The sequence below is a fragment of the Heterodontus francisci genome, unplaced genomic scaffold (genome assembly GCF_036365525.1).
Source record: "Heterodontus francisci isolate sHetFra1 unplaced genomic scaffold, sHetFra1.hap1 HAP1_SCAFFOLD_400, whole genome shotgun sequence".
NCBI classification, from domain to species: Eukaryota; Metazoa; Chordata; class Chondrichthyes; order Heterodontiformes; family Heterodontidae; genus Heterodontus; species Heterodontus francisci.
The window spans coordinates 1,385,321-1,457,409 of NW_027142281.1; the positions used below are offsets into that span (position 1 = coordinate 1,385,321).

The 72,089-nt window shown below is 43.8% G+C and overlaps 1 protein-coding gene across 1 annotated transcript; it reads right to left on the reverse strand.

Moving 5' to 3' along the window:
* Positions 1 to 35,694: 35,694 nt before the first annotated feature.
* LOC137366913 (probable G-protein coupled receptor 139) lies at positions 35,695 to 40,376 on the reverse strand. Its single transcript, XM_068028465.1, has 2 exons — positions 40,310 to 40,376; positions 35,695 to 36,605 (listed from the first exon to the last, which is right to left on the reverse strand). The coding sequence occupies exons 1-2, from the start codon at positions 40,374 to 40,376 to the stop codon at positions 35,695 to 35,697; spliced, it is 978 nt and encodes a 325-aa protein (XP_067884566.1).
* Between the last annotated feature and the right edge of the window lie 31,713 nt (positions 40,377 to 72,089).

Consider the following 72,089-nt stretch of genomic DNA (forward strand, 5'->3'; position numbering starts at 1 on the left):
ATGTGATAGATTTATTAGAGGAAACGGGGTGTGAGGAATCATAAACAAGGTAACTGTGAGAGTCACTGGGCTTACCCTTTATATTGGTTAATAACCTATCCCCAGAATCAGAAACAGAGATGTTGAGGAAGGGAATGGAAGAATTGAAGATGGACCATGTGAAGATAAGGAGGAGAAATTGGAAGAAACGTTGATGATATTGTCAAGTGTAGGGCGAGAGCAGGAAATATCAGTACATGTGGAGAGGAGGACAACCTTCAGTCCGGCGGGTCTGTCACCTACTGCATTAGTGACTGCAAATCAAAAGTGCTTCATTGCCTGTGAGGCGATTTAAGACGTTATCGGAAGCATTGTGTCAACTTACACTTGTCTGTTTCTCTCCATATTGGTTAAAAGGAACTGTCATCTGTCAGGAGCCATTTAAAATCCCTGTTCCACCCTTCGATCTCATCACTTATCTATAGGCAGTATTTGCCGCGCTCAACCCCACTTAATTTTACCCTTTTTGCTCAGTGTAGTCAGCGGAAGCTACTCGGTATGCCACTAAAATGTATTTACTGAGAAAAGGTAATGGTGAATAATGTCTTCTGACAAGCCTTCTGGACAATGATGACAGAAATAGTAACCATGAACATTAATAACTTTTCTGGTGGCAGTAAATTATGAGACATTTTGCTTCAATTCTCAATGTGTTTAATATTGTAGATGAAAATTGGTCACTAAGGCTGACGAACGGAGGCAGCCAATGTGATGGGCGAGTGGAGATTTACCACACCGGCAGCTGGTGGAGATTTCAGGATAGACTCTGGACCCTGAATGATGCCAACGTGGTCTGCACACAGCTGGGCTGCGGTGAAGCGACAGCCGCTTATAACTATTCAAAGGACGGAGAGAGTGAAGGACCCGTCTGGGTGAATGATGTCCAATGTGAAGGAAACGAATTGCAGCTCCAGAACTGCAGCTTATTCACATTGAATTCATCTCTCACTGACAGTATGGATGTCGGGGTTCTGTGTTCAGGTGAACAAATTCTTCACTGCTTTTACAAAAACATAAAAGTGAAATGTCTAATCTGCTGAGAAAAGCGATAATATAGGTTACTTGTTCCTGGGTGTCTCAAACCAGTAATTTCACTATAGGAGAAGGGGTGAGGATGGTGGGTGGTGGGGGAGCTGGGGCTGGATGGCGTGGTGTGCAGAGAGAGAGGACACGGACACAATTAACCAGCAAGAACTTTTTTTGACAGAACTTTCAGTAAGCATTCATCAAAAGAAGTTTAACAGGAGTGCAATTAGACAAAAAACTGACACAGAGCCAAACACAGAGATGTTTCCGGTGGAAATTCTGATCTGGGGTTTAGATGGTTAAAAGCAAGACTGAAAGTTGTCGGGGATGGAAGTGCGTAATGTACAAGAAGGTAGATTCAGAGAAAAGCAGAGCTCTTGAAATGATTCAGGCTGGAGGCGGTTATACTGATGCCAGGGGGAGCGCATGAAGGTGTCTGAACATGAAGATCATAACTAACAACTCGAGGCATTGGTGGCTGGGAAACCAGTGAATGCAGTGGCGCTCCTGAGAGAGGCTTCATGTAGGGCAGGCAACAAAACTTTGGATGAGCTGATGTTCCTGGAGGGTGCAGGATGGGTGATCACCCAGGAGAACATTGAAATATTCGGTTTTGCAGGCAACAAAGCATGGGTGAACATTTCAGCAGCAGATGGGCTGAGGCAGGAAGGAGGGTGAATGATGATAGAGGTGAAAGATAACGGCCTTGTGATAAAGAGAATATGAAATTGGAATTTAGTTTAGTTTAGTTTAGAGATACAGCACTGAAACAGGCCCTTCGGCCCACCGAGTCTGTGCCGACCATCAACCACCCACTTATACTAATCCTACACTAATTCCATATCCCTACCACATTCCCACCTGTCCCTCCCATCTCCCTATACTAGGGACAATTTATAATGGCCAATTAACCTATCAACCTGCAAGTCTTTGGCATGTGGGAGGAAACCGGAGCACCCGGAGGAAACCCACGCAGACACAGGGAGAACTTGCAAACTCCACACAGGCAGTACCCAGAATTGAACCCGGGTCGCTGGAGCTGTGAGGCTGCAGTGCTAACCACTGCGCCACTGTGCCACCCCGAATCTCAGCTCTGGTATCAAATCCGGCACCGAGCTTGCAATCAGCTCCATTGTACAGTATATAAGTGGAGATAACTGGGTGGGAGTTGTTCTGGTGTAAGTGTCATTCGGCTGTGCATAAAAATAGACAGTTGTTTAGGACTATACGCTTGAAAGTTCCATTGTGCAGCATGTAAATACAGGCATATGTTCTGGAGATGTTGCATTATGCAGAATGCAAGTGCGGACAGGTGCTTTGGGGTTGTTCGAACGAGCATTTATTTACATATGAAAGAGTAGAACTTACAACATCTGTGATCAATACATTTCAGCATTTCACGTCAGACGTTTACAGTGCCGAATGGTTATGACACACTCCGTCACTGGATAGAGTAGAGTATGTGTATGTCATCTTGTTCTTCAGTTCGGTAAATGCTAAGCTCTACCCAGCAGTTATGTCCGCCTACAGAAGCCATGTGTCTTCTCCTTGTCTTCGACTTCTCTGTCTGATGGGTCACATCGCTGATTTTGATTCTGCAAAGTGTCTGACGTAATTAGTCCAATCAGTTTTGTCCACACCAGTTTAAATACCGGTTTCCTGCTCAGCCAGGAGGTCTGTACATCTGGAGTTCAATTGTCCATGGGAACTTCCTGATCCTGTCCAACATTTTGCAGAGAGATCCTGTTTTCTGCCCTCTTTGGTCCGGTCCAACAGTCATATATTGATAATTAGTAGTTTAGTTCATTGATCTTTTACAGACAATAGCAATTGATAATGTGCCTCACAAGTTTCGTTTGCTCATTGAACATAATAGCACCAGCCTGTCTGAACAGAGAGGTCTGCATATTTTCTGTTCAGACGTGTGCTTTATCTCTAAAATTACTCAAATGTCTTCATTGTCTAAGACAGAGTCCCATCCTTGCAAATGTAAGTGATTCTGTTATGCAATTAACATTAAATTGATTTATGATAATGTTATAATGAACACAATCCTCAAACATAGTTCGACACGCAGATACTGCATATTGCAAAGCTGATGTTTAAGAGTAGTACATCTGGAGGTTACATTCTCCATTATTAAGCCGAAGTAATAAATAGGGTAGATTGAACAAATTCTAGCCTTGCTAGTGACACCCACAACCCCTGCAAGAATTAAAAATAAAACAGAAAGGCACGGTGACATCTGGCCATCTGTCTGGCAATATAATCCTGAATGGATCAATCGCATAAAGCATCATCGGGTCCTACTCTTCTTCACTAAAACCATGCATTAGACGAAGATCATCCAGGAAGGCAAAGAAAACGCACAGCATATCTTCTCCATCATAAATCTTCACCCTGAACCACTCCCCTGCCTCGTCCACCCTCAAATCCAAAAATAAGTGAGAGGAGCTCGTGGACCTTTTGTTACAAAGTTCAAAAATATCTGTTCAGTCGCCTTGCACTATTTTCCTTCCTTCCCCAACCCACCAGGCCTAACTTCCTAACTGTTCCCCACCCCACTCCAAACCATCACCCTGAATTCGCATTTCTTGTTCCTCTACTTGACACTTCAAGCTCTCTCTGAACCTGTGCTGTTGATGAAATCCACATCTTGCTGCCTACATCTTATTTCTACTAAACTACTGAACGCACACATTCTCTTCCTGGTCCCCATGTTAGCTAACAATATTAACGATTCTCTCTCTCTCTTCAGGTTCAGCCCCCTCCCCTTCAAATCATCTGTCATCACACACCTCTTTTCAGAAAGGAACCATTGACCACCTGTACATGCAAATTACTGTCCCAGATCTAGAACATAGAACATAGAACATTACAGCGCAGTACAGGCCCTTCAGCCCTCGATGTTGCGCCGACCTGTGAAACCATCTGACCTACACTGTTCCATTTTCATCCATATGTCTATCCAATGACCACTTAAATGCCCTTAACGTTGGCGAGTCTACTGTTGCAGGCAGGGCGTTCCACGCCCCGACTACTCTCTGTGTAAAGAAACTACCTCTGACATCTGTCCTATATCTATCACCCCACAACTTAAAACTATGTCCCCTCCTGTTTGCCATCACCATCCGAGGAAAAAGGCTCTCACTATCCACCCTGTCCAACCCTCTGACTATCTTATATGTCTCTATTAAGTCACCTCTTCTCCTCCTTCTCTCTAACGAAAACAACCTCAAGTCCCTCAGCCTTTCCTCGTAAGACCTTCCCTCCATACCAGGTAACATCCTAGTAAATCTCCTCTGCACCTTTTCCAAAGCTTCCACATCCTTCCGATAATGCGGTGACCAGAACTGCACGCAATACTCCAGGTGCGGCCGCACCAAAGTTCTGTACAGCTGCAGCATGACCTCGTGGCTCCTAAACTCGATCCCCCCACTAATAACAGCTAACACACCATATGCCTTCTTAACAGCTCTATTAACCTGGGTGGCAACTTTCAGGGATTTATGTACCTGGACACCAAGATATCTCTGCTCATCTACACTACCAAGAATCTTCCCATTAGCCCAGTATTCTGCAATCCTGTTACTCCTTCTGAAGTGAATCACCTCACACTTTTCCGCATTAAACTCCATTTGCCATCTCTCAGCCCAGCTCTGCAGCCTATCTATGTCCCTCTGTAACTTGCAACATCCTTCGGCACTATCCACAACTCCACCGACCTTCGTGTCATCCGCAAATTTACTAACCCACCCTTCTACACCCTCATCCAGGTCATTTATAAAAATGACAAACAGCAGTGGCCCCAAAACAGATCCTTGCGGTACACCACTAGAAACTATACTCCAGGATGAACATTTACCATCAACCACCACCCTCTGCCTTCATTCAGCTAGCCAATTTCTGATCCAAAGCACTAATTCACCTTCAATAACATACTTCTGTATTTTCTGCAATAGCCTACCGTGGGGAACTTTATCAAACGCCTTACTGAAATCCATATAGACCACATCCACGGCATTACCCTCATCCACCTGTTTGGTCACCTTGTCAAAAAACTCAATTTAACTGTTCGTACCTCGCCAAAGTCCTTGAATGTGTTGTCGCCTCCCAAATCCATGCTCATCTTTTATGAATCTGCATGTTTCAGTTCCTCAAATCAGATTTATAGCCACACCACAAGACCAAAACAACTCTTATCAAAGTCATAAATGACATCCTAAGTGATTGTTACAAATCTAAACGATGCCTCCTCCTTATTCTTGACTTGCAAACAGCTTTTGATGTGAATGATCATAAAATTCTGCTCCAACCCTTCTCCATTATCACCCGGCTGGGTGCGACTACACTCAGCTGGTTCTAGTCTTATCTACACAGTCATAGTCAGAAATTTACCTGCAATGACTTCTCTACCCGCTCCTGCCACGTCACCTATCGTGTCACCGAAGGATCTATCCTTCGACACCTCATTTCTCATTTGCATGCGGCCTTTCAGTGATATCCGCAAAAACAACCTTAGTTTCCACATGTATCTCACACAGTATCCAACTCTCCCTTCCATCCAACTCTCTTGATCCATCCACAGCCTGTACACTGTCAGAATTCCAGTCTGACATTCAGTCCTGCATCAGCAGAAAATTCCACCAACTCAGTGTTCAAAAGATAGAAACCATCAGTACCCCTTACATCTGTTCCCTTGCCACAAACCCCATTTCTCTCGATGCCAACTGTGTGTGACTCAGGCAGACTGCTTGTGATCTTTGAATTATATTTGACCCCGACGTGAGTTCCCTATCACATGATTAACACTGTCTATTTTCACCTCCATTGCATCACCCGACTTTACCCTTATCTCGTCTTGTCGATTGCTTTGTTCCTCTAGACTCGATTATTCTAATGCACTCCTGGCTTGCTTCCCTCATTACAACCTCTGCAAAATCTGCTGTCTCGACCAAGTGCCAAACAGCCATCTGCCCTGTACTCGCTGACCTACATTGTTCAGCAATGCGCGATTTTAAAATTCTCATCCTATTTTCAAATCCCTTCTTCACTTCACAGCGCCTGTCTTTGCAATCGCCTCCAGTCTGACAGCTCCCAGTTCTGGCTTCGTGAGCATTCCTGATTTTAATCGCGCAGCATTTTCGGCCGTGCCTTTAGCTGCGGAGGTCACACGCTGTAGAATTACTTCCTTAAATTTCTCTGCATGGCAACTCCTCTTTCCTGCTTTCAGACGCTCCATAAGAACTAACTCTTTGACTAAGATTTTGGTTATCTTTCCCAATGTATTTTTTGGTGCTCCATACTAAAATGTCTTTGATATCACTGCTGTATCGCGCCTTGGGATGTTTTATCACATCAACGGCGCTAGATAAATGCAATTCACTTGTTATTCAAAGTAAAGGAAATAGGAGAGGGCATTAAATGTCTGAACAAGATAACAAATAAGGGTAATTTACGTGTACCAGGAACAGATACAGTTATATAACATGAGTATAAATTGACTGTCACTCGTGCGAGCGATTGCCTGCACAACAACGCACATAGTGTTTAACACATAAAAGGGGAACTGGAGACCATAACTTGTCAAAGCCAGATGTAGAAGGCTATCTGAACCATTTATGTTCTTTGCATTCAATGTAAGAAGTAAGTGTAAACAATTCCGTTGTTTAGTATTATTTACCTGTCAAAGGCACATTTAACGAGTACTTTTTTTAAGCTGGTGATGGTGCAATGATTGTATTGAGTGATGAGGTGAATGTCTATTGGAAGTATAATCCTCCTGTACTGTTGTCCAATAGACCACGTGCAGTTAAGGCTGTCAGACGGTGGAAGCCGATGAACTGGCCGAGTGGAGATTTATTACAATGGGACCTGGGGCTCAGTTTGCGATGATGCCTGGGATTTGGCAGACGCTGACGTGGTTTGCAAACAGCTGGGTTGTGGAAAGGCAATGGACCTGGCGGTTCCTGCATCTTGTGGACCAGTCACAGGGCTAGTTTGGTTGGATGAACTGAAGTGTTCCAGTAGCGAATCGTTTCTCTGGGAATGTCCCTCAGCATCGTGGGGTAACCATGACTGTTCTCATAAAGAAGATGTGAGGATCATGTGTTCAGGTAAGGATGCTTCGATGTGCCAATTTTCCTTAGTTTTGTGCACGTGGCTTCACAGGGAAGATATGACATCGAATTACATACAATGGACAGCACAGAATCTGGCCATTCGCCCTAACTGTTCAATGTGGTGTTTAAGTAGTCCACGTGTATCGCCCCACATTACTGCATCTAACCCTTTTTGCATATCCACCTACTTATTTCTCCCTCTTGTATCTTTTGAGCTTTACCTTAAAGGCATCAGTGCTAATCATCTCAACCATTGCATGTGTTCAGAATTCAAAATTCAAACCACTCCCTGGGTAAAAAAAAACAAGTTCTCCTGAATTTCTTATTAGATGTATTCATGATTATCCTATATTTATAATTGCTAGCTTCGATCTCTGTCACTCTATAAGTGTTTAGTGCCTCTGTATCACGAGAGCTCTTTGCCGCTTTACATCATTTTCACTCTTATTGTACAAGAAATGCGTGGCCTCTTTATTCTTCCTATCAGCACTGACCACCTTAGACTTACCTGGATTCAACTCATTTGGCGATTGTATGCCCATTCGACCTGCTTATTATCGTATTCCCATATTTTGTCTCTGTCTTTCGTAGTGTTAACTATATCCCCATATTGCTGCCATCTTAAATTTTGAAATTATGTTTCCCTTGTCTAAATCCACATCGTTTATGTAAATATTAAGCAGCAATAATCCCAGCCCTGTGTAACACGACTTCCCACCTTGCACCATTCTGGGTTACCAGCTTTAACAATGACGGTGTGCTTTTCAGCTAGTTTTCGACCATTATCCACTTATCTCTTGAATCCACATGCTCTGACCCCAGTCATGATCCAACTATGTGCTACCTTGTCAGAGGCCTTTTGAAAAAAAAAGAACATGCATTCTGCATCGACTGAATCATCCCCATTATCTTTCTGTAATTACTTCAAAGCATTCAATAACGTTGTTTGTCCTTCTGTTGTGAAATCCGTGTTGATTATTCTTTATTGCATTATGGGCTGTCGGTGTTTTTCTATCACTTTTCTGAAATACTTACCGGCAATCAGTGAACACAACCGGTGCAGCATGTGTTGAGCTGTGCAGTATAAACACACAGCGAGTTATCAATCTAACCATCTGGATATTTCTTGTGTCATTGACAGAGCACAAAGAGCTGCGGCTGGTGAATGGGAAGCATCGCTGTGAGGGGAGAGTGGAAGTGTTCTACAATGGTACCTGGGGAACAGTGTGCTCGGATACACTTGATAGACCTGATGCAGAAGTGATCTGTAAACAGTTAGAGTGTGGTACCCTCAGTTCTATCGATTATTCCGCTCAGTCATTCGGAGCAGGATCCGGACCCATTTGGCTCGATGGAATAGAGTGTATTTCACACGAATCGTTCCTTTGGCACTGTCAAACAGAACCGTGGGGTAAACACAACTGTGAACATAGGGAGGATGCTGGTGTTATTTGTTCAGGTAACACAACAAACCTCTCAATGCCTGAGTGCCATTTCAAACATTGGTGTCTGATACCGTCAGCATGTTTCTCTTCTCAACAGAAGCAAAAGTAACTAAGGAGCAGCACCACAGATCAAAGGACTGCATTCGAGAATATGATTGTTAACGTGGGCTTTCACCAGGTGCTAATTCCTTTTTATTATACCAACTATCTGACTTGTACTCCTGACTTATACTACATCAATAGTAATCATTGATTCTCTTTGATAGATTTGGGACAATGGTTGCGCCTGTTTGGAGGTAACACCAACTGCTCCGGGAGAGTGGAGATATTGTGCAATAACAGCTGGGGCACGGTGTGTGATGACTCCTGGGATATGGCCGATGCCAATGTTGTCTGCAGACAGCTGGGTTGTGGTCACGCTCTATTGGCGCCAGGAGGGGCTACTTTTTCCCAGGGTGACGGTGTTATCTGGCTGGATGAGGTGAAGTGCACTGGAAGCGAATCTTCTCTGGCCGACTGTCCTTCCTCATCGCATTGCTCAATCTGACTGTGATCACAAGGAAGATGCCAGTGTGATTTGTTCCGGTGAGGGTGGCAGGGTTTGGAGATTGGGTTTAGGGTTCCTTGTTTTGTTAAATTGACTCATTAGTTCGGGAAACTAAGAACAGTATTTATCGTTTAAATGGAAAGTGCCGAAATTTCATCCTCCTGAACGTTTTGCACAATATATTCCACAGGGTTCGATGTGCCTCCAACTACTTTCCCATCCACATCTGCAGGTACTTACCATTATTACTATTCCAGCTAGTGTTAGGGTTTATATTAGTTGAAATTGTATTGTTGTCATTTTCTCAAGATACTATGAGCACGTTCTCACTGACTGGAACATTATTTCCTCACTGCATATTTCAAATGGTCTGGTTGAAATTCTGCTAATCCCATTTTCTGACTGTACCTGAACTGTCCTGGACTCATCAGAAACATATAATTTAGATTGCCTCACACTTTCCTCTGGTGCAATGTTCACCACACATACTGTGGAATGTTCAGCCCGACTCATTGCCCAGAAGCAGTGGATATAATTATTAAATACTTATTATAAATATTTTATCATGCAAGACGGACTGTGTCTGTGTTAAACCTTTCTGTATTTTTGTGATTAAGAACAGGGATATAAAACTACTTCCATCCTAGCAGCAGTCTTCTTCGGAGTCCTGCTAATCTGTTTGTTGATCTCACTGATGGTGGTGATACAGAAAAAAGTCAATCAGAAGAGGTGAGGTTTATATATTACCGCGGATCCAACAAAAGATCCCAGATATTGTGTCATATACTTACAAAACTCTCGTTCATTGAAGCTTTCTATGGAATGTCAAGTGGCCTTGTTAGAAACACATTGTAATATTTATTTGCTGATTTTCTCCATTCAATGTGCTCCGGATTGAGTAAAATGTAACATTTAAAATGGAGAGTGATTTGAAGTGTCCACATTCACTATGAGAGTTCATCGCATCACACATGAAATTCTGAAAGAATTTACTGATTGTAACAATGGATCAGGACATTTAATTGAACTTTTTGGGCTGTGCATTCAGCAATTTATTTGACTGTTAATCTTCCTTCATCCATTGGGTATCAATTCCAGCCATTCAGATTCCGGCTCTGGGCATCCAATATCGAGCTGTCTAACCGGGTCTGTCTGTTATTTTGACTAGTGATACTTGTATAGGACATTCTACATTCACCAGCGGCGATTCAACATTCAAAACAACGCTTCAAGTCATATTTCACCCATCCATCTCACTCCTGATTTATTATAAGAAATGGGACAGTTAATAAATGACACTTTTCATAATAATATAAAGTTCCTATCGAAATAGACCTCTCTCTCTCGCTTATTAAGAAAGATTCTATAGCTAGGACAGCGTAGGCCTGTTGTCTCTGCCAAGGACCCGACCAGAACAGTCTCTGTAACTAGACGGTCCTAAAGCTGATAAGTTCGAGCCTGGTAACCTCACTAGTCTGGCAGTCATTTGCAAACGATCACAAGCAGGAGATCAGATCATAGAGTCATAGAGTAATAGAGGTATTCAGGACAGAAACAGTCCCTTCGGTCCAGCGTGTCTCGAGCGGCCATCAAGCACCTATCTATTCTAATCCCATTTCCAGCACTTGGCCTTTAGTGTTGTATGCGATGGCATTTCAAGTGTTCATCTAAATGACTTCTGAAATGTTGTGAGGGTTCCTGCCTCTACCACCTCTTCAGGCAATATGTTCTAGACCCCAACCATCCTCTGGGTGATACTTTTCCCCTCAAATCACCTCTAAATATCCTTCCCCTTACCTTAAAACGATGCCCCCTGGTTACTGACACCTGCACTAAGGGAAAAGGTTTCTTCCTATCTAACCTATGAATGCCCTTCATAATTTTGTAAAGCTCAATCATGTTCTCCCCTCAGCCTTCTCTGCTCTAAAGAAAACAGCCCTAGCCTTTCCAGTCTCGCTTCATAACTGAAATGTTCCTACCCAGGCAACATCCTGGTGAATCTCCTCTGCACCCTCTCCAGTGCAATCACATCCTTCCTCCAGTGCAATTCCTCGAACTGTACACAGTGCTCCAGCTGTGGCCTAACTAGCGTTTTATGCAGCTCCATCATAGACCTTCACTCTTTGCTTCCTGCCACTAAGCCAATTTTGAATACAAATTGTCAAATTGCCCTGGATCCCATGGGCTCTTACCTTCAAAAGGGAAATAGTGAGAGTTCAGGGCTAACATATTCCTGTAAAGTTGAAGGGCAGGACCAACAAGTCCAGGGATGTCGTGGATGTCAAGGGATATGGAGGATTGGATAAGGAACAAAAATGAGGCTTATGGCAGATTCAGAGCCCTGAAAAACAGCGGACTCCCGAGAGGAGTACAGAAAGTATAGGGGGTACTTAAAAAATGAATTAGGAGAGCGAAGAGGGGACATGCGAAAACACTGGTGAGGAAGATGAAGGGAGCTCCCAAGGCATTTTTAAGGTATATTAAGGGCAAGAGGATAACTAGGGAAATATTAGGACCGGTTATGAGCCAAAGTCACCGTCTGCAATGTGCAGGCAGAGGACGCAGATGCGGCTTTCATTGATTACTTTTCATCTGTGTTCACCATGGAGATGGACGATGTAGGTGTAGAGATCAGGGAGGGGGGCTGTGAAGTACTTAAAGAAATTAGTATTGAAATGTAGGAAGTGTTTGTTGTTTTGGCGGGCATAAAATGGAAAAATCCGCAGGCCCAGATGAGATGTGACACAGGCTGTTATGTGAGGTAAGGGAGGATCTCGGAGGGGCTTTGACACACATTTTCAAATCCTCTCTGGTGACAGCAGATGTACCAGATGATTGAAGGGCAGTGAATGTGGTACCATTATTCAAGAAGGGTAGCAGGGGTCAACCAGGTAATTGCAGGCAGGTGAATCGAACATCAGTGGTAGGGAAACGATTGAAAAAAAATCTAAGGAACAGGATTAATCACTACTTGGAGAGGCAGGCATTAATCAGGGATAGTCAGCATGGCTTTGTCAGGGGGAGATCGTTTCTAACAAACTTGATTGAATTTTTCCTCAGTCAACACATCTGCCCCCAGTCTGCTGCAGGTGAACATAGGAGTATGCAGAAAAATAGACACATAGACATGTACGAAAATACTCACAGCAAAACTACTCCGCATTCACAATACCTGGCTTTCTCTCTTTGCTATCATCTCTGTGATCATCTCTGTCATTTCTATCATCTCTGTGTACAATCATCTCTGTGATTTACTACCATCTCTGTGATTTGGATGTGTTCGCAGATAATTTACTGTTAAATGCTCGTGGGTTGCAACTAAGCTTTCATCTTCCCACCCTCCATCTGACAGGTTCTGTCACTCGTGGCAAGGGTTCACCGGCTGGTTTGTACCAAGCAATTTATGAAGAGATTGGGAATATTCCGCCTGGCAAGGATTCCTATCAGATACGGCGTTCAGGTCTGTGTTTTATATTTCATAACGAATTTGCACAAGACAAATGTCACTTCCATTTAACTACCCCATGTTAATGGTCAGTTTACTGACTGAACACTGTCAGAAATCCGCTCGCTATCCCCAGGTAAAGGAGTCATATCACAGTGCGAGTGTGTCTATATCTGTGCGTATCGCAAGATTAGCAATGGGGTTGGGAAGATTTCCACCCGTTGCTACTGCTTAAAGAACGTGATTTCTGTTTGTTTGAAACTATCATGTCATTTTATTCCATTGAAGCTAGACCATAAATAGTCACTGCTCTCAGGAGGAGACAGTCACATCGACTTAGAGTTTATTTCTCTGAGTGACTGGATTTCTGGATCAGAAACACGCTTCCATCAGGAACTCCGAAACTGAAGTCGGTGGTTCCTGCAAAAACATATCCAAACACTTTGTATTCTGAAGTTTAACATTAATCCACAAATTCTGTTTCACAATACTGGGGCAACACACTAGCAAATCGATAAAAGTTTTGTCTTGCGATATATTTGGAGGGCAATTTAACCAATGAGATTAATTTCTCAGGTTGCAAAAAAAAAACAGGAAAGAACAAATCCGTTATTCGTCTCCTTGCACTCTTTACACTTTTCTGCCCCATTATCCGGGGTGGGGTTCGGTTTTAAAGCCACCACCATCCGTTTGAGACTCTGAAATTGAAAGAAACGTGGACAGGATGGAGGGATTCTGGATTAAGAAACTGTGCGAACAGATTATGTTTTACACTATTGTCTCTGCTCTGATGTCTGAAATCTGACCGACCAGCTGTACTGTGTATTGTTTTAACTGCTCGCTGGATGAGCCAACATTTTTGGTCCATCCAGAGTTGCTCTTGAACCACTGCAGTCCCTGTGATAAATGTTTCACAATCGTGTCAGATACGAAGTCCCAGGACATTGTCACCCGATGATGACGGTATTATGTTATTTGCTGGAACGTCCCAATCGATCGCTCCAATAACCATCCATGTTTGTGTTTAACAGTTGCTGATTCCATTGAGTCCCTAAATCGGATTGAATATTACACCAGTTACAGTTTGGGTGATACGGATCCTGGATCAGAAAATCCTGAAGGGAACGCCTCCAGTATTCAGGGTGGGTACATTTTTACTTGTTACCATCACTTTTTTTAATCCATCACGCTGTCTGCTATCCAAAATCAACAACTAAATATATCAGAACTTAATCGCTGTAAAATGATGCTGCTGAATACATGGAGATTTGCTGAGGGATTTTAGTTTTTAAAAATGGGAAATAATTTGGATGTCTACAAAATGATACCGATTGCAACCAATACTTTAATGGAATGAAACATTCAATTATTGTGATTTCTGACACTGTTGCGTGGGTGGTGAAATGTGACATTTGTGTGCATGTTGAATGGGTGATTCAATGGGATGCATTTGACCTTAAAGCGAATTTTGTCACACAGTGGCGACAGACTGGGAGGGAAATTGCCGCTGGATAGCAGTGCAAAGGAAGCCCGACGTCTTTACTCTGTTAAGTGATATTCCTGGAATCGGCCGAGCTGGTGGGCGGAGGCTGCACTTTAAGGCGCTGGGCAGGTAATTGAGTCAATAAACAGGAAATTCATGGAAATGTTCCAAAGCATTCACAATTTCGTGAAAGGCGCGCCAGAACATCAGTTTTCAGAGACTCCCCTTCTGTAAGGAGGTGGAAGCTCAGAGGAAGGTCAGGTTTGGCTGTGAAAAGAATTGTGGCACTGGAGGGCTGGTGAGAGATACTGTATTGCGGTATTGGCAATCAGGAGGCTGACAGATCTTGGAGATCACAACAGAGGTATTCAGGATGAGCATCCTGTCCGACTTGAAACTTACATACACCAAGTAAAAAGACTGGAGGCCTTGAGCAGTGAGTGCAGCAATTTACAATCGGCTGCAGCCACTCCGGTTTTGATGCCTCCCATTGTGGAGGAGAATCAGAGATGGAGAGAGGTGCAGTCCCTGGGAGTTGGGCTGCAGCACACAGACAGGGACAAGAATCGTGAGGCTGGCAGAGAGTGTAGATGAGCAAAGTGCATAGCCGCAAGCAACCAGCTTCTTGAGTGCTGAAGATGCTCCCCACCAGAGAGGGCTTACCATCAGAGGCTCTGGTTCCTGCAAATGTCAGAGCAGCAGTGTTACTGAAGATTGTGCCTTTACAAGGAGGTGGTCACTGAGCTGTTCTCTATAGTGGAGGAACATCTGAACCAATGAGTGGGGGCACCCCTTCACCAATTAAATTTTTGTCTTTTGTGACATTTAAGGCTGTCCAATTTATGTTAGGCACTGCACTCACCTTGCCATACTACATCAGGGCATTGATCCTGTTTCTGAACTGAAATATCTTACATGGGACCACATCGCGGCTGCTCACCTCCTGCTCAATCACCTGCCATGCCCTCCCTACCTGCCCAGCTGGCCTCCTCCTCCAGTCCCGATGGAAAAGCGCTTCCCTCCTTGCCTTTTCTGTCTGAAGGAGCACTTCCATGGAGGTATGCGAAAACCTGGGCGCCACCCCTGCTCTTGCTGCTGCCATATCCCAAACATGCAGGTTGTTAGTCCTCCCAACGCATGTCCTACACTGCCTCTGACTTTCAATCTATTGCTGGCTGCATTTTAAACATAGCATTAGCTATGACTCACCTATCGTGATAAGACATGGTCCCACAATTCGCCAGCCTCTAGTCTCACTACAGCTGAAGATCACAGTCTACCCTGGTCATCCCGGGTATACTGACGTCTAATAATATAATTCTAAGTATTCAGTGTCACCATTTAATTTCAGTGAAAATCATTATTTACACTCAGGTCTGGTTCCGGGTGATTATGATGATATTGAGACTGGAGCCATTGACACTCAGGATGGTCACTTGTTGCTGGGCAGTGGTCCTGATGATCTCTTCACACTGACAAGTGCCGGCGGTGATCTCTCCAATCTCGGTGAGTTAAATGCCCACAGTCACTTTGAATTTCATTACAATCGGATATGTCACAGATCGCTGGTTGATTTACATTCATGTTGTGATTAAAGGAAATTAGACAAAACAATGCTTGACTTATTCGGTGTGTGACATATCTCTTGTTAACACTGTCACTGGAAATCCTTCACGTTCTCAATCTGCACACCCTGATTCAGGCTTAGCTGATCCATTTCATCTGCTATCACCCAGCGGTTAAAAAAAACAGCACGGTGAATGGAGCTGGAAAACATTCACAGGTCAGCAAATTCCATTCCCCTTTACGTTATTGACACAAATATAGATGACCCGCACTGAACCCGCTTTCAGTCCAATCATTAATCCATAATCTTTCTCTTCGCAGTAGACAGCTCTCAGGCCCGCACTGAACTCGCTTTCAGTCCCATCATTAATTCATAAACTTTCTCTCCACAATATACAGCTCTCAGACCCGCACTGATCCCGCTTCAGTCCAATCATTAATCTATAATCTTTCTCTCCACAGTATACAGCTCTCAGACCCGCACTGATCCCGCTTTGCTGGTTCCCACCATTCCTGAAAACAATGACGATGTTCACTGTGACACGTTCACAATACCAGACGTTTCACCAACAATGGGCAGTGACTGTGTGGTTCTACATGTTACATCTCCATTGGTCCGGTAAGACCAATGTTTTATTATTTCTTCCATGTATTTGTGCTGACAGTGTGCAGTCCCGGCTATTTCCGATATTAATATGATAATGAATGGTGTTTTCAATGCTCAGTGATTCCAAAGTATCAGAGAGAACATGTTCTAAACATCTTACTAAAGAGATAGGAAGCTTATTGAAGCAGAAATATTCCGAGGAGATCATATACTATATTTGATGTGCTTGTTTGATGGTTAACATTGCTGTAACCCTCTCAAGTCGTTTTTGCTGTCCTTCCAGGTGAAGGTCAGATTCCAATCCTGCATATGATGTCTGGAGTCGGATCACAGACTGGTGGAAAATATTCTGCGTTAAATGTGAGAGAATGGCATGAACTTGCCCAACACTGTGATCATGAAGAATGTGTGTTGCTTTACTAAACTAACATCACTTTATCGTAGTCAACCATCATTTTCCTTTGTGTTAAAATATCTAGCTTTTGCTTTTCTCTCTATTTTGTCTGAAGGTGCATATTTTCTCTTGAATTAAAATACCAAACAGAATTGATTTAGGATCATTTCTCTTTCTATACTAATACTGAGATATATTACTCTGCATGTAATTACCAACACTGTCACAGAGATTAAAACCATTGCTTATTAATAAAGAGTTGATACAAAGTTCGTTTTGTAACCGATTCACTTTTCCATATCCTGTTAAAAAAAGATTCAGAGTATGTCAGGTGACAAATAAATGATCTGTGTCTTTAAACTGCATTTATTGTCTCTGCTTCCTCCACCGCCATCTACTCGATGTGGACAAATTACTGCCGTTTATAATGTAAGTGCTGATGTACAATTGAAATACCCTTAAACATTAATTAAAACATTTATTCAATGGTGCAGTTGGAATTTGTGCCTTTGTCAATATTAATAACTATATTATGGTTCAAGTGCTAAATGTGCACCAATTCCAAGATACAATACAATGTTGTTTTACTGCGCTACACTATCCCGCAGTATGGCGGGAGACCAGGAAAATCTGATCAGAAATTCATGTGTTGTTGCCGTCAACCTTAAATATTTCAGGTAGTCATCACCAGAACACAATTGTGACTCTGTCGGGAGAGCAGTTACACCATGCATTACTCTCCAGAAAAATGTGATCTTTGTGAATCGTCGGCTTACTGAAATACCCGTATCCACCAGCAGACGCCGACCATCATTTGAATTGTTAACAAATCATGCTGGAAACGCTTAACAGCTGAGATATCATCTGTGGAGAGAGACACAGAATTAGCTTTGAACGTTAATGCGATTTCTTCAGAAAAATAAATATATTAGTTGAAATTAATTACTTTTAGCAAATACAGAACCAGGGAAAAGGGGGAATGAGAGAGTAAAAGAGTGAAGGCTTCTGTTAAGATGGAGACAAATGTGATTAAATTAATCCCGCCCCACTTTACTCTCTCTTATCTATGCCCCTGTGATCTGCAGCACTTCATTCTCTCAACCCTGACATTGTCAATAAACCTGCTGACAATGGAATCGCTGTTGTTCTTTGCTGAAAAGATCTCTACCTTGGGGAGGCTGAACACAAACTCTCTGACATATCGTTCCACCTACCCCAGACCATGACCACAACACCAAACATCATTTATCCTTTTCCATACGATCGTTGCAGTCACTTCCTCTTGAAATCTTCACCACGTGCCTATAACCGCGCACAGCCCCTGCATCTGTAAGTATTTATTGTGTCCCCTTAATGTTATCTGGAACATAGAACATAGAACAGTGCAGCACAGTACAGGCCCTTCGGCCAACGATGTTGTGCCGAACATTTAACCTACTCAAGATCGAAGTAACTACCTACCCTTCATTCTACTATCATCCAAATACATATCCAAGAGTCGCTTAAATGCCCCGAACGTATCTGCTTCTACTACTACCGCTGACAGAGCATTCCACGCACCCACCACTCTCTGTGTAAAGAACCTACCTCTGACATCTCCCCAAAACCTTCCTCTGATCACCCTAAAATTATGCCCCCTTGTGATAGCCCTTTACACCCTTGGAAAAAGTCTCTGACTATCCACTCTATCTATGCCTCTCATCATCTTGTACCCCTCTATCAAGTCACATCTCATCTCTCTTCGCTCCAATGAGAAAGGCCCTAGCTGCCTCAAACCTTCCTCGGAGGACATGCCCTCCAGTCCAGGCAGCATCCTGGTAAATCTCCTCTGCACCCTCTCTAAAGTTTCCACGTCCTTCCTATAATGAGGCGACCAGAAATGAACACAATATTCCAAGTGAGGTCGAACCAGGGCCTTACAGAGCTGCAGCATAACCTCACAGCTTTTAAACTCAATCCCCTTGTTAATGGAAGCCAATACACCAAACGTCTTCTTAACAACGCTATCAACTTGGGTGGCAACCTTGAGCGATCTATGGACATGGACCCCAAGATACCTCTGTTCCTCCACACTACCAAGAATCCTGTCTTTAAGTCTGTATTCACTTCACACTTTTCCAGGTTGAACTCCACCTGCACTTCTCAGTCCAGCTCTGCATCCTGTCAATGTCCCGTTGCAACCTACAACAGCTGTCCACACTATCCACAACTCCAGCAACCTTCGTGTCTTCGGCAAACTTGCTAACCCAGCCTTCCACGCCCTCATCCAAATCATTTATAAAAATCACAAAGAGCAGAGGTCCCAGAACAGATCCTTGTGGAACACCACTGGTCACCGAGCTCCATGCTGAATACTTTCCATCTACTACCACCCTCTGACATCTATGCGCCAGCCAATTTTGTATCCAGACAGCCACTTTCCCTGTATCCCATGCCTCCTTACTTTATGAATGAGCCTTCCATGGGGAAACTGATCAAACGCCTTTCTAAAATCCATATACACCACATCAACTGCTCTTCCTTCCTCAATATATTTTGTCACATCTTCAAAGAATTCAATAAGGCTTGTGAGACATGACCTGCCCCTCACAATGCCATGCTGACTGTCTCCAATCAAACCATGCTTTTCCAAGTAATCATAAATCCTGTCTCTCAGAATCCTCTCCAATAATTTGCCCACTACCGACGTAAGACTGACTGGTCTATAATTCCCAGGGTTATCCCTATTCCCTTTCTTGAACAAGGGAACAGCATTTGCCATCTTCCAATCATCCAGTACTACTCCAGTCGACAGTGAAGACACAAAGATCATCGCCAAAGGAGCAGCAATCTCTTCCCTCATTTCCCGTAATATCCTTGGGTATATCCCGTCTGGTCCCGGGGACTGATCTGTCCTCATATCAGTTAAAATATCCAGCACATCCTCCCTCTTAAACTGAAGCTGTTCAAGCATATCAGCCTGTTCCACTCTGTCCTCACAAATGACCAGGTTCCTCTCACTAGTGAATACTGAAGCTAAGTATTCATTTAGGATTTCCCCTACCTCCTCCGACTCCAGGCACAAGTTCCCTCCACTATCCTTGATCGGCCCTACCCTCACTCTGGCCATCATCTTGTTCCTCACATAAGTGTAGAAAGCCTTGGGAATTTCTTTAATCTTACCCGCCAAGACCTTTTCATGTCCCCTTCTAGCTCTCCTAAGTCCATTCTTCAGTTCCTTCCTGGCTATCTTGTAACCCTCTAGAGCCCTGTCTGATCCTTGCTTCCTCAACCTTAAGTAAGCTTCCTTCTTCCTCTTGACTAGCTGTTCCACATCTCTTGTCATCCAAGGCTACTTCACCCTACCATCCCTTCCCTGCCTCATTTTGACAAACCTATCCAGCAGTCGCAGCAAGTGCTCCCTAAATAACCTCCACATTTCTGTCGTGCATTTCCCTGAGAACATCTGTTCCCAATTTTTGCTCCCCAGTTCCTGCCTAATAGCATTGTAATTCCCCCTCCCCCAATTAAATATTTTCCCATCCCGTCTGCTCCTGTCCCTCTCCATGACTATAGTAAAGGTCAGGGAGTTGTGACCACTGTCACCGAAATGCTCTCCCACCGAGAGATCTGTCACCTGGCCTGGTTCGTTGCCAAGCACCAAGTCCAACATAGTCTCCCCTTTAGTCGGCCTATCTACATATTGAGTCAGGAAACCTTCCTGGACACACCTGACAAATACTGCTCCATCCAAACTATTTGCAGTAAGGAGGTTTCAATCAATAGTAGGGAAGTTGAAGTCACCTTTGAGAACAACCCTGTTACTTCTGCACCTTTCCAAAATCTGCCTCCCAATCTGTTCCTGCATGTCTCAGCTGCTATTGGAGGGTCTATGGAAAACTCCCATCAAAGTGACTGATCCTTTCCTGTTTCTGACTTCCATCCATAATGACTCAGTAGACAATCCCTCCTCGACGACCTTCCTTTCTGCAGCTGTGATACTATCCCTGATTAACAATGCCACTCCCCCACCTCCTTTACCCCCCTCTCTATTCCTTTTGAAACATCTGAACCCTGGAATATCCAACATCCATTCCTGCCCTTGTGATTTCCACGTCTCTGTAATGGCCACAACATCGTATCTCCAAGTACTGATCCATGCTCTAAGTTCATCACCCTTATTCTTGAGACTTCTTGCGTTAAAATATACACACTTCAACCCATCATACTGTCTGCAACTTTACCCTGTCAACTGTCTAACCTTCCTCACAGACTCTCTGCACTCTGTATCTGCCTGTTCAACAGCTACCCCATCCACTGATCCGTGACTCCGGTTCCCATCCCCCTGCCAAACTAGTTTAAACCCTGCCGAAGAGCTCTAGCAAACCTCCCGCCCAGGAAATTGGTGCCCCTAAAGTTGAGATGCACCCCGTCCTTCTTGTACAGGTCCCACCTTCCCCAGAAGGTATCCCAATGATCCACATATCTGAATCCCTCCCGCCTGCACCAATTCTGTAGCCACGTGTTCAGCTGCACTCGCTCCCTGTTTCTAGCCTCACTAGCACGTGGCACAGGTAACAATCCCGAGATTACTGCTCTGCTCGTCCTGCCTTTCTGCTTCCAACCTAACTCCCTATATTCGCTTTTCAGGTCCTCATCCCTTTTCCTAGCTATGTCATTGGTCCCGAAATGTACCACGACCTCTGGCTGCTCACCCTCCCCCTTAACAATCCTATAGACTCGATCCGAGACATCCCGGACCCTGGCACCAGGGAGGCAAGATACCATCCGGGAGTCTCATTCGCGACCACAGAATCTCCTGTCTGTTCCTCGAACCATTGATTCTCCTATCACTATCGCTCTCCTATTCTCCCGCCTTCCCTTCTGAGCCACTGAGACAGGCTCAATGCCAGAGACCTGGCCACTGTGGCTTTCCTCTGGTAGGTCGTCCCCCCCAAATGTATCCAAAATGGTATACGTATTATTGAGGGGAACGGCTACAGGGGATCCCAGCACTGTGCGCCTATTCCCTTTCCCTCCCCTGACAGTCACCCAGCTACCTTTATCCTGTAACTTCGGTGTCACTACTTCCCTATAGCTGCTCTCTATCACCCCCTCAGTCTCCTGAAAGATCCGAAGTTCATCCAGCTCCATCTCCAGCTCCAGTTCCCGAACATGGTCTGTGAGGAGCTGGAGTTGTGTACACTTCTAACAGGTGAAGTCAGCAGGGACACAAGTGGTGACCCTCACCTCCCACATCCTGCAAGAGGAGCATGCAACCGCCCTAGCTCCATCCCCTCCACAATAGATTGACAACAGAGATTAAATAAAAGAAAGGAAAATCTTACCTTACCAAACCATTCACACAAGAGACCTCTTTTTGTTTAGAGGAGGAGGATGGGTGGGAGATACTACACTTGTTGTGTTTCGGGTTTAGCCGCAGCCCACATATATAGGTTTTCTTACCCAGCAGTCCCCTGGTCCGCCGAAACAAAAGGTAATTTACTTGAAGCTTAAACTCACCTTCCCAGCTGATCCCTCACTCGCACTATCGCTGCTTCAGAAAAAGCTGCTGTAACAACAAAAGGTAAGTTATTTTAAACTGCCCAAATATGCAGGTTTACTTACCCAGCAGTCCCCTGGTGCGCCGAAACAAAAGTTTTCTATTGACATTGATACTTGGAAATTACCGTGTTGACAAGGAGATCCTCGAATTTCAACGTTAAAATCGGATCATACATGTGTGGCATAGGTTACCTCCGAATATCAGTGCTTACTGGATGTTCCTTCTTTACTTGCATCATTTTCAGGATTTGCATGACTAAGCAGCGCGGCACAGTGGTGCAGTAGTTAGCACCACAGCATCACAGCTCCAGTGACCCGGGTTCAGGTCTCGGTACTGCCTGTGTGGAGTTTGTAAGCTCTCCCTGTGACCGTGTGGGTTTCTGCTAGGTGCGGCGATTACCTTCCACAGCAAAAGACTTGCAGATTGTCAGGTAAGTTAACCATTATAAATTGCCCCGAGTTTAGGTAGGGGATATGGGATAAATTTAGGATTAGCATAAATGGGTGGTTGGTGATCGGCACAGACTGGGTGGGCCGAAGGGCCTGTTTCAGTGCTGTATCTCTAAATGAATAAAATACTAGTATTTATGATCTGCAGGATTGGCCGGCTTCTCACAGATACAAGAGACCCACACCAAACATCTTAAACCTCCATCGTAATGTACGAGTAATTCAAGTTGCTGTCACCACCCATATCTCATACTTATTGTATTGTAAGTCTGTTTGATACCTGCAAAGCATAACTCAGGGGGACAAAGTTATCAGATTGTGACAGGACCCGATACCCCTGCAGAAACCAGTGAATGGATGGCAAATTTATGAGGATAATTATCCTTGTTCCAATGCAATTTGTGAATTCATTGGTTAAATGTCCATTTCAGAAGAGTTGTTGTTTTACATCCGGGAATGAATTCATTTCAAGGTTTTCTACTTGTGATAACTTCGTAGTGAAACCTCAACTGTGCTAATTTATTGATCAGCATTAGAGCGTCAGGCTCTTTTCATTCTCCAGTTCCACTTTCACTCCTGGATATATCAGACTGACATTAATTTTTATTTATTGAGTTACAGTGGAGAGTTTATTGAAACAACCATTAACCTTCAGCTCCCATCTTTGCATTGAATCATAGTGAGTTAACAACTGACATTGATAGACGCTACATTCCTGGTGATTTGATCACAACGAGTTGACCGTTTACAGTAACACAGCCTCACTCGCCTGACTAGATTATTTACAGTATTTATGTTTCATTTACCTATATATGCAGGTAGAGAAAACAGCCTGAACATTTCACAAGTTCATCTATTTTACTTTCAAATCAGAGGGAGAATTGATGCTCCTGCTGCACCTAACTTTTCTGACTGATTTTAACTTAGTCATTTATCGTGACCTGTTGATATTTTGAGTTTTACATTTTGGAAAGTGTGCACAGATTACCGTAGCTTTGCACTGTGAGTCAGTCTTTGTAATAAGAGATCAGTTTATTTGCAGTCACAAAGCTGTCACATTTATCCAATGATCAATGATATTGCATAAACATTCTTCTCCCGATACTTTGTCCTTATGGATTTTATGCAGCTGAGTTCAAAGTCCGAGATGAAATGTCCTGCAGCAGTCTGTTGATATCACAGAAGTCATCGCAATGTCAGGCGCTTCCTCTCAGTTCAACAGAACAGCAAAACACACAGTGCCTGTTCTGAGGTCCTGCAGAACTGTAAGCTGCTTTTCATATATTTCGATAATGGAAATTATTTGTTGATTCCAAGTGATCACCTTTTATAAAACACATTCCGTAACGCTTACAAGGAACACATCACATCCCTCCCTGCACAGTTCAACGATGGTGAATGTTTGGAACTTCTGATTACCAGTCAGTGTGTCTTTGTGTTCTGATTCTCTAGACAGTCTCACTGAGTGATCACGTTTCCTCAATGATTTGGCAAGTTTCCCTCGAAAGCTACACAGTCCTTATATGGAGAACAATTGTGCAGCATTTCTGACAGGAACGATTCAGAAACACATTGCCGCTCTACAGTGGGATTATACAGCAAAATTGGGCAACATACACAGTGATGGCTCTATTGCTGGCAATGGTGGCAATGGTAATCGAGGTTGCTGCCCTCAACATCAAGGCAGCAAGTTACAAAATGTATTTCTAAAGAGATCACTTTCCTCATCCCCTCAAAGCCCCTCTTTCCTGCCTCTCCAAAGTCATGTTTCTACTGCATGTATTTCTTTCTCTTTACATTCAATTGCAACCTCACTTCTTCATTTATTCATGACACTTCCTTCTGAAAAAAGGCCAAATCCTGCGGAGGCTGGGAAGCTGAGAAATTAACAGCAAGTTCTGGAACTACCTTGTCGGCAAGGTCGCATTTTTAGAAAGAGAAACAGAGTCACAATTCTGAATTTTCTTCAGAACTATAAAGTGTCCTGTTGCAGCAGTATTTAGGTAAGAACAGAGGCTGGGAAAAGGGGAACAGGGCAAAGGAATGAAAGAGCGAAAGAAAATAACTCTGATCGGGTGGAAGGCAGTAATGATTAAATGGAGAGCAGAATTATTTCCAACGCTCGCTGTCAGAAAAAATGGAGGAGTAGTGATCACGTGCTTTTTTGAAGTTGACGCTGATTCCGGAAGTTGAAACTGTGTTGCAGGCTGTGGACAGAGAGGTCAGCATGGAAATGGGGCAGGGAATTATAATGACAAGTGACCAGAAGCTAAGCATCACGTTTGCAGACTTATTGGAAGTGCTCAACAAAACAGCAGCAGAACATGTGTTTGGTTTCCTCCGTGTAAAGGACAATGATTGTTAATACGATATTTATTTGTTCAGAGATACAGCACTGAAAGAAGCACTTCGACCCACCGAGTCTGTGCCGACCAGCAACCACCCATTTATACTAATCCGATATTAACTCCATATTCCCTACCATTCTCCTACCACCGACCTACACTAGGGCAATTTACAATGGCCAATTTACTTATCAACGTGCAAGTCTTTGGCTGTGCGAGGAAACCAGAGCACACGGCAGAAATCCACACGGTCAAATGGAGAACTTTCAAACTCCACAAAGTCAGTACCCAGAACTGAACCGGGGTCGCTGGAGCTGTGATGTTGCGGTGCTAATCACTGCACCACTGTGCAAGTGCAAGTAAACCACTGTTTCACCTGGAAAGAGTGCCTGCACCCCTGATGGTTGAGAGAGAGGATGTGAAAGGGCAGGTGATGCATCTCCAGTATTTGCAAGGGAAGGTGTCATTAGAAGGGGCGTGGGTGTTTTGTTTTGATGGATGAGTGAGTCAAGATGTGCATTCAGAATGCTGGAAATTCCGCCTAGCAAATCGTTCCCCCGTCACATTTTTCCCCCTGAAAATTTATCACCCCCCCTTAAATGTTTCCTCCCACCCCACAATTTATTTCTCCCCCCTGCAAATTCCTCCTCTCCCTACTCAAAGTTTAACCACGGCAACATTGCCCCCCTGGAAAATTCCCGCACTGCAAATCCCCCCACCCCGACCCATGGATGGACACCCCCATCTACTTACCCCTCATCTGCAGACCCCTATCTGATATCTCTCCTGTGAACAGACCCCCATCAGAATGCCCCCAGCAACAGACTCTCATCTAAATGCCCATCCTGTGAACAGATCCTCCATCTAAATACCCCCAGGAACAGTCTCCCATTTAAATACCCCTCCTGTGAACAGTCTCCCTTCTAAAACCCCATGTGAACAGACCCCCAACTAATGCCCCTCCTGTGTACAGGCCCCCCATGTAAATAATCCCTCCCCTCCCCGTCAAAGGTCCCACATCTAAGCACCCCATGAACAGACTGGAGATTCTGCACTCACCCTCCCAGTTTAAACCTGGAGAATCCTCCCACTCCAATTTTAAACTTGGAGAATACCCCCTCCTTTTTTAGCATAACTAATTCCCTGTGTATATATTGCCCTCTATTTCTCCCCTCTGCTCCCACTGTAAACAACCCCCCCTTTCTAAATACCCACCCTGCCCTGTAAAAGCCCCTCTCTACTAATTCCTGTTCCATCTCCCCCGTGAGCATCCGCACCCCCCGCCCCCGGTGTAACTACCATAACAGTCAACAGCCCGCCCTCCCTCCCACCCCCCACCGTGTAATCTCCATCACTTTCCTGGGTTTGGCTCCGTCTCCCGACAATCTATAATTCATTTTAATTCCAGGTCTGGGTAAGCCACTGGAATTCCATCAACTGGCTCCCAGACCCCCGGCACCTTTAACTTATGTACGGCCATAGCAGGGCCGGGCACAGAGCAATGACCAATACCCCAGAGGCTAACGGCATACTGAGCCTTTAACGCACAGGAAGATCCCAGCCCAGAAACATCCCTCTCAGCAGAACGGCTTTTCGCCTGTTCTCCCCGTCAGCTTCAGGGAATGAAACAGAGGAAGACACACAGAGCCACACACACTGACTTACACAAGGACGGGAGAGAGCCATTCAGCCCTTTGAGCCTGTCCCACCCATGTTAGATCATAGAACAAAGAACAAAGAAAATTACAGCACAGGAACAGGCCGTTCGGCTCTCCAAGCCTGCGCCGATCCAGATCCTAAATCTAAACCAGTCGCCTATTTTCCAAGGGTCAGTATCTCTTTGCTTCATGCCCATTCACGTACCAGTCTAGATACACCTTAAAAGACGCTATCGTTCCCACATCTACCACCTCCGCTGGCAACGCGTTCCAAGCACCCACCATCCTCTGCGTAAAGAACTTTCCACGCATATCCCCCCTAAATTTCTCCCGTCTCACATTGAACTCGAGACCCCCATTAATAGAATTCCCCACTCTGGGAAAAAGCTTCTTGCTATCCACCCTGTTAAAACCTCTCATGATTTTACAAACCTCAATCAGGTCCCCCCTCAACCTCCGTCTTTCTAATGAAAATAATCCTAATCTACTCAACCGCTCTTCATAGCTAGCGCCCTCCATACCAGGCAACATCCTGGTGAACCTCCTCTGCACCCTCTCCAAAGCATCTACATCATTTTGGTAATGTGGCGACCAGAATTGCACGCAGTATTCCAAATGTGGGCGAACCAAAGTCCAATCCAACTGTAACATGACCTGCCAACTCTTGGACTCAATACCCCGGCCGATGAAGGAAAGCATGCCGGATGCCTTCTTGACCACTCGATTGACCTGCCAAGCCACCTTCAGGGAACAATGGACCTGAACGCCCAAATCTCTCTGTACATCAATTTTCCCCAGGACTTTTCCATTTACTGAATGGTTCACTCTTGAATTGGATCTTCCAAAATGCATCACCTCGCATTTGCCCTGATTGAACTCCATCTGCCATTTCTCTGCCCAACTCTCCAATCTCTCTATTCTGCTGTATTCTCTGACAGTCCCCTTCACTATCTGCTACTCCACAAATCTTAGAATCGTCTGCAAACTTGCTAATCAGACGACCTATATTTTCCTCCAAATCATTTATGTATATCACAAACAACAGTGGTCCCAGCACGGATCCCTGTGGAACACCACTGGTCACACGTCTCCATTTTGAGAAACTACATTCCACTGCTACTCTCTGTCTCCTGTTGCCCAGCCAGTTCTTTATCCATCCAGCTAGTACACCCTGGATCCCATGCGACTTCACTTTCTCCATCAGCCTACCATGGGGAAACTTATCAAACGCCTTACTGAAGTCCATGTATATGACATCGACAGCCCTTCCCTCATAAATCAACTTCATCACTTCCTCAAGGAATTCTATTAAATTGATAAGACATGACCTTCCCTGCACAAAACCATGTTGCCTATCACTGATGAGCCAATTTTCTTCCAAATGGGAATAGATCCTATCCCTCAGTATTTTCTCCAGCAGCCTCCCTACCACTGACGTCAGGCTCACCGGTCTATAATTACCTGGATTATCCCTGCTACCCTTCTTAAACAAGGGGACAACATTAGCAATTCTCCTGTCCTCCGGGACCTCACCTGTGTTTAATGATGGTGCAAAGATATCTGCTAAGGCCCCAGCTATTTCCTCTCTCGCTTCCCTCAGTAACCTGGGATAGATCCCATCCGGACCTGGGGACTTGTCCACATTAATGCCTTTTAGAATACTCAACACTTCCTCCGTCCTTATGCCAACTTGACCTAGAGTAATCAAACATCTATCCTTAACCTCAACATCCCTCATGTCCCTCTCCTCGGTGAATACCGATGCAAAGTACTCGTTTAGAATCTCATCCATTTTCTCTGACTCCACGCATAACTTTCCTCCTTTGTCCTTGAGTGGGCCAATCCTTTCTCTAGTTACCCTCTTGCTCCTTATATATGAATAAAAGGCTTTGGGATTTTCCTTAACCCTGTTTGCTCAAGATATTTCATGACCCCTTTTAGCCCTCTTGATTCCTCGTTTCAGATTGGTCCTACATTCCCGATATTCTTCCAAAGCTTCGTCTTTCTACAGCCGCCTAGACCTTATGTATGCTTCCTTTTTCCTCTTAGATAGCCTCACAATTTCACCTGTCATCCATCGTTCCCTAATCTTGCCATTTCTATCCCTCATTTTCACAGGAACATTTCTCTCCTGCACGCGAATCAACCTCTCTTTAAATGACTCCCACATATCAAATGTGGATTTACCTTCAAACAGCTGCTCCCAACCTACATTTCCCAGCTCCTGCCGAATTTTGGTATAGTTGGCCTTCCCCCAATTCAGCACTCTTCCTTTAGGACCACTCTCATCTTTGTCCATGAGTATTCTAAAACTTACAGAATTGCGATCACTATTCCCAAAGTAGTCCCCTACTGAAACTTCAACCACCTGGCCGGGCTCATTCCCCAACACCAGGTCCAGTATGGCCCCTTCCCGAGTTGGTCTATTTACATATAGGTCTAGAAAACCCTCCTGGATGCTCCTTACAAATTCTGCTCCATCTAGACCTGGAACACTAAGTGAATCCCAGTCAATGTTGGGAAAATTAAAATCTGCTATCACCACCACCCTGTTGCTCCTACATCTTTCCATAATCTGTTTACATATTTGTACCTCTATCTCACGCTCGCTGTTGGGAGGCCTGTAGTACAGCCCCAACATTGTTACCGCACCCTTCCTATTTCTGAGTTCTGCCCATATTGCCTCACTGCTCCAGTCCTCCATAGTGCCCTCCTTCAGCACAGCTGTGATATCCTCTTTGACCATTAATGCAACTCCTCCACCTCTTTTACCTCCCTCTCTATCCCGCCTGAAACATCGATATCCTGGGATATTTAGTTGCCAATCATGCCCTTCCCTCAACCAAGTCCCAGCAATAGCAATAACATCGTACTCCCATGTACTAATCCAAGCCCTAAGTTCATCTGCCTTACCTACTACACTTCTTGCAATATAACAAATGCACCTCAGACCACCAGTCCCTTTGCGTTCATGATCTGCTCGCTGCCTACTCTTTCCCTTAGTCACGCTGACTTCATTATCTGGTTCCTTACAGGCTTTAGTTACTACCTCCTTACTGTCCACTGACCTCCTCATTTGGTTCCCATCTCCCTGCCACATTAGTTTAAAACCTCCCCAACAGCGTTAGCAAAATCATGGCTGATCTGTCCATTCCGTCAATGAGCCACATGAAGACAGGTAGAGATAGTCGGGGAGCAGGCACACAGAGAGACAAAGTAACTGTGCTGGACTCGGACTTGATGCCAATGTTGAAACCAGGGTGGAGGGGAGGAGGGTGGTTGTGAATTGGCTGCCCGTTCAGCATCTTTCCCCTGTTTTTACATCAATAGGAGCAAAATTGCGGAGAGATGAAAAGCAAAATCCCGGTTCACAAACACCCTGTACAACACCAAGGCACAGAGTTCAAATCCACCCACAGGCAGGGGGATAGAGACACAGAAAACAGAATCCGGAGTTAGGAAAGAACAGAGAGAGAGAGACAAAATAAATGGAAAGAGAGATTAAGAATGACATGCAGGGAGTCAGAAGCCAGTGAGAGAGAAACTGAGAGCAGAGCGTCAGAAATCCAGAGAAGGGCAGAGAGAGAGAGAAATGGAGACATACAGAGAGAGAGAGAGAGAGAGAGGGAGCTGGAGGTGCAGAGAGCGAATACAGCAGTGATGTAGATATTGAGAGACGCAGATACGGAAAGAAGCGGAGGGGCAGAGATACAAAGTAAGATGTGTTTACGGAATAACGAGGGCTGTCTCGGGGCGGCGGGGAGGGGGGTAGTGGAATGCAGAGATAATCTTGCAGGAAAGGAGGAGCAGAGATGTAAAGATTTAGGCATTTGGAAGTGAGTGAGTGAAGAAATGGAATGAGAGAGAGAGACAGATAAAGATGCAGAGAGTCGCAGAAAGAGAATGAAAAATGAAAACTTGTGAGACTCTGGAGAGGGGCAGAGATAGAAAGGATGTTGAGAGATACAGAGATAGGGATTTAAAAATGTGAAGAAACATAGCTAGGAACAAGGAGGAAGGTTCAAGGAACAGGTTGCAGCAAGACATGGAGAGAGGGAAACCTACGGCATTACATTGACTGTTCTGGAGCAGCGCTTCCCAAACAATTTGCTTCGGAGCACCCTCCAGCCCTCTCCATTGTGGTAAAAAAAACACAGAACGCCGAAAACACAAAACCAAAATACTGCGGATGCTGGAGTTCAGAAATAAAAACCGTGCTGGAAATACTGAGCATTTCCAGCTTTTCTTTGTTTTCTTTCAGCCACGCTAACACACTTTTCTGTATCTAGAAATAAATTTGACAATGACACATCTGTATGTATTATTACTTACTCTCTGGTTTTACCTTGATGTGGCCATTAAAACGGTTGACTCCTTTTGAAGGCGGGAGGATGCTACAGGGATAGGGAACCTTTTAGTGGCTGGAGAGTTTACAGATACAGGGAGGGTTGAGTGGCTGCAGGAGGTTACAGAGATAGGGAGGTTTTCTGGGGCTGGAGGATATTGCAGAGGCGTTGGAAGAGGTTATAAAGATTCCGAGAGCTGCAGGGTCTGGTGGAGGTTACAGAGTTATGATGGTTATCGGGCTTTGAGTAGATAGAGATTTATGAGGGTTTAGGGGCTGGGGGAGCCTACAGAGATATGGAGGTTTGTAACGGCTGGAGGAGCTTTCTGAAGTAGTGAGGGCTGTCGTAGCTACTGGAGCTTACAGGGATAGTGAGGTGTGTGGAATATTGAGGAGGTTACAGAGACGGAGAAACCTGATAGGGATTGGAGGATGTTCCAGCATTCGGGAGGTTTGTATTATCTAGAGGATGTTACCAAGATAGGGATCAGCTGTAGGGACTGCAGGAGGTCAGAGACATAGGCAGTGTCAGCGGTTTCAGACATTATTGAAGCGATAGGGAGGGTTGTAGAGGCTGGTGCAGATGACAGAGGTAGAATTATTTTTTCAGGGCTGATGAGATTACAGAAATCGAGATGGATATAGTGTCTGGAGGAGGTTACAGAGATGTGGAGGGCTTTAGGGGGCTGGCGGATCTGACAGAAATTGGAAGGATTGTAGCGGTCAGGAAGTTGCAGAGATATGGAGAGTGTCGGGGTTGGAGGAATTTTCAGAGATATGGAGAGTTGTAGGATCTGGAGAGAATTCCAGAGCTCAGAGCCTCAGCAACTAACAGAGATATGGAGCGTTTCAGGGTTGGAAGAGATTACAGACATAGGGAGCGCTGTGAAAGTGGAAGAGAGTACAGAGTTAGGGAGGGTTATAGTAGTGGAGGAGGTTACAGACATTGGGAGGGTTGTCGGAATGAAGGAGCTTTCAGAGGTAGGAAGGGCTGTAGCGTAGATTTTGATTATTGATTTTTCAGGTATGAAAGGAATTAATAAGAATTGTGTGAACATTAGCCTTTTTCTGCTGGTGTTAGATTCAAGGGCAGACCTTTAAATTCGAAAGCAGGCAATTGATGATGGAAGAGAATATTGCTTGTGTGGAACTCTCTCCCATGAAAAAATAAATCAGGAAAGGCTGGAGCTTTATGAATAATTTTAAACCTGGGGTGGACAGATTTTGTTTCCCGCCAAGTGCCTTGAGGAATATGAACTCTGAGGCGGGTTACGGAGTTCAGATTCAGATCTGCTATGATGTCACTGAATGGCAGTTCAAACTTGTGGGCTCAATGGCCTCCAGCTAATTATATGTATGCCAGTAGTAAGAACATTAAACTGAGCAGATTAGATCCCGTTATTATGTGCAAGAAATGATGAACAATCATTTATTTTTGGATGTACTTGTAGCCTCACAGTAGATTTTACTTCTACCGAGGATTATCACATTAACGCCAACATCCTCTCCTACTCATTTCCCCTCATTCTCTTCTCAGCACCATTTATTTCCACGAGAAGTCAGTTCGGACTGCCACAAGACTCATAGACTCATACTGGATTGTGTGTGTGGGGGGGAGCGCGAGTGGGCGGGGGTGGGGGGGAGGTGGGGGGTGGGTGGGTGTACGTGCATGTGTGTGTTTATATGTGAGTGTTTGTGTGTGTGAATGTGAGCGTGCTTTGATTTTATTCTTTAATGGGCTGTGGGCGTGGATAGCTCGGCCAGCATTTATTGACCGTGTCTAATTGCTCATGAGAATGACTTGGTGAGTTTTAATCAGTATGTGTGTGTGTGTTTGAGATGGTGTTTATGAATGTCGGGTCACTGACTCGTAACTTCAACTCTGCTTCTCTTTCCACAGATGCTGCCAGACCTGCTGAGTGGTTCCAGCATTTCTTGTTTTTATTTCAGATTTCCAGCATCCGCAGTATTCTGCTTTCAGTTTATGAATGTGGCTGCGTGTTTGTACTTGTGTGTATGTCACATTGAGCGGGGCATGGGGGTAAATATTTTAACCTATGTGACTCCTAAAAATATTAATCGTTTAAAAACTTTCAGTTCTCTTTCATTCATTGGGATTGGTCAGTATTTATATCTGGCCCATTTGAAGTTCATTTGTTCTTTTTTTTTTGTCTTTGCCTCTCACTAAGATGGCGGTCGCTGACGGACAACACGACAGGCCACGGCCATTATTGCTGGCAAAGACAATCCGGGAAGAGACAGGAATAAGCCAAAATTATCCGTCTTCTCCAACAGCGCCAGGAGCAATTTGTGACTTTCTAGCTGCAGCAAGCAGATTGTTTTATTTGTTTAAAATAGTTATGAAAGAAAATATGTTCCATTTCTTTCTGGCAATTCCTTGGATTCCCTCATCCAAGTGGCCCAGTCATCACCTGAGAAAAAAAAGACAGAGTTTGTTGGCAGGCTATTCTCCATGGAAGGCTGCACAACTAAGCCAGATCCTGGAACACACTCAATATTAGAAAATGTGGGAGCTCCATTGCCGGGGGAACAGCAGCTCGTTGAAGACAGAAGGCCGGGCATTATCTTCTCAAGGGGCAAGTAAGGATCGGCAATTAATGCTGGTGTTGCTAATGGGAAGCACATGCTGTGAATCAATCTATACAGAAAATATTTTGGAAACAGATTTATTCTTTCATAGAGTGGTGAATGACACTGCAGTATGTACTTATGATCTGTGAGTAAGTAAGTTTGGTTTATGAATGGGTTAATGTGCGATCTCAATCTAATAGTGCCACTGAATGTGAGCGGGTAGGTGAATAATGTCCATATTCTCGTTTGTCTCAGCTCATCTGCTGTGGAAACCATCAGCCATGCCTTTGTTTTTCTAAAACTTGATAAATCACATGCTCTCCTTACTGGCCTCCCTATTTCCACTCTCCATAACGTTCAGTACATCCAACTCCCTGCTGTCCAATCTCTTAACTCGGATTCGGCCCCGTTCACCCATCCCCCTCGTGTTTGCTGACCGACATTCGACCCTGGTTCAACAACATGATTTTTTTTAAAGAAATACTCATCCTTGTGTTCAGATCCTTCCATGACCTCATCCCCATCTCTGTCACCTCCTCAGGCTCCACACCCTTCCCTATGTCTGTATATCCTACACAAGCGCCAACAAAACTCCCCAACTGTATCACGTCCTGCAACCCCTATTACAGTCGCTGTTGCTGAAACCTCCTCCAGCCCTACAACCCGCCCTATCCCAGTATCCTCCTCCAGCCCTGAAACTCACCCTGTCTCCGCAACCACATCGAGCCAGTACAACCCCCCTTACCTCGATAAAATCCTCCAACCCTCCAGCCCGCCCAATCTCCCTAACTTCCTCAAGCCCCTACAACCCTCCCTATCCCTTTAATATTTACAAACCCTACAACCATCCCCATCTCTGTTTCCTACTCGGGCCCATCACCCCGCCTATCTATGGAAACTCCTCCTGCCTCTACCACTCGCCGAGATTCTGCACTACTTTAATTATGGCAGCTTGAGCATTTCCAAATAAAACTCCCAACAACACCACAGTCTGACTCAGGGATAGATATAGGGAGAGAGTGAGAGCAGTGACCAAGTTGGGGGGAATGTAAGGGAGAAGGAATCAATAAAGTGTCTACAAAATATGAACAAGTAATATTAATATTAATGACTGACACAAAAAACTTTCCACCATCTGCAGCATTTTGCTTGTCTCCAACCACGTTTTGTTTTCTGAGTTGCACTGATGAACTGTGAATGGAACCAGTGATGATTGAGGGGAGAGTGTGATTGCTATTTCCCTTCATATTCTACAGAGGGAACTCTGACTCTCTATCTACCCACTTGTCTGTCCGGTCCTCCAAAGGTCAATTCTTGCCCACCAGCACACTGTTCTTTGTCATGTGCAACCATCCACCTCGCCAAACCCGGACAGTGCAGCGATGAGGACTGTTTGGAAAAACTCGTACTGTTTTCACTGGAAGGAAGGAGGTGGAGGGGCGACATGATAGAGGTTTATAAAGTTATGAGCGGCATGGACAGAGTGGATAGTCAGAAGCTTTTTCCCAGGGTGGAAGAGTCAGTTACTAGGGGACAGAGGTTTAAGGCACGAGGGGCAATGTTTAGAGGGGATGTGCGAGGCAAGTCTTTTACACAGAGGGTGGTGTGTGCCTGGAACTTGCTGCCAGGGTAGGTGATGGAAGCAGATACGATAGCGAAGTTTAAGAGACATCTTGACAAATATATGAATAGGAAGGGAATAGAGGGATATGGGCCCCGGAAGTGCAGAAGGTGTTAGTTTCGGCAGGCATCAAGATTGGCGCATGCTTGGAGTGCCGAATGGCCTGTTCCTGTGCTGTACCGTTCTTTGTTATTTGTTCTTTGTTCTTTGTATATCCGGTATCCAACTGTTCACTTCTGGCACGCTGCGCAGCTGCCCTTTGGTGCGTGTGACAACCCCAACACCAGTGGTTTTTCAGTCATCAAGCTCTCTGTCATCTCTTCTCTGCTGCTGCACTGCTGTTTGGAAAGTGTCTCTTCATGAGCCCAACCCACCAATGTTTTGTGGGTCAGTTACCTCTTTCCCATTGTGGATAAATATTACATTCAAGTACTGGAAATACAGGGACCCGCCTCTGGGCAGCTCTCAGTTGTATTGTTTATTCATTAGTTGAATAATTGATGTAACTGGATATTTCACCGCGCTTTTGAACTGGTCTCTGAACTTGGACTGAGTCACCCCATAAATAAATGTATTTGTGCAGCAACTTAAAATCCGCAACATCCATGCGACCTGTCGAAATATAGATTCAGAACTGTTGTGATCCTTGGGATCGGATACTGTGATGTTATAATATAAGAAATGTATAACATGCACCAACCATAGAAGTATGAAGCTGCCTGATATGGTGAAGAGTAAAATCACAGACTTCCTTCTGCTTTCCATCTCTGGGTCACTGCGATTCTCTCTCTTGTTTTGACGCCTCAGTCCCTTACGGACTCGATTGGCCACTAAAATGTGTCTGACTGTCAGAGCGTTGAGCAACAGAATTAAAGCGAATGGGAGCAATGGGGTCAAAAGCTTATTAAACCAGTCAAATCCCACCCATCCATTATCAGCATAATAGTTTGCTTTTATAACACAAAACCATGGTACGTTGTCCATTATCCATGCAGGCTGCAGGATAAAGTATTGGGGGATGTTTTTAAAACAGAGCAGAATGCAGGTTGTAGCTAGAACCACAGCCGCAGTTTTCTCGGTGCAATATTTTGTTTTCAGCTTCTGGCAACAAATGGCCACAAATCGATCAAAGGTGAAAGTGATGGTGAACCAGACAGAACAGTCTGTGGCTGCACAGACCAGGACAATGTTAACACTGCACACAGGGGTGATATTCAGGAAGGAGCCTGGGAAATAATAAATACTGATCCTCAACAGTATGACCTCAGTGACCATGACCAGTAGATCTGCCGTTGCCATAGTCACCAGGTAGCGAGTGGTGCAGGTGGAGAGGCCGCATTTTCCTCGTGCCAGGATCACAATCGCCACTAAATTAACTGGAAGAGAGAAAAGGGCATAATGACTGGAAATTAATGATCAACATTTTACAGACTGTAAGGGCAGGATTTTATCACATCAGATAGGTATGTTGCTGGCATGCCAGAGGTTAAAATTTTAAAAATGTTAACTCCAAGCACAACCCACCTCTGACCCGTCCATTTCTGGTTTTAATGGAGCTGTGACAGGGGATGGGCAGACCCCCGTTCCAAGGAGGCAGGTTAGCAATTGGAATATTTTACTGATGCTGGAAATTTCTGATTTTCTGTGTTTGACAGGTTTAACTCTGTCTGGCCCGCTTTCCCTGTTATCATAGGGAACATTTGCATGTGGAACTCCATGGACAAAGAAAGCCGGGTTTAGCCATTCTAACCATCCCCCACCAGAACTGGAGCCCGAACGGCGGGATTAGACCCCAGTCCCGGAATTAGACCCGCCCGTCCAGGATCAGAAGTCCCTCCAGGATTGGACTCCTCTCCCTTGATCAGACATACGTTTTCTCTTGGAGAACATACTCATCAGGACCCATCCTGCCCTGGCCTGAGATCACACTTTAGGAGAGGAGCCCCTCCCCTGCTTTCAGGATTGGCAACCCAGTGATCGGACATTTCAAGACTCTCTCTCGCTCTAGAGTTGGAGACCCGGATGTCAGGCAGGTACTCCCATACCCCGGGGTCAGTATTTGGACAGCACTGGTCCTGAAATATGGTCGACACTCCTTCCTGCCCAATTAGAAGCAAAGCCTGTTAGTGTTACATCAGGCGGGGTACCTGTCAAGGATTAAAAAGTTAGTGTATGCAGTTTAAACTCTGGAAGACCTATCCCCACCTTTGTCACTCACCCGTTGCTATCTTCACCAAAGTATAAACAATATATTGACACTGCTGCAAATCTTATTGAAAATAGGACAACGTTGAAGATGAAAATGTGTTGTAGCGCCACTAAGCTAGTAGACAAGAGGACCAGGCTAATGCCGCGGGGAACGGATGCAAATCCCACCAAGATAGAAGGTAGTAAATATTCGATAAAGTAATCAAAGAGTGGGAAAAGCTTATGGTTCGGATTCATTGCGTCCACAGATAATAAAAAGATAGGGAAAAAGCAAAAGAGGCATTATTATCGGTTTATTAATAATCATCAGGTAAAGAAATCGTCTCAGAGGACTGACCGACAGTTAATGTGGTTGTTGTATTTTACACGTAAGTCAGAAAATCTCCAAATTACTATATATCAGTTAGCGTCAGAGCACAGAAGATACTGGAATCCCTTTTCTGAGATTTAACGGATAAACACCTGGAACCACAGAATATAATGAAGAATATTCAGCATATATTCCAAAATGAAGGTCATACTTGACCAACCTTATTGGATTTTTGAATAATGTCAGAAAGCATAGACACGTGTAATACAGTTGATGTAATGGCCATTAATTTTCCATAGGTCTTCAGTAAGGGACCATGTATCAGACTGATGACTAATCTCAGAGCAAGTGGATTTAGGGGACAAGTAGCAGAATGGACAGCAATCTGACTACAAAAACAGAAAATAGGGAATATGGGTTAAAGGAATTTTGTCAGATTGGCAGAAGTTGGGTAGTGTTTTCCACAAAGGGCAGCGCTGCGAATACTGTCCTTCACCACTTAAATAAACCATCTGGATGTGGGAAGTAGAAGCACAATTTCACACTTTGCAGCCAAGTCCCAATTCAGAGTACAGTTGATACCGAGTAAGAATGCAACCAAATACCTGAAAACATTTTAAATAAGACTTGATAAAGTTGCACAAGGGGCATTTAAATGCCAAATTATTTTGAGAAGTGCTAAGTGTGAGCTGCTGAATTTTGTTCTGAAAAATAAGCATCTCAAATAATGCTTGGACGACAAGATGCTGAATGGGGTCAAAGGGGAAAAGGAGTTCAGGGGACAGATTCTCAAATCATTTAAAGTAGCAACACACTTGAGGTTGTTTTCGTTGGAGAGAAGGAGGAGGAGAGGTGACTTAATAGAGACATATAAGATAATCAGAGGGTTAGATAGGGTGGATAGTGAGCGTCTTTTTCCTCGGATGGTGATGGCAAACACGAGGGGACATAGCTTCAAGTTGAGGGGTGATAGATATAGGACAGATGTGAGAGGTAGTTTCTTTACTCAGAGAGTAGTAAGGGCGTGGAATGCCCTGCCTGCAGCAGTAGTAGATTCGCCAACTTTAAGGGCATTTAAGTGGACATTGGATAGACACATGGATGAAAATGGAATAGTGTAGGTCAGATGGTTTCACAGCTCGGCGCAACATCGAGGGCTGAAGGGCCTGTACTGCGCTGTAATATTCTAATTCTAATCTAAAAACATGTTAATGGACCCGTAAAATACAAAACAATCACAGGAACTCAATTCCAGAGGATTGGAATTGAAAAAAAAAACAAAAGAGCTGAGCTTATACTAAACCAGAACCATGTTTTTACAAAACTTGACATACTGTGTGCTGTTCCAGTCTCCATGTTACAAAAAGGATACTGATGAACTCAAGATGCTGCAATTATTTTAACAGGATGATACAGGAGCTTAGAGAAGCGTACTGTTTATTTCACAATTCATATTTTATAAAGGTATTATTTACCTCACTTCGTCTGATGTCTGTATTATGAAAACCGGATATGTATGTTCATTAGCTATAGGTATCTGCTCACAGGGACACAGCTCAGTGAACAAAGGACAGAGATTGATACAGGTTACATCTGGTGAGATTCTGAACCTGAGACATGAACTGATCCGTCAAATGTTAATCTGTTACAGCAGTGGACGATTCAACAAGCACAGCCCAAAATTTATCCTGTGCCATTAATAGTTAATTGGTTTCAGCACACGTGACCCACAGCTTCGCAGGACAATGTGGAAGAAGGGATTAATCAGCAATAAAATGAATAGTGTTAACAGTAACTGTACTCAGCTTAAGAATAAGTCATTATTTCAGTCTTAGAATACTGTATCAGTGCTGTTCTGCGGTTAAATGTTCGGTAAATAGTTAGCATCTTGTTTCAGTCGGAACAGTTCAAAAGGAAACAGAGAAATATCAATACATGTAGATTTATACATGGATTAGAAGACCTCAGTAAACATCTTCCGCTTGGCAATCAATTCTTATGACCCAAAGGCATCTCAATAGAGAGATCTATCATCTGTAACAAATATTTCAATATAGAAATAGATTGGACAATTGCAGTCATTACAGTAAAACATGCGCACTGGGATCAGGTGTCCCACTCCAGTTCATGACCAACACTCCGCACAATTCCACAATGACAGATACTCCCAATAGTACATGACCACTGGAGTCAGATGTTTCGCTGCAGTTAGTGACCCACACTCAGTACAATTCTACAGTGACAGATAGTCCCAATAATACCTTCTTCTAAATATTTGGCTTCAGTGATATCTAAGATAACATTATACGATTTTCCATTAAATGCAAACTCTTGATAATTCAGAGAGCCTATCAGTTACAATCAGAGCTTTATTATCAGTTAAGGGAATACAATAAAACCGCAGCGATAATGCAGGATATTTAAAATAACAAAATGATATTAGTGGTCGGTTGTCTGTATATCGCTGCCCACTATATTACCAAGTAACATTCTTTATCAGATAAGTAATATAGACCAGCTCACACACAGTTTTACACAACTTCAATGGTTATAAACATTTACCAGGAACACCAATGATGGCAAGGATCAGGTAATATATTTTCCTGATACGGATCAGTGTTTCAAGCATTTTCTGTATGAAGTGATCTGTTCCTTTGTATTGAAGGCAATCTATCTATATTAAACTCTGAGGTGATACATTCCCAGAGCCTATAATTTATACCCTGTGGAATCTCCACAGGGAAATTTAAATTGCATTTTAAAAAAAAATTTGAACAAACAGATTACAACATCGAGTTCAGTCCCTATTGTAATAAAATATATATGTGTCTGACGTTGAACTGGAAAACTGCTAAGAATGGACTATTCTAATCACATCAATTAACTCATGGAAATTAGAAGCCGTATTCTCCTAGCAATGAGGTTGTTCTTTCAAACATCATCTATCATATATCTAGTCGCGTGTTGTTTCAGTGATGCCCTTCACTCGACTGTGGCCATTCAGCGATTTAACTCCAAATGTGTGGATGTTTCCCTCAGGGCTGCTCTACTTCACTGTGGATTCTGGCTGTCCCCTTTAACTTTGTCATTCAGCAATTAAATATCAAGCACAGAATATCTCTCAAGGCTGCTCTTCTTCATTGTGTGATTTGGCTGCTTCTTTAACTGTGGACTTTCAATTAAGTGATTAAAATCGTTATTTGTGACTATGCATTGCAGAACTGAGCTAATGCAGCAAGTCATCCTTCATTACCAATACTACCCCCCATCCTTTTCCTATTTCCTATCCTTCCTAAATGGTGAATACCCTTGAAATTTCAGTTCCCAGCTTTGGTCAGCTGCAGCCACGTATCCGTTAAAGAATATCCTTGGTAACTAATGTTCCATCAATTCATAGATTCTACCTTAATGTGAATGCTAGATGCAGTCGTTAGAGTGCCTTACATTTGGCCTTTTATAACTTGTTTCCCCATATTTTGACCCGATTTCATGCTGCCCTTTGTTTCTGCTGCCTTCCACTTTTGCTTACTTCCTTTGTTACTGCCATTACCAGCTTCGTTTTCTCCTATCTGAAACCCCTCTCTGGTTCCCATCCTCTGCCAAGCTAGTGTCAAACCTCGCCAGCATCACCAGCAAATCATCCTGCGAGGATATTGGTCTAGGTTCTGCTAAGGTATAATCCATCCATAATGTCGAGTTTCCACCTGCCCAGAACTAGTACTGATGCCTCAAGAATCTAAAGTCCTCCCACCTGAACCACCTTTCCAGCAACGCCTTCATTTGCTCGAAATTCCTATTTCTGTACTCACTAGCATGCAGCACTGGGAGTAATCATGAATTTACTCCTTTTGAAGTCTTGCGTTTTAATATCTTTCCTATCTCTCTACAATCTGTTTCCAGGTCTTCATTCCTCTTTCTACCTTTCTTTCGTAGAGATGTGGTCCATGAGCTCTGGCTGTTCACCCACCCTGCAGTTGCACAGTGACATCCTTGATGCCGTCGCCAGGGAGACAACATACCATCCTGGATTCACATCTATGGTCGCAGACATGCCTGTCTGTTCACCTAATTATTGAATCCCCAACAACCTTCACTGTTTCACCTCTCTTCCTCCTGTCCTGTGCAGCTGAGCTGTCCGTGGTTTCACGGACTGAGCTGTGGTTGCAAAACCATGAGGAACCATCATCTTCACCTGTATGCAAAGTGGGAAATCTATCAGTGAGAGAGATTGACTCAGCGAACACCTGGTCTACCTGCCTGGTCCTCCTAGTCTCTCTGGTGGTCACCCATCCCCTCTCTGCCTGCACTCTCTTCACCTACAGTATGAACGCATCTCTAAACATGCTATCTAAATGGTTCACAGCCTCACGGATGCGGAACAGTGTCTCCTGCCATCGCACAAGTTCAAATCCCAGGAGATCACTTTCTGTAGCTGGTGACAGTAACTAAACATGTGGTCGTCTATGCAACTGGAAGCGCACAGAAACAGTACACTCCATTTTAAACATCCTACATGTTATGCCACTGTGGGAGCCATCGCACCCTCATGACAGGGACACCAGCAGATGAAGGTGGTGAGAGGAGGGACAGTAACTGCAGTGAGATAGGGACTCCAGCAGATGGAGATGATGAGATGGGCGACAGTAGCTGCAGTGAGACAGGGACACCAGCAGATGGAGATGGTGAGAGAGGGACAGTAACTGCAGCGAGGGAGGGACACCAGCAGATGGAGATGGTGGGAGGTGGGACAGCAACTGCAGTGAGACAGGGACACCAGCAGATGGAGATGGTCAGAGGGGGAACAGTAACTGCAGTGAGATACGGACACCAGCAGATGGAGATGATGAGTGGGGCGACAATAGCTGCAGTGAGACAGGGACACCAGCAGATGGAGATGGTGAGAGGAGGGACAGTAACTGCAGTGAAAGAGGGACACCAGCAGATGGAGATGGTGAGAGGCGGGACAGTAAATGCAGTGAGACATAGACACCGGCAGATGGAGATGGTGAGAGGGGACAGCAACTGCAGTGAGACAGGGACACCAGCAGATGGAGATTGTGAGGCGGGGTGGGGACAGTAACTGCAGTGATACAGGGAAACCAGCAGAAGGAGATGGTGAGAGGGGAACAGTAAATGCAGTGAGACGGGGACACCAGCAGATGGAGATAGTGAGAGGGGGGTCAACAACTGCAGTGAGACAGGGACACCAGCAGATGGTGATTGTGAGAGGGGGCAGTAACTGCAATGAGTCAGGAACACCAGCAAATGGCGATGATGGGCCATTGCTGATGGGACATTCAGTGTTACTGAGAGCCTGAAAGTTTCAAAAGGTTTGAGAAGTTTACTTTCTGTAAACTTGAGATGCTGAATAAAATAATTTCAATACAATCGTTGTTAAAAGGCTATTTTCCTACTATGTAACATTAAACTGCTTCCTATTTCGAAAATTATTTTGAGTGATCGAAGATAATTCATAAATAAAACAACAGCTTGAAATAAAACTCAACAACAATTTACACAAATAAAAAGTCTCCTAATAAGTTGTGTTGAATTCTTCATCACTAACGTTATGACATCTCTGTTTCGCTCTCACTTTTCTCTCTATGCTGGTATCTTCTGTGCTATAACTCAGAGTAATTGAAGTTTTGATCCGATTGTCTTTTGTATTTTAACATGGAATCTGCTTTCAGAACCTGTCAGACAGTGAATACCAGACCAGAACAAGTCCCTGACTATTTGTTTCACCCCTCTGTTAGTGTAAACAGTCTCTCCTCTTGTCTCCAAACTGAGGGAAATATTTGAATACAATTAATTTCTCCAGGAGAGCAGCTGCAAAGGAGCTGGAACCTCCTGAATGTGGACAAGCGATGAACAAAAATCATTTCTGAATCCCCCAGGACAGCAGAGGAAAGAAAAGGTCAGGAAGCAAATAGAAACAATTGACACTTTATTACAGCAGTAAAAATTATTTATCAGAATGTGCAGGTGTTATAGCTGAGCTTTATACAAACTGGAGGTGAAAAGCGAAGATATTTCATACAATTTGTGATAAATGTCCATTTCCCAACTTTGTAAACCCTTGTGACATTAAAGTTGTCACTGTTAAGAAAGTTTTTTCGATTGATTACAGGCAAATGCATAAATACAGCAGCATCAGATATATTACAAAGAATCATTGACAAAAGTAACAGTAAATATGGGTCAGAACTGTTGTGCGAAATGTCACCAGATGTGAAAGTTCTCTTGGCTGCTTCATTAACCTGGCTCTACTTTCAGTCTTTATCACACAGTGAAATTGAAAATTCGAATAAAAACTGCCTGTTAAAACTGCAGTCAAACTGGCCTCTCCAGCAAAAACGCACAGCCAGAATTTCAAGGTAACTGCAGTGAGACATTTTCAGTCGTTTTCTGAACGTTCTGTTAACTGGAGGTGAATAGTGAAAGACATTTAATGCAATTAGTGTTAAATAGTCATTATACAAACCCTCCAGGTTTTAGATTACAGCAGCTTTTCTGCTCTGTTGATGACATTTTTGGGGGAGAGAGAGACAGAGAGGCAGACAGACAGGTTTCTGTCTGGAATGGTGCATTTGTGATATGGCTGGAATATCCCTCTTTCCCCCTTTCCCTGTTTGCACAGAGACTCACCTTGGAATATCCCAAACCTGGGAGGCAGTGTACAGAAGGAGGAAGCTGAGAGCTGGTTGGATGAGCTGTATTTTGGGAGGAGTGTCTATTTTGAGTGACAGGTTCTGGGATTTATTAGGACAACATCAGCGTCCATTCTTTCTTTCCATGCAGCTGCTTTGTGAAAGTGAGTTCCTGTGTCTTAGTCTTTGTTCCCAGGTGAATTGCAAGCTGATTACAGTGTGTGTGTGTGTGTGTGTGTGTGTGAGAGAGAGAGAGAGAGAGAGAGAGAGAGAGAGAGAGAGAGAGAGAGAGAGAGAGAGAGAGAGAGAGAGAGAGAGAGAGAGAGAGAGAGAGAGAGAGAGAGAGAGAGAGAGAGAGAGAGAGAGAGAGTGAGTTCAGTCTAAATCACCCTCTCTCTGTCCCAGTCCTGACTCTTTTCTCAAATTCCCACCCCGATGCCCCTCTCCAGGATCTTTTCCCCATGGACGAGCTGATGGAGGGAAGGTGCTGGAGTCCAACGATGGAGCCCATACCATGTGGGATAATGAGTATCACATCTTTATTGTCTCTCTGACCCTTTCTCCCTCCTTCTGACAGTCTCTCTCACTCAATCTCTCTCTCTCTCTCTCCCTCTCTCTCTCTTTCTCTCCCGGTTTCTCAGTCTCTGTTTCTCGTTATCAGTCTCTGTTTCTCTCTCTACCTCTGTTTCTCTCCTTCTCTGTGTACCTCCATCTCTCTCCGTCCCTCCCTCTCTCACGTTGTGTTTCTCTCTGAGTGATTGTGTGTTTTTCTTTCTCAATGGCTTTCTCTGTCCTTCTCTCTCTCAATCTCTCTGTGATTCTCTGTGTGCCTTTCTCACTGGCTTTCTGTCTGCCTCTTTGCTGCCTGCAATTTATTTGTGTCTCTGTTCTTTCCCTCCACTTTTTCACTCCTCTTTTTCTCTGACACTTTCTGTCCTTTCTCTATTCCTCTGACTTTCTATCTTTTCTCTTTTTCTCTGACTTTCTGTCTTTTCTCTACTTCTCTCTCTGTTTTTTCTCTATTTATCTGACTTTCTGTCTTTTCTCGATTTCTGACTTTCTGCCTTTTCTCTATTTCTGAGTTTCTGTGTTTTCTATATTTCTGACTTTGTCTTTTCTTTAATTGTCTGACTTTCTCTCTTTCTTCTGTTTCCCTGTCTCTGTCTTTTCTCTCCTTCTTTTTCTCTCTTTCTATGTCTCTTTCTGTCTTTTCTCTATTTCTCTGTCTCTCCGTCTTGTCTCTATTTCTCTGTCTGGCTCTGCCTTTCACTATTTCCCTGACTTTCTGTCTTTTCTCTATTTCTCTGACTTTCTGTCTTTTCTCTATTTCTGAATTTCTGTCGTTTCTATATTTCTGACTTTGTCTTTTCTCTATTTGCCTGATATTCTCTCTCTTTTCTGTTTCTCTGTCTCTATCTGTCTTTCCTCTCTTTCTTTTTCTCTCTCTTTCTTTATCTCTCTTTCTGTCTTTTCTCATTCTGTCTTTTCTCTTTCTTTATCTCTATTTCTGACTTTCATTTTCTCTTTCTTTTCCTAACCCTAACCCCCCGCCATTAGTATCGCCCCCGCAATTTATATCCCCCCCCCGCAATTTATCCCCCTCCCGCAATTTATCCAACCCCGCAATTTATATCCTGCCCGAAATGTATTCCCCGCACAATTTATGTCCCCCCACAATTTATATCTCCAACGCAATTTATCCCCCCACAATTTATCCCCCCCGCAATTTGCTTCCCCCCCCCACAATTTATATCCCCCCTGTAATTTATTCACATCTGCAAATAGCGCCTCCCACTCACCACGTAAATACCCCTGGTCTACAGAACCCTAGATGATACCCCCATGCTAACCGACCCCCATCCAATACCCTTCTTGTGAAGAGGCTCCCATCAAAATACCCCTCCTGTGAACAGACTCCTTTCTAATACCCTTCATACGAACAGACTCCCAACTGAATACACCTCCTGTGAACAGACTCCCATCTAAATATCCCCATGAACAGGCGCCCATCTATACACCCCTCCTGTGAACAGACTCCCATCTAAATCCCCCCTGCGTAGAGACTGGCATCCCATACCCTTCCTGTGACCAGGCCCCCATTTAAAGTACTACCAGGAACAGACTCCTGTTTAAATACCCCTCCTGTGACCAGACCCCCATTTAATTACCTACAGAAACAGACACTCATCCAATACCCCTCCTGTAACCAGACCCCCCCCCAATGTAAATAACCCCAGGAACAGACCCCCATCTAATGCTCCTCCTGTGAACAGCACCCCAAGTAATTAACCACCATCCACTCTGCGAACAGTCCCACATATAACCACCTCCCACCCCCACCCCCATGAACGGACTGGACAATACTCACTGCCCCCTCCCATTTTAAACCTTGAGAATCCCCACTGCCCCCTCCCATTTTCAAGCTGGATAATGCCCACTGCCCCCTCCCATTTTCAACCTGGAGAATGCCCACTGCCAGCTCCCATTTTCAACCTGGAGAATCCCCACTGCCCCTTCCTTTTTCAACCTGGAGAATGCCCACTTGCCCCTCCCATTTTCAACCTGGAGAATGCCCACTGCCCCCTCCCATTTTCAACCTGGAGAATCCCCACTGCCCTCTCCTATTTTCAACCTGGAGAATCCCCACTGCCCCTCACATTTTAAACCTGGAGAATCCTCCCCCTCCCAATTTAAACCTGGAGACTTCCCACTGCCCCCTCCCATTTTAAACCTGGAGAATCCTCCCCCTCCCAATTTAAACCTGCAGACTTCCCACTGCCCCCTCCCATTTTAAACCTGGCGAATCCTCCCTCTCCCTCCCATTTTTAACATAACTCATTCTCTCTTTGATTATTCCCCTCTAATTCTCACCCCTGCTCCCACTGTAAACACCCCCCCTTTCTTAATACGCTCCTTGTCCTGTAAAGCCCCCCACTCTACTAATTCGCACCCTGTATCAACTCCCCCGTGAACAGCCCGCACCTCACCACCCCCAACCCCTGTGTTATTACAACCTCCATCACTTTCCTGGGTGTAGCTCCAATTCCCAGCAATATTTAATTCACATTAATTCCTGGTCTGGATAAGCCACTGGAATTCCATCAGCTGAACAAAGAACAAAGAACAAAGAAAATTACAGCACAGCAACAGGCTCCTTCGGCCCTCCAAGCCTGCGCCGATCCAGATCCTCTATTTAAACATGTTGCCTATTTTCTAAGGGTCTGTATCTCTTTGCTTCCTGCCCATTCATGCATCTGTCTAGATACATCTTAAAAGACACTATCGTGCCCGCGTCTACCACTTCCGCTGGCAATGCATTCCAGGCACCCACCACGCTCTGCATAAAGAACTTTCCACGCATATCCCCCCTGAACATTTCCCCTCTCACTTTGAACTCGTGACCCCTAGTAATTGAATACCCCACTCTGGGAAAAAGCTTCTTGCAATCAACCCTGTCTTTCCCTCTCATGATTTAGTACACCTCAATCAGGTCCCCCCTCAACCTCCGTCTTTCTAATGAAAATAATCCTAATCTACTCAACCTCCCTTCATAGCTAACGCCCTCCATACCAGGAAACATACTGTTGAATCTCCTCTGCACCCTCTCAAAGCATCTGCATCCTTTTGGTAATGTGGCGACCAGAACTGCACGCAGTATTCCAAATGTGGCCGAACCAAAGTCTGATACAACTGTAACATGATCTGCCAACTCTTGCACTCAATACCCCATCCGATGAAGGAAAGCATGCCGTATGCCTTCTTGACCACTCTATTGATCTGCGCTGCGACCTTCAGGGAACAATGGACCTGAACACCCAAATCAGTATTCCCCAAGACTTTTCCAGACCCCAGGACTTTTAACTGCTGTCCGGCCAAACACAAATCCGGGCATAGAGCAAGGACCTGCTGGCATTCTGAGCCTTTAACGCACAGGAACATCCTAGCCCAGCCACTTCCCTCTCTACAGAAAGGTGCTTCACCTGTTCTCCCCATCGGCGTCAGGAAATCAAACAGAGGGAGACACAAACTAATGCACATACTGACTGGCACAGGGACGGGAGGAGGCTATTCAGCCCTTTGAGCCTTTCCCACCCATGTTAGATCATGGTTGATCTGTCCCTTGCCCCATTGAGCCACAAGAATACAGGCAGAGACTGTCGGGCAGCAGATACACAGAGCGGCAAAGAAACACTGGGCTAGACTTGGACCTGGTGCCAATTGCGCATAGGAGGGTGGAAGGGAGGAGAGGTGTGAATCGGCTGCCCGTTCAGCATCTCTCCCCTGTTTTTACCTCAATGGGAGCAAAACTGGGGAGAGGTGGAAAGCAGGATCCCTGTTCACAATCACCCTGCACAACATCAAGGCAGCGAGTTCAAATCCACCCCCAGGCAAAGAGGCAAAGACACAGAAAACAGATGCCGGGATTAGGACAGAACAGAGAGAGAGAAAAATAAATGTAAAGTGAGATGGAGAATGAGATGCAGGGAGTCACAAAGCAGTGAGAGAGAAACTGAGAACAGAGGGTCTTAAATATCGAGAAAGGCAGAGAGAGAGAGAAATGGAGACACACACAGAGAGATGACGATATTGAGAAAGATCCCAGACAAAGAGAGAGATGCAAAGACAGAAAGATGTGGAGGAGCAAAGATGCAAAGTAAGATGTGTTTACAGAATAGAGAGGGGTGTCCCAGGATGGGGGATGGGGGAAATGCAGAGATAATCCTGAAGGAAAGGAGGAGCAGAGATGGAAAGATTCAGCGATTTGGAGGTGAGTGAGAGAAGAAATGGACTGTGAGAGACAGATAAAGAAGCAGAACGTCGCTGAAAGAGAGTGACAATGGAAACCTGTGAGACTCCAGAGAGGGGCAGAGATAGAAAGGATGTTGATAGATACAGAGATAGAAATTTAGAGATGTGAAGAAACAGAGCTCGGAAAACGGAGGAAGGTACAGGGAACAAGTTGCAGCGAGAGAGGGAAATCTACAGGATTACATTGACTGTTCTGGAGCAGCGCTTCCCAATCTATTTCCTTCGGAGACCCTCCAACCCCGTCCCTTGTGGGGAAAAAATCCACAGACCCTCTGAGAACACAAAATAAACATACTGTGGATGTTGTAAATCTGAAATAAAAACCATGCTGGAAATACTGAGCATTTTATTTCGAGATACAGCACTGAAACAGGCCCTTCGGTCCACCGTGTCTGTGTTGCCCAACAGCTACCCATTTGTACTAACCCGACAGTAATCCCATATTTCCTGCCATCTATCTGCACTAGGGGCAATTTACAACGGCCAATATTTACCTGTCACCTGCAAGTCTTTGGCTGTGGGAGGAAACCGCAGCACCCGCCAAAAATCCACGCAGTCACAGGGAGAACTTGCAAACACCACACAGGCAACACCCAGAATCGAACCCGAGACGCTGGAGCTGTGAAGTTACAATGCCAGCCATGGCGCCACTGTGCCGCCCCACCACTTTGTTTTTCTGTTAGCCCCGAAAACACACAGTCTTCTTTTATGTAGCTAGAAATGAATTTGACGATGACACATATATATATTTATTATTATTTCCCTCTCTGGCTAAAGCTGTTGTCTGAGAATTCCACGTGGCCAAAACGTTCTCCATCTGCATCATCACAGCTGCAGATTCCGAAAATATTCTCCTTGGGAATAAGAGAAATAAAATTGATTCAAACAAAGCAAAGCATTTATGAACAGAAATAAAGTACAGCAAGAGCCAGTGCTCTTTCACTCACTCACTGACAGAAAACAATCTCTTAGTGAATCCCCATATTACAAACACATCCCCCGACACAGAGCCAGAGACTGGGAAGTGGGAATGTGATTTCCATGACATTTCCTGCTGTCTCCCTCTCTCTTTCTCTCTCTCTTTCTCTGTGTGTCTCTCGACATCTGTTTCTTCCTCATTGTAAAAACACACAAACACTGGCGACCCGCACCCCGTCTCCTGGAGAAGCATAGAGAGAAATCCACATTCCCATCCCTGAACATCTGAAATCAAATAGCCCCCAGGAGTTTCATATCACTGTCAAATTCATCCCATATCCGAAAACGCCAGCATTATTTGGGAATGATAACCAGCCTTGACAAACCTTCACATTTCAGCCATTTAATTGCTGAGTCACAGAAGCATTTGACAATCAAATGAATTAATTTTTAAGTGGTCGTCACTTTTGCAATGTTGGAAATGCTGTAGGCCATTGGTGCACAGCAAGATCCCACAAGCAACAGTGTGATCACAGCCGGATACCCCTCTCTCCCCTCTCTGATTCCCTCCATGTTTCCTTCGCTCTCCTGCGTCTCTCTCTCTCTCCTGTTACTCTCACTCAGAGAGACAGATAGAGAGAGAGAGAGAAATCCACTCTCAGAACTACACTCTCAATTCAAATGGCTGCTGCATATTTCATTTCACCCTCAAATTCACGGCACTGCCCAAAATACCGGCATTATTCGGGAATTATAACGGCTTCAAGCTCAGGACTTTAATTCCAGGCTTTCATGGGAGCTTTATACACAATGAATTCACTTCTAAAATGCAGTCACTGTTACAATGCAGGGAATTATGCAGGCAATATGTGCACAGCAAGATCCCAGCAATGGTTACACTTCAAAATTCAGTTTACCAAGGTTTTGAGTGCTGATTGTTTTCTCTCTCTCACTCTCTGTCTTTCTCCATCTTTCTCCGCCTTCCCTCCCTTACCCACACTCCGTCTGTCTTTCTCTGTGTGCGTTTAACCTGCCACCTCCAGTTGTTTCTCACTCAGACTCTTTTTCTCTCCTTCTGTTTCTGCCTCATCTGTAATGTAGGAATTGATGCAGGGACTGCATGCACAGCAGGATCCCACAATGTTATTATCGCCTGATATCCCATCACAGACCTCATAAAATGCTAAAATCAGTCTTTAAACTTCTAACAAGCCTTTATACAGCTTCACCTTCAGCTCTTGCAATTGTTGTAAAATTCTTGTAAAAACACAGAGAAACCCACACTCAGACCCTCAGGAAGCTGAATTTTAAAGTGTCCTCATTGTTGTCATGTAGGAACTGCTGCAGGGTACCTGATGCACACCAAAATCCCACAAGCAGCAATGTGACAATAGCCAGATTTCAGTCCCCAAAAAGGGCGAAACACCTTCTTTAAACTGGCAACAAGCTGCTGAATCTGCCTCGCCATTTCAAATAAGGACAAATCACATTGCTGTGTGTGGCATTTTTTAAAAATTATTTATTTAAGGTTTAAATGGAGAAGGAGCGTATGAAACAGAAGCAGAGAAGAGAAAGCATGGAGGGAGATAGAGACACAGGGAAAGAATATGGAGACAGAGAGAAAGCTAACCTCAGAACTAGAGTGATAGCAATAATATATTCCCATGTGCGAATCAGCGCCCTCAATTCATCAGCCGTACAGGTCCCAGCTTTGCCAGAAACAGACCCAGTGATCCAGGAAACTGAAGCCCTCCCTCCTGCACCATGTGCTCAGCCATGCATTCATCTGCTTTATCCTTCTGTTCCTCTACTCACTAGCACGTTGCACCGGGAGTAATCCAGAGATTAGCACGTTTGAAGTCTTGCTTTTTAATCTGCTACCTAGCACCCTGAATACTTGTTGCAGGACCTCATCCCTCTTTCTATCTATATCGTTGGTACCAATGTGTACCACAACCTCTGAATGTTCACCCTCCCCTGTCAGAATGTCATGCAACCGTTCCATGATATCTTTGACCCAAGCACCAAGCAGGCAACATACCAGCCTGGAATCATGTTTGCAGTCACATTAACGCCTGTCTATACCCCTTACGATAAAATCCCCTATTACTATAGTTTCCCCACTCCTTTCCCTCCCCTCCTGTGCGTTGAGCTACCCGTGGTGCCACAGACTTAGCTCTTGCCGCATTCCCCTGAGAAGCTATCTCCCCCAACATTGTCCAAAGCGGAATATAGATATGGAGTTGGACCAAGGGGTCTCCTGCACTACCTGCCGAGTTCTGCTACTCTGCCTGGGGGTCACCCATTTCCTTTCTGCATGAGCCGTCTTTACCTGCAGTGTGACTACCACCATGTATTTGCTATCCACGATGATCTCAGCCTCGCAGATGCTCCACAGTGTCCCCAGCCCGCTGTAGATACAAAACGCGCGGATTTCGAATAGCTGCAGCTGGAGATACTTCCTGCACACATGCTCGCCCTGGACATTGGAAGTGTCCCTGACGACACACATTACACAGGAGGCGCACACCACGTTGTCGAGCTGCCCTGTCATGACTTACTCTTAATGTATCCCCTTTAATTTCCCAAAACATATATTATATTAACTATGGACCTTTATTCCCTAAAAACAAGCCTACCTACTATATTACCTTTAGTTGCCAACCCAGCTATTTGGACCTATTCTCCAACAACTGTCACTCACCAACTGTTGAGCGTTGAAGAAACTTTATTATCCAATACAATATTTAAAATGGCTTATTTTTGCTTCAAAAATCAACATTCCATTTGATTCCATGTCTTACCATCTTTTATTTCATTTGATTCCTCCAATAATAATTCCTTTGCCTTCGTCTCAGCCGTTGTTGCACTTCTAAATCACAGTGGTCATACTCAAATAATTTCTCTCCTATTGGCTTAATATAAGTGAGGTTAAAATAGAAAGTGGTTTCTCTTATAACTCAAGTAGCTTATTGCAAGTTGCGACACAATAGTTGCCTATTTAAAGATACGTGCGCTCAACTGATTTTACCCCACCTGAGCACATTTATATTGGAGATGAATGTTTAATTGTGAATCCAATGAAACGTTGCAGGCCATTTCTTAATCATGTTATCATTCACTAAGTATGACATTGACTAATTTCTTTCTTAATGTGCCCACTGATTAATTATTATGAGGGTTAAGTAACGTTAGTCATTTTAAAACACCATTCCAAGAACCTCCAATTCCCCAGACACAAAATCTGCCTTCTCCTTAATCTCTTTATTGTTGTTGACCACTCGTTCTGTTCTCTAGCTCATGAGTGGTGTGATCTGCACAAATTTTACATTTTCTTATCTTCTAAAATTTCATAATCCCAAATGACTACTGATGATGAAGAATGTTATTATCTGTTAAAACTTCATTGATACTCCTCATATTGAAGACTGTCACCCCACCTGCTGATCACCTCACTCAATGACAATCATTATTCTTTCACAGGAGTGCAGTTAATTGCTAAGCTATCATCATGTAAGTACATACAATTAAAACAACAGATTATGCACGATGGCTTATTATTTACCTCAGATACCCCTTTACTGTTGATAGGAAACGCACCTAATCATAGTGATTTTTTTTTCATCTCAGTTTCCCAAATTCAAATAATTGTGTCGTCAGTTGATAATATCTTTCATGTATTTAATTTAAAATATGTTTTTCCTCAATACCCATCAACCACCTAGACGGTATTTCCATTAACTGTTTCAGAACATTATGTATGTTCATTTCCCTTTAAACTCATGTCGATTTCCTTTTGAGTGCTTGGAATAGCAACTCATATTAATTTATTTATTATTGATTTAAATGTCAAAAAGAATTATTTGCATGTTTCGTGGTTTCCAATGAATTTATCAGAGACAGTAATTTAGATTTAGAGATACAGCACTGAAACAAGCCCTTCGGCCCACCGAGTCTCAGCCGACCATGAACCACCCATTTATACTAATTCTACACTAATCCCATATTCCTACCACATTCTCACCTGTCCCTATATTCCCCTACCACCTACCTGCACTACTGGCAATTTATAATGGCCAATTCACCTATCAACCTGCAAGTCTTTTAGCTGTGGGAGGAGACCGGAGCACCCGGAGGAAACCCATGCAGACACAGGGAGATCTTGCACACAGGCAGTAGCCAGAATTGAACCCGGGTCGCTGGAGGCTGCGGTGCTAACCACTGTGCCACTGTCTCTAAAGTTGTTACAGAAGTTGACTGCAAATAATTACAGAGACTTTCTCTAGAAAGATAATAAATAGGAACAAATATACGAAGGAATTAATGCCAATTCCTGACTTTAGAAAAAGTAAGGCCAAACATTCAGATCAAAATATTACCATGCTGTCATAAATGTTGCAAAAGTCTTAAAGTGTTGGAGTTGATTGATCTCTGTGACCATATGGTCCACCTATTTAGAGCAACAAAGAACACAAGGTCCATTCGGCTTGGAGCGAAATTAGTTCATTCAATCCAGGGTATATGTGGTAATTTAGAAAGAGGAATTATCACAAAATCCAATATATTTATATGTATAATTATATATATATGCAAAATACCATACAGCAAATTGTTAAGTTGCTAGCGGAAAGGGTTAACTCTACTAGTTTTAAAGTGGTGAAGCAAAGGTTCTCCGGATGTAATGACATTCCACCTCTCTTGTTAAAAGCAACGGACAAAGAAACACATACTCAACCAATTCAAACCACTTTTGAACGAGGTAGAATCCTTAAGGAACAACATGTTTTTTCCTTGAAAAAGCCACTCTGAGACATCCTTGATCTGAGCACCACGGAGGCATCACACAATCCTGGAGCCTCGTTTGCGGCCATAGAAACGTCTGTTTGCTCGCCTTACAATTGAATCTCCTATCACTATGGATCTCCCAGTCTTTTCCTGCCCTGCTGTACAGGAACCTGGCTGTTGCTGCTTTCCCCTGAGAGACCATCCCCCAATACTATCCAAAGTGGTATATCGGTTTGGGAGGGGGATGGCCACAAGAGACTCCTGCACTACCTGCAGGCGCCCACTGCTCCTGCTGGACAGCCATCGCTTTTCTGGCCATGCAGCCATTGCCTGCGGCGTGACCACCTCGCTAAACATGCTATCCATGGTGTCCTCAGAACAGTGGTCATCACTGGATACAGGGGTGCGGTTCTTGAGTATTGGAGAATTGCTAACGTTCTACCTCTTATTAAAATGGGAGTGAAGGATAGTCTGAATAATTACAGGCCAGTCAGTCGAATCTCAGCAGTGGGGAAGTTATTGGAATCTGTTCAGAGAGACAGGATAAACTGTCAGTTAGAAAGGCACAGGTTAATCAAGGATAGTCATTATGGATTTGTTAAGGGAAGATCTTGCTTGACCAACTTGATCACATTTTTTGACCAATAACAAGGAAGATAGATGAGGGCAGAGCAGCTGATGTGGTCAACCTAGAATTCAGCAAGGTTTTTTTTACAAGGTCCCACATGGCAGACTGGATGAAAAAAAACATAAACTCCCCATGGGATTCAGGGAAATGCAGCAAGGTGATACCAAAACTGCCTTAGTGGCAGGAAACAAAGGGTAATTTTTGACGGGTGTTTTAATGAATGGAAGGCGGTTTGCAGTGGTGTTCCGCAGGGCTCAGTACTGGGTCCTCTGTTTTTTGTGGTATATAATAACGATTTGGACTTGATGTAGGGGGCATGATCAAGAAGTTTGCATAGCAGATGAAAATTGACTGTTTGGTAGATTGCAAGGAGCAAAGCCGGAGGCTGCAGGTAGATATTGATGGTCTGATCAGATGGGCATACAAGTGACAAATGTAATTCCAGCCAGAGAAGTGCGAGGTGATGCATTTTGGGACATCATACAAGGGAAAGGAGTACAAGGAAATGAGAAAATGCAGAGAAGTGTACAGGAAGCGAGGGACCTTGGAGTCAATGTCCACAGATCCCTGAAGGTAGCAGGACAGGTAGATAGGTGGGTCAGAAGGCAGACGGAAACCTTTCCTTTATTAGCTAATAAAGAGAATAGAATAGGAGGGAATTAATGCAGGAACTGTATAACTCATTGGTTAAGCCACAACCTGAGTACTGTGTGTAGTTCCAGTCAGCTCATGACAGAAAGAATGTAATTGCACTAGAGAGGGTACAGAGGAGATTTACGAGTATGTTGCCAGGACTGGAAAAATGCAGGTAGGAGGAAAGATTGGATACGCTGTGGTTATTCTCCTTGGAACAGAGAAGTCTGAGTGGAGATCTGACTGAAATGTACAAAACCTTGAGGAGCCTGGATCGAGTGGAGATGAAGGATCTATTTGCCTTAGCAGAGAGGTCAGTGACGAGGGGGCATAGCTTTAAACTTATTGCTAGAAAAATGGAAGGGAGATGAGGAAAATCTTTTTTCACCCAGAGGGTGGTAGGGATCTGGACCTCACTGCCTGAAAGGAAGTTAAGCAGAGACTCTCAACTCATTGAAAAGGAGTCTGGATATGCACATCAGATACCACAATCTTCAGGGCTAAGAACTAAATTTTGGAAGGTGGGATTGGAATAGGTGGATCCTTTTCTGGCTGGCACAGACAATATGGGTCAATGTGGTCTCTTTCTGTGTCTTAAACATTTTATGTTTCGATGATTCGATGGTTCTTGGAAGCTTAAATTATTCCTCTTTTCTGCTGATATTCATTCTATGTTGCTGAGCAATCTTTTACCTCGTAATTCAAATTACATCTTATTCACAGGTCTTGCGGATCTATGTCTGGTTGCTCCCCTTATGTATTCTCTTCCTTGAATGAAAAAAGGTGGGCAGCCTAATCAGAGCAAGATTGCAGACAACTTCGCAACCAGTTATATAAGCAAAATACTGCGGATGCTGGAAATCTGAAAGAAAAACAAGAAATGCTGGAACCACTCAGCAGGTCTGGCAGCATCTGTGGAAAGAGAAGCAGAGTTAACGTTTCGGGTCAGTGACCCTTCATCGGAACTGACTGGACGTTGAGGCAGAGACTCTCTACTCATTGAAAAGGAGTCTGGATATGCACATCAGATACCACAATCTGCACGGCTAAGAACTAAATGTTGGAAGGTGGGATTGGAACTACATCAGTTCCGATGAAGGGGCACTGAACCGAAACGTTAACTCTGCTTCTCTTTCCACAGATGCTGCCAGACCTGCTGAGTGGTTCCAGCATTTCCTGTTTTGACAACCAGTTATTTCGTTTTAGCCCTTTTCAACGTCTGGCCACAAGTTGCACCTTGTGTGTTTTGGGGTTTTTAGCCTTAGAAAACTTTAATTTAAACATTTTCTGTTCTGAATTTTACAATTTATTACAATGGGGTCCTCTGTTGTGCCTGATCTAATAAGTTACTAATAACGGTTACTTATGAATTGAGTATAATTCATTGAACAAGATGCTATAAATACTTAACAAAAAAGCTCTGAAGACAACGTGGAAGTTTCTTATCCTTCGAGGCCAGAATTCCTTGAATGTTCTCAGCACAGGCCGTCCCTTTGTTCTCCTGTCTCTGAATGGACATTACGTTGAACTGTGTTTCAAAATAATTACACCACAGACGGCATTGTACACTGTACCAGCAAAGACTTTGGGTTTCCATCTTTTGGGCTTCCGATTCCTTCTTATGAAATCCTTTGAATTCCCTCTTGCACTCGATTAACATGAGGTTCATCTGCTGTCTCGGCACCTCTGCAATTAGAGTGATGTACACTGAAAGCATGTCCATCTCTTATTTCCTCGGCTCCCTAAGTTAACATTGTTCATTGTGTGAACAAATAACACATCCTTGTAGATAGAGATCAGTTATACATCAATGTTTCATCTTCTTATCAACCATGTCATCTATCGTAAACAATTCACTTCAATATTCCCAAGGGGAAAAAGCAATTAAGAATAAATATTTCGAGTGGAATATCAGGAAGACAATGCATTTTTTCAAAATAAATGTTTGCTTCTACAGCTTTAGTTAATTGATCAAGTTAGTTTAACATATTTATTAAACGGCATGGTTCTTGTTTAATGACAGGTGTCATATCCAGTTCAAGCTTCTTTCACATCAGTTCCTTTAGGGAGCGCAATCACTCTCCTCCTGACCCCTTTACGAAGGTCCTCTCTTTCCATTTTCTCACTGCTCTTCCGCTTTTTTGATTCCTGATAACGTACCTCCGGTCCTCCCAGTGTCTCCTGTCGGCGCCCACTCCCCCCCACTCCCCCCCACCCCCACAACACCCCCCCCCCCGCAATCCACCCCGACCCGCTGCTCTGTGCGCTGTCTGACTCCTGCTGCATATTTATTGCTGATCCTCTGAAAGTAACTTCTTGCGCTTCTCCCAATACTGCTTGGAATGGCCGACTACTCCTGCTCATTTACTTCAGGTCCTCTGAATGTCACGGTTTGCTCTTTATTCACTGTTCTTTGGTGTATCAGATAGGCGCTGCTAATTTCCTTCTGCTGCTCCTATTCTCGACCCCCTCTTCAGCTCTAGTGTTTGTATTCACTCCTACAGGCTATTTTCTTCTGGACCTTCAGTGGTCACCTCTTGTCCATTAACCACTGGATCTTAAAGCTGGTCTCATTTTCTTTGTTTATTAATTAATTTACTAACTGATGTAACTACATATTTCACTGCATTTTTTAACTACTCTCTGAACTCGGACTGAGTGACCACATAAATAAATGTATTTGTACAGCAACTTAAATTCCGCAGCATATATGCGACATCTTCAAATATATCAAAAGATTCACCATCAAAGAGATCACCAGCAGCAAAGATATATAAAATATACACCAGCCACAGAAATATGAAACTGCCAGATATGCTGAAGAGTAAAATCATAGACTTCCTTCTTCTCTCCATTTCAGAGTCACTGTGAATATCGTTCTTGCTCTGTCTCCTCAGTCTCTGACGAACTCGATTGGTCACTAAAATGTGTCTGAACGTCAGAGCGTTCAGCAACAGAATTAAAATGAATGGTAATAATGGTGTTAAAACTTTTTCAAACATTCTAAATCCAATCCATCGAGGGTCAGTAAAATAGCTTGGCTTATTAGAAAAGCACCATTCCACATTGTCGATTATCCATTTAGGTTTATATCTAAAGTAGGTGGGAATATTTTTTAGACAGAACAGAATGCCAGTTGTTGATAGAACTGCAGTCGCAGTTTTCCTGGTACAATATTTTGATTTCAGCTTCTGGCAACAAATGGCGACAAATCGATCAAATGTGAAAGCGATGGTGAACCAGACGGAACAGTCGACGGCTGCACGGGTCAGGGCATAACGAGAGCTACACACAGAGGTGAGATCCAGGAAATTTAATGGGAAATAAATATTATTGATTCTCCGGAGTATGATCTCAGTGATAATGACCAGTAGATCCGCCGTTGACATGGCCACCAGTTAGCGGGTGGTGCAGGTCGAGAGTCCGCAATTTCCCTTGGACAGGATCACAATTGAGACTAAATTAAATGTAAAGGAGAGAAGGGAGAAGTGGCTGTAAATTACGGAAAAAACATTCTCCGTTTCTCAACCCAGGCAGGAAGGATTTTAGCACCAAAAGCGTGTGGGTTCAGATCGGGTCAGATCGGGTACATGACCCCAACCTGCCTCCAACCCCAGCACATCCAGATTTAACCAGCCCTGGACGGAGAGGTACTGGACCCCGCTCACCGGACGCTGGTCAACCAGTTAAATGTAGCAATGAGGAGCCAAAAAACGAGTAGACTGGAGAACTGTACCGAGTCTCCAACCACTCCCAACGCAGGAACCCATCCCGGACTCGAATTACTCCCTAGGGTCGGAGATATTCCTCCCTGTCTTGAACCAGTCCCTCGGATAGGAGACACTTATACGTCTTGGACCACTCTCTCTGATGTATAAATGAGTTAAAGTGAAAAGGAAGATTCATGAGTCAATGCAAATGTGATGAAAGCACGGGCTTTCATTTCTACAGGAATATCATTAAAAGAAGAATGTTATAATAACCTATTATAAAGGTGGTGATTGAACACATAGATAATGTGTGCTCTTCTGGTCCACACATGATAAAAATATACAGAGAAACCAGCAGTTTCACATCTTCTTCACAAAAATAATACCTTAACTGAAAGATTATAGTTATTGGGATATGTCGTGGCTCCATCTGTCGTTAAGAGAAGGATGTGTGTTGAACTAATAGAGGACTTTAAAATTATATAGGAGTTAGAGAGGGAAAACGCAGACCTGATATTTCCACCTTTGCTGGCGACCAGTTCTCCATTTCCTGAAAATAGGACGATCATCAATAAATGCACGATGGAATTCAAGAGAGACCTATTTACTCAGAGTGCTGAGAACATGGAATTGAGACTTCTTGGAGTAGTTGCAATGGGAAAAAAATAATAAGAAGCGAGGTTAGTACATGATGGAGCCTGGATTGAAAGGATATGCTAATAGGATAAATGAGCTGAAATGAAGAGAGGCTCGTGCAGAGCAGGAAGACAGTCCTAATGTAGTTGTGCCGAATGCCCAGTTTCTGTGCTGTAAAATCAGTAACTTGTCTATTAACATGTCATAGCCATCAGTGTTTTTTTTCCATAATATTGAAGAGGATTATTTATCATTGCAGTGCACTTATGACCAAACGCTTCTCAGGACCGTGATCTGGAAGGAAATTAATCAGCACCTAATAGTGCTGTCAACAACTCTACTTAGAGTAAGAATAAGATGGCCAACCGCAGATTCCTAACGTCAGAGAAGCTTCTAAGGGATGTTCGTCTCTGCTGTGGATGCTCTCTTTAACCGTGCAATTCCGTTCAACAATTACAGATACTCCAGAAAATACATGGTCCCGAGAGTTACGTGGTCCACACCAATAGGTCAGACACAATAAATGCAATTCTAGAGTGACAGAGACTCCCAGTTATACATGATTGATGAGGTCAGGTGCTCTACTCCAGTTCATGCGCACACACTGTATAATTCTTCATTAGCAGATAACTATAGTAATCCTTCCCCTCTGAGATTTTCCTGCCTTGAGCTGTGATTCTACAGAACACAAAATTCCACATAATTCAATAACTTTACAATGCAGAGTGCCTTGAGCTGGAAACAGTTGAGTCAACAGATTAAAATTGCACCGATAATTCAGGAAATTAATGAAATTATATTATTGAATGGGTGTCTGTGTAACTGTAATCATTCGATCTCATGTAATATTATTATTCCCATGGTAATGGAAGAAACCAGCTCATACACAGATTTACAAAACTTCATTGGTTATAGATACTTACCAGGAACGCCAATTATAGCAAGGATGACATAGAATATGTTCCTGACCCATTGAATTGGTTGGTGCATTTTCTGCTTGGAGTGATCAGTCTGTTCATGCTGCAGGTAATATCCCTGAAATGAATTCTGACGTGACACATTCCCAGTGCATTACCTTTATACACGCCCGGAGCTCCATGGGAATACTGAGGTTGCAACATTATTCAAACAGTTTTTTTCAATCTTTGAACAAACAGATTACGACAGCTGTGTTAATTCCTTGTTGATGGAATATATTTCGCACTAAGATTGTCTTGGACCAAGACCCACCGCCCCCCCCCCCCCCTACCCCACCTCCCCCGCCCCACCCCCGGTAAGACTGGACAAATCTGAAAATCTGATCACAACAATCAAGTAATCATAACTGGAAGCTGTGTTAAACAGAAATCAAGGAAGTCCTACAAAAATCATGAGTCCCATCTTTAGATCTCAAGTAGTTTTCGTGATGGCCTTAACTCTGCATGATTATTCAGAAATTAAATTCCTAACGACAGAAAAGCCTCGAAGGGATGTTCGTCTATACTTTGGATGCTCTCTTTAACTGTGCAATTCCGTTCAACAATTCATATATTGAAACAAAAAGGAGTATAGAATGGTTGCAAAACAGCAGTTGGCCATTTGGTCTGTCTTGTCCGTGTCGGCTCTCTGCACGGGCAGCTCAGCTAATCTGACCTGCACATCTCCTCATCACTGACCTGCATTGCTTTTCTCTTCAGTTGTTTATTCAGTTCGCTTCTGATGGAATCTGTCTTCACCACACTCTCAGGCATTTCATTTCATATCCTAAACACGTGCATACGTTTTCCCTCATGCCGCCATTGATTCTTTTGCCAATCCCTTAAACCTGTGTCCTTTATTTTTCGCCAGGTTTGCCAATGAGAGCAGTTTCTCTCTATCTACTCTGTTTAAACAGCCCATGGTTTGGAACAACTCTAACAAACCCTCTCTCAATTTCCTCTTAAGGAGAACAACACCGATTCTTTAATCTGTCGGCATGAAACATCTGTCACCCCTGCAATTTTCTGTTGAACATTTTCTACACCCGCTCTAAAGCCTACAAATTGTTCCTCAAAGTGTGGTGCCTCGAACCCGACACAAAGGCAGGATTTTCAAAATTGTTCTCTCCCTCACACGGTCCGAGCTACTCCGTTTCCCTTTTCAACCTCTTTATCCGATACATCGATGATTGTGGCTGTGTCAAACCCTTGTTCACCTCGAGCTCGAAAATGTAATCAAATTTGCACCTCCCTCGCCTGAAAATGACTCCTCACTTCTCCTCCACGAATTCCCTCCCTCAATATAAGTGAACAGACTTTGCATCAATATTTACTTTGATCTAACAACTTCCACAGTGATCTTGACCACATCTCCTCAAACTCCACTTTGCCTAAATTATAACTTCGATTTTCTTAGTTTCCTCATCGCCTTAAACGATGCCATGTTCCATACCAGACCTCCTGCAGTCTCTGCATTTCACATTAACTGTGCATTCCTCACAAGAGTTCTGCAGAGGCCTCAGCTTTGTCTGTTCCATCACCCGAGTGACTGTCCTCACCCCCTTCCTTACTTTCCAGAACCATGATATTAATTCACTTATTCTCACTTTGCACTCCAACCGCCTCTACCTTCAATACATCATCCCCCTCCATTTCCACCATGTCCGCCTAAAATCGCGAAGAAAATATTTGTATTCACTCTTCCATCACACCCAAGATCTGGTTTGCTTGCCCGCAGCTCATTTCTATGCAAGTGCAAAAGATGCAACAGATTTCCTTTCACCTTTGATCATAAGTTCATTAGAAATAAAAGCGGGAGTAGGCCATCAGCTCATAGATCGTGCTCTGCCATTCAATACCATAATGGCTGATCTGACCATGGCTATAATTACAATTTCCTGCCAGACAACAGTAAGTCTTCACTCCCTCGTAAATGAAAAGTCAGTCTAAACCTGCCTGCAATATATTCAATCACTCAGAGTCCACTGACTTCTGTGTAAGTGAATTCAAAATGCGATGGAACTTTCAAGTGAAAAAATTCCTCCTCATCACCATTTTAATTGGGGGACCGCTTATTCATAAACGGTGGGGAATGTGCTGAGCTCAGGGCCGGGCAGGGAACCAATGTACCACACATCTGGGCTTAGACTGAGGTAGCAAGGTGAAGGCTGTTCCTTCTTGTTCCTTGGATGTGGGCATTGCTGGAGAGACTGGAATTTGTTCCAGGTGGAGAACCACCTTTTAGATGTTTTTTAGATTGAGTGATACAGCACTGAAGCAGGCCCTTCGGCCCACCGATTCTGTGCCTACCATTAATCACCCATTTATACTAATCCTACAATAATCCGATATTCCTCCCACATCCCCACCTGTCTCCATATTCCCCTACCACCTACCTATACTAGAGACAATTTATGATGGCCAATTTACCTATCAACCTGCAAGACTTTTTTTTTGGCTGTGGGAGGAAACCGGAGCACCCGGAGGAAACCCATGCAGACACAGGGAGAACTTGCAAACTCCACACAGGCAGTAACCAGAATTGAACCCGGGTCGCTGGAGCTGCGAGGCTGCGGTGCTAACCACTGCGCCACTGTGCCACCCGTCTTGAAACGCTGGACTTCATCTGCTTTAGGTACACCTGCAGTGTAATTAGAAAGGATGTTTCAGGATTTTGACTGAGCAAGAGTGAAGAAATTAGAATTAAAATTGGAACATTACAGCGCAGTACAGGCCCTTCGGCCCTCGATGTTGCACCAACCTGTGAAACCATCTGACCAACACTATTCCATTTTAGTTTAGAGATGCAACACTGAAACAGGCCCTTCGGCCCACCGAGTCTGTGCCGACCATCAACTACCCATTTATACTAATCCGACACTAATCCCATATTCCTACCACATCGCCACCTGTCCCTATACTTCCCTACCACCTACCTATACTAGGGGCAATTTATAATGGCCAATTTACCTACCAACCTGCAAGTCTTTTGGCTTGTGGGAGGAAACCGTAGCACCCGGAGGAAACCCACGCAGACACAGGGAGAACTTGCAAACTCCACACAGGCAGTACCCAGAATCGAACCCGGGTCCCTGGAGCTGTGAGGCTACATTGTTAACCACTGCACCACTGTGCCGCCCATATAGAGTTTCATCCATATGTCTATCCAATGACCACTTAAATGCACTTAAAGTTGGCGAGTCTACTACTGTTGCAGGCAGGGAGTTCCACGCCCCTACTACTCTCTGAGTGAAGAAACTACCTCTAACATCTGTCCGATATCTATCACCCCTCAACTTAAAGCTATGTCCCCTCATGTTTGCCATCACCATCCGAGGAAAAAGTCTCTCCCGATCCACCCTATCTAACCCTCTGATTATCTTCTATGTCTCTATTAAGTCACCTCTCCTCCTCCTTCTCTCCAACGAAAACCACCTCAAGTCCCTCAGCCTTTCCTCGTAAGACCTTCCCTCCATACCAGGCAACATCCTAGTAATCTCCTCTGCACCCTTTCCATAGCTTCCACATCCTTCCTATAATGCGGTGACCAGAACTGCACGCAATACTCCAGGTGCGGCCTCACCAGAGTTTTGTACAGCTGCAGCATGACCTCGTGGCTCCGAAACTCGATCCCCCTGCTAATAAAAGCTAACACACCATATGCCCTCTTAACAGCCCTATTAACCTGGGTAGCAATAGCAACAGCAACGACGATGTCGTTCCAACTCAGGATGTCTGTCTCTTGGAGGGAGCATTCAGGTGTTCATGTTTCCAGGCGTCTGCCGCCCCTATCCTTTTAGGTGTTTGCGGTCTCATGCTTGAAAGGGGCTGTCGAAATAAATTTAGTAACTTTCTGCGGTTTGATGTTATATATGATGCACATGGCAGCCACTGTGTGCTGGTGGTGGAAGCAGTTAAGTGTTAGTATGGTGCATCGGATGCACATCAATCAAGCCCATTTTCTTGGATCTTGCTGAGGCGCTTGAGTGTTGTTGGTGGCGGCACAGATCCAGGGAAGTGGAGTGTATTCCATTATTCCTGACTTATGCCTTGGAGATTGCAGATGTAAATATCAGTGGATGAGTTATTTGTTGCATATATCCCAGCGTCTGATCTTCTCTTGGAACAACAATATTTATTTGGCTGGCAGAGTTAAATTTCTAATCAAAGATAACGACTATGATATTTATAATACGGTAATTGTGCAGTGACCACCACGATGAATCTCAGGGGAGGTGGTTAGATTCTCTCTTGTTGGACAAGGCCATTTCATGGCAAATGTGTGATGTGACCTTTAGTTGCCTTTTATCAGCCCAAATCGGAAGCAAACAATGCAAAAAATGCGGTGGTTTTTTTTAGTGGGAGTGAAAGAAGACAGTTTCAGTTTGTTCGCCTTTCATCCAGAGAATATTTAATCTCATCCTTGCCTCAATCTTTGACCGAATAGTTGAAAGAGGCAAATCACAGGGCAGTTGGATGTCGTATAAACTGTCGTTGGACGTGCGGGGGTTCGCGCTATTGGGAGGGTCAACCTTGCCTTCTTGTGCAGCTTGAGTGTCCAGTTGGTCGGTGATGGAGGATGCTGTTCGCAGCACAGGCTCTTACTCAGAGTTCTGGAAGTGATTGACAACAGATTGCAGTGTTCCACGGAAAGTAAGTAATACAATTCCGGCCCCAGTATATCATTGTATCTTCTGGGTTACCTAAACAGAGCAGCAAGAAACCTCTAACCCCGAGGACTATGTCACTTGGCTGTAAAGGCAAAGCTGCCACAGATTTCACATTTATAACAAACAGAAACCAAAGACGTGGATTCACTGGTGAATCAGATTCAATCCTTTGTCAGCACAAACATCTTCCTATTTCAATGATTCAGTTTCCTTTCTCGAGAAGGTCTATTTTCCCTCCTAATTTTACATGTTGTTCCCAAATATTTATGCGATTTTATGTACGATTTTTCACAATATCAGAATGGATCAGTTCTACACTTCCGAACTTGGCATTCAACAAACCCCCCAGAAAATATTCTAAGCAAATCTGCCAGCAAAAGCATGTCCATGTCCTTCTGCCTCTCCCACACATGAATTACAATGATTGCAGATTTTTACTTTGCGATGAGTAGATTCCTTGTTGGTTTGAATTACCCAGAGGGAGGGACTGATAACCTCAGCGAATATTTCATTCACCTGCCCTGCACGGCCTGAAGTCAGGCAAATCCCACGCCCTGACAGAGATCAACAAAGGAACATGAACCATGCCAATTACAAGATCTGATCCTGGGAAGGCGCAAAATGCAGGACCATTATGTTAATTTGGTAAATATGTATCTGTCAAAGGATAAAGCAGGAGCCAGTCTTACTTCCACATAGGTTTATTCACAATGCTCCATCCAGCATAAGTGCAAATGACATTTCCCTTCTCCAGACCAAGTCCCCCGTACCCCTCCCCAGGTGGAAACTGGTTATTCCATTGGTACCCTGATCTTTCCACAATTAGCATCAGCTGCTCTTAATCACGATTGGAGCATGCAGCTGTGCTTACTCAATTGACAAATCATTTGCAACATTGCCTCATTCGCAGCATTTTGTTGTCAGTCCATCAATGTGTCCATTGTACATTATAATTTTTCTTGCTATTCCTGTTCGAATATACAGGCTATATGTGAGCACTTCTGCTCCTGTTTGAAGACCCGAACTGCTCTTCACATGTCCTGCATTGCATGAATGCACAACCTCTGGACTGTTCATTCAAAAATCATCCTGAAATCCAACACGACGGCACTCAGTCACACAGCAACATACATAAACACACTTAAGGAAAGTACAATTGAAAATAATAGTGGACTTTTACAGCTTATAAGCAAAATAATAGTTCATAATTCACATGGTTTGTTCTCGAAAAGACACGTTGCAGACCTTATGAAAAAGACGTCTTCACTCCTGAAGTGCAGTTCAGATAAATTCAACAGCCAGTCACGTGCTGAAGTGACTTTCAAGATTCTCTTGCAGGGATAGAATTTCTGCAGGTCACAAACTTGGAGTCTTGTTACCACGAGGTCAGTTTGCAGTACTTTTGGATTCGAAATGGAACAGCCTTGGAGACCTCACCATGTTACTCTCTCCAATTATTTAGACAGATATTTTGCTGCCCTTTCTGCTGTTGCTGTTGCGTCTGTCTTCAGACAGCACTTAAAGACTAAAAAGAAAGCAACATGGCTAGCTTATCATGTGCATTATCACATCTTCCTTTCCCCAATATGGCGTTGGAACTAGTGTGATTATTCATTATCTATTATATTGCTTGATTACTGTCTTTGTTTCAGAATGACCCACAGTGGCACAGTGGTTAGCACAGTCGCCTCACAGCTCCAGGAATCCGGGTTCGATTCCGGGTACTGCCTGAGTGGAGTTTGCAGGTTCTCCCTGTGTCTGCGTGGGTTTTCTCCGGGTGCTCCGATTTCCTCCCACAAGCCAAAAGACTTGCAGGTTGATAGGTAAATTGGCCATTATAAATTGTCAATAGTATAGGTAGGTGGTAGGGAAATATAGGGACAGGTGGGGATGTTTGGTTGGAATATGGGATTAGTGTAGGATTAGCATAAATGGGTGGTTGATGTTCGGCACAGACTCGGTGGGCCGAAGGGCCTGTTTCAGTGCTGTATCTCTAATCTAAGACCCATTCAGTTCAGGATTACCTCTTGGATTGTCTCAGGGTTCGGGGAGTTGCCACTTCTTAGCCTGGAATGTATCATTTGGTCCTTGTGAGATAGCACGGCTGTTGAGAAATTCACTGATTCGGTCAGATGACCTTTGGTGGCCATTATGTGCGGCTTCTATGATCCATTTTAAATGAAAAGTCAGTTACAAAATGCTACACACTCAGTGAAATTCTATGTTAAAATATATGAATTTGACTTGGCTCTACTGGGCATGGCAATAATATTAAAGCAATTGCAAGAAAGAATATTAGTGCTAAATTGTAATGAAAAGATATAAGATGCAAATCCCATAGGGTAATCCAATCTAATCAGGCTCCAGCAGTTCTCGGTCAGCTGCCCAGTATTACTCGACTTGTGATGACTCCTCTCTTCCTTTGGGTATGCCAACATACTTTGCTAACATACCTTCCACCGTAATGAGGAAAGCAGTGGGTGAAACCAGGCCGTAGAGGATGGGGTGGCAAGTAACTGGTGAACTGCAGCAAAATGGTCGCCGACCGCAACCATGACACCTTGCACTAACAAAGCGGTACACACATCCAAAGAGACATCTCAGAAAAAAAAAATAGAGCAAGTTAGAACAGTGTGACATCAAAAGGGAGTGGAAAAGTATAGAGAGTGCGAGATTGATGAGCATGTGATGTCGACTTCCAGACGGGTTTTAAAGACGAGAAGAGAGTTGAAATGATGGAATGCTGGGATTTTCGATGCCCTGAATGCAGTTTATTGGGAAACACCTGCTGATGGTGCAGCTGAAACAGTGGTGCATAACAAATGCTGCTCTACAACAGATGATAAGGGAGGAGAGGAGAAAGTTCACAGCGATGTATAGCTCGGCACATTGTTGTGATTAACATCCTGAGCAGGATTGGTATGTTCATCCATGGTTCTTCAAATCATTTCAGTGGAGCAATGAGGACAAGGGGAACTTGGTGGAACGGTTCTGGACAGGGATGGAGGTCTTATTCCTGGTCAGGATTTGAGCTGTTGCATTCGGGATACCTGCAGTTTCGGCTGAGCTCTTGAGTTGCTCGTAGGGAGACAAAAACTGGAGTCGGAGACAAGGATAGCGAGACTGACCAGGAGCAGAGCATGGTCATGTAACCCTGTCTTACTGGAAGTTTGGGTAACTTGGGCTGGCTGCTGTTGGTTTGGCTCCTAGCTTTGTGATCAGATTTCCTCCCTGGTTACCATTCATGAGCTTCACTGAACGTGGACAGCAGTTGGTTCTGATAGCGGCCACAGTGAGTATGATTTCTCCATATAAGTAGAAGAATAACTACGAGCGTAGAATGTGGGAGGTCGGCCAGGAGTGTGTATGAACATTCAAATCTGGAGCTGGCAAAGACACGGATGAGTTTTCAGCAGCATTTGAAGTAAAACAGGGGCAGAGAAATGGGTCATTGAGATGGCGCAGGCTCGTGATTCTAAGCTCATCTCGAGGACAACTATATGACCAAGGTTGCAAAAAATATGGTTCAGTCTCAGACAGTTTCCAGGTAAAGGAATTCTGGCTAGTGAGTAAAGTTTGTAGCAGGGTACAAAGTAAATGGCTTCAGCCTTTCCAATATTTAATTGAAGGACATTGCTGTTCACCCAGTACCAGATTTCTGACAAGCTGCGTGACAATCCAGAGACAACTGAGGACAGTCAGATGTGAGGGTGAGGTAGAGTTTGGTGTATTCAGCACCAGTCGTGAAACTAACATTCTCTTTTTGGATGATGTCACTGGCCGACAGAAAGTAAGTGAGAAATAGAACTTTCGAGATAAACAGAGGCACTGCTGCAGGAATTCGAATAGAATCTACTGATGGCGATATTCAGGCGATGATGAGCAAGATAAGAATGGAAGCAGATGTTTGCAGTTCCAGACACGTGGACGATGGTGGAGAGATTTGCAGGATTGACAGATCAACTCAGTCAATTTCTTCAGATAGGTCGAGAACTCGAGGAGGAAAAGTTAATAAAAGCAAAATGCTGCGGATGCTGGAAATCTGAAACAAAAACAAGAAATGCTGGAATCACTCAGCAGGTCTGGCAGCATCTGTGGAAAGAGAAGCAGAGTTAACGTTTCGCGTCAGTGACCCTTCTTCGGAACTGACAAATATTAGAAAAGTCACAGATTATAAACAAGTGAGGTGGGGGTGGGGCAAGAGATAACAAAGGAGAAGGTGCAGATTGGACCAGGCCACATAGCTGACCAAAAGGTCACGGAGAACAGGCAAACAATATGTTAATGGTGTGTTGAAAGACAAAGCATTGGTACAGATTAGGTGTGAATACACTGAATGTTGAACAGCAGCAAGTGCAAACCTGAAGAAAAACAACCTGAAAAAAACAGTGGGTAAGCAAACTTAACAAACTAAGATGAAATGAAATAAATGCAAAAAAAGATAGTAAAAAATGTAAAAAGGAAGAAAAAATAACTAAACATGAAAGTTTGTGTTTGGTTACATTTATTAATTTCTGTCTACATAAAAAAAAAACTTTATTGGTTTACTGACAGGGCAACTTAGTCCCAGTGTTATCAGATACGTTATATATTTGACAAATTATATTTCCGTGAATATTACATAATTGTATACTAAAATCATGTTTTGTGTATTATTTAAAGAACCTTTTATTCAAGCCATAAGAAAAAACAGAAAAAAATGAAAATGACTCCATGTATCCTTTTCTCCTTTTGCTAGTTGCTCAGAATAATTTGCATAGAGAAGGCATGCTTTATGACGAAAAACAATGTTATTCATTGCTATCATAGGAAGCAAATATTGAAATAGTTTATCTCATTTGTAGAATTCACATTGAATACAGAGCTTGGGCTGTTGGTTTGATTTTACATTCCATCAATATAAAATAGGGTACAATTATCCATTATTTCCCTATCAGAAAGCATTGTATTTATAATATCTTCCATCTGATTAACACGTCCTCTGAATTCCCAGGTTGGGCGTGTGTGCAACTTTGATTTAAAGCCAACATTTAAAGCAAATACCGAGGCAATTTGGTTTATTTGGTCCTCTGTGGCTCTTGTGCCGACACAGCTGACTGCAGTTGAATTTCTAAGCAGATTAATTACACACAGCAATCGAGAATTAGAGCATGATCGCAGTGAGAATCGATGCTCTCGGGGTCTGGACTCTAAGGTAACATTTGGGTTTCAGAACAGCAGTCAAAGCTAAATCTACTGCTGACTGAATCCACACGGGCATTTGTGTACAAGGTATTTCACAGTAGAAATGCTGCCTAATCCTGCGTGCTATGCTGAATGGATCCAAAATAATTTATATAGTTTGTTCCATTGTAGAGTGTTGCACATGATCTATAAATATTGTAGAATATATTAACTAGAGGCAGAATCAATAGTATTTCAATTAGCATTAATTATTAGAGTAATTGTGAGGTGCCTCTCCAAAAGATAATGTTACTGAATATTCCAAATTCTCCGAATGATTTTCCATTTATGATTGTTTACTTAATGATGATCTTGAAAATTTAGAAATTTGTATCGTTAATTCTCAACTTATTTCACATATTCATACGTACAATGTCAAGTAATAATTAATGTGACAAAGTCTCCTTCTCATCCTCCTTTTATGTAAAGCATTGTGAAGTGTGAAATAAGATATCATGAATAGTCTACTTCCACCTACTCAATATTTTTGCAGAGCTTTTCTGTCGATGATTCGATTCCGTTTCTCACTGTTTCCAGTGCGGGTTTGGTTACATTTCTTAATGTCTATCGACAGCAAATGCCAGGGAAACGCTCCCTCAATGTTATTACATATTTCCATGATGAATTTCCTTTTGCTTTTGTAAAAGGGATTGTATTCTAAAAATCGTGATTTTGAAGGTAATTTAAGAATATTTTCTGCAAGCCATCGAATGGATAGAAAGTA

What these genes read in the sequence shown, in the direction of transcription:
- LOC137366913 (XM_068028465.1), bottom strand. Translation starts at nt 40,376, where the DNA reads ATGCTTGAAACACTGATCCGTATCAGGAAAATATATTACCTGATCCTT. An exon ending in TGCCATCATTGGTGTTCCTG is followed by an intron (nt 36,606 to 40,309) that starts GTAAATGTTTAT and finishes TCTCTCTTCCAG; the next exon opens with TTAATTTAGTGGCGATTGTG.